The sequence below is a fragment of the Acinonyx jubatus genome, chromosome D1 (assembly GCF_027475565.1).
Source record: "Acinonyx jubatus isolate Ajub_Pintada_27869175 chromosome D1, VMU_Ajub_asm_v1.0, whole genome shotgun sequence".
Lineage (NCBI taxonomy): Eukaryota > Metazoa > Chordata > Mammalia > Carnivora > Felidae > Acinonyx > Acinonyx jubatus.
This window is the reverse complement of record NC_069390.1, coordinates 30,559,716-30,631,804: the sequence shown is the minus strand read 5'-3', so window position 1 is coordinate 30,631,804 and position 72,089 is coordinate 30,559,716. Positions and strand designations below refer to the sequence as shown.

The window sequence follows — 72,089 nt, the reverse complement described above, 5'->3', positions numbered from 1 at the left end:
CAGTTGGTTAAGTCTCCATCTCTTGATTTCAGCTCAGGTCTTGATCTCACAGTCATGAGATTGAGCACATCAGATTCCGCACTAGGCATGAAGCCTGCTTGGGATTCTCCCTCTTCCTCTCCCTCTGGGTCACAAGTTTGAGCCCCGCATCAGGCTCTATGCTGACAGCTCAGAGCCTAGAGCCTGCTTTGGATTCTGTGTCTCCCTCTTTCTCTCTCTCTCTCATCCCCTACTCCACTAGTACTCTGTGTCTCTCTCTCTCTCAAAAACAAATAAAACACCTTTTAAAAAGTTAAAGGATGGTATTAGTGTGTGTGTATCTACATATTCATGGTTATAAAGACAGAAAGAGGTTGACATACAAATTAAGTCCTACATGCCCATTTGATTTTATAGCCAAGGACATGGCAATAAAAGTGACTCTATCACCACTGGTTTGCCCTTTAGGCTTCTCTGCATCACCCTCTACCAAAGAGCACGAATTTTCACAATTTGATGCTCTCTTCCTAGTTTAATATCTGGAGAAAAGGATTTTCACATCACATATAGACTGGTAGACCTAGGAACAACAGCTAACATTTATTATTAATCATTTAGTGTGTATCCCTCAGTGGCTAGATGTTTGACATAATTACCTAACTTACTTTTACAATAACCTTATGGGTAGAAGTTATCATTATACCTATTTTACAGATGAAACTAAATTCAGGAAGGCTAAGTAACTTATTCAGGATTTGATCTAGAACTTCAGCCCAGGTCTGCCCTGCTCTAAACCCATACTTTTAATAGTCATTCTATTGGTAGACTTTCTGACTTTGATGCTTGTTTTTACCAATCTGTCAGGGCAGTGAGCATTTTTCTCTGAACATGCCAATAGAGAATATAAGGACTCTGAAACAGATATTCATTCCTTTTAACTATATGGCTTTGCACAGTCATTTAAAGGCAAGAATTGTCAATAAATAATTCAAGACTATAACATAAAATATTCCATTTATATCAGCAACCAAAGTATAAGATGGCTCATTATAAATTTAATTTTTTAAAAAAATAAGCAGCACCTATAAGAAAAAGGCTACAAAACATTCCCAGTAATAGATATAAAGAGAGACAATGTTCCTAGAAGAAAATGACTTCATTTTGAAAAGATGAAGCTCTTTCCAAATTAATGAAGAGGTTTAATGCAATTCTAATTACAACTTCAATAAGAAAACTGTAGGAGAGACTAAAAGAAAGGTCCAGGAATTCACCTGGTAGAATAAACTAACTATAACAAGTTAAAAAATTTCTCTAGAGGAACGGGTCAGAGAAATATGCAAAATATATTATAAAGCTACAACATACCCTCTTGCTAGCTGTTTGATCTTAAGCATGTACTTAAACTCTCAGTGCTTCTGCTTTGTTACCTATTAGAGGGAGATTTAATAGCACTATTATTAAGTGCTATTTGCAGTAATAAACTTCAGTATGTCCTCAATAATCAGATCCTATTTGGTGGATTATGTGAAATAATGCTTAGTAAAATACTTAGTTGACTATCACAGAATAAGCACTCAGTAAATTTAGCTATTACTGTTGTCATTATCTTTACATTATTATACTTCACAAATAACACACAACAATTCATTCATTTATTTTAGGAACATATTAATTGAAAGTGTACTATGTTCCACACTTCAAGCTGTATTACAAAGCTGTAATCATAAAGACAGTATGGCACTGGCACAAAAACAGACACTCAAATCAATGGAACAGAATAGAGAACCTAGAAATAGACCCACAAACATGTGGCCAACTAATCTTTGACAAAGCAGGGAAGAATATCCAATAGAATAAAGACAGTCTCCTCAGCAAGTGGTGCTGGGAAAACTGGATGGCAACATGCAGAAAACTGAACCTAGACCACTTTCTTACACCATAAACAAAAATAAACTCAAAATGGATGAAAGACCTAAATGTAAGACAGGAAGCCATCAAAGTCCTCAAGGAGAAAGCAGGCAAAAACTTCTTTCACCTTGGCCACAGCAACTTCTTATTCAACACGTCTCTGGAGGCAAGGGAAACAAAAGCAAAAATAAACTATTGGGACCTCATCCAAATAAAAATCTCTCCACAGTGAAGGAAACAATCAGCAAAACTAAAAGGCAACTGAAGGAATGCAAGAAGATACTTGCAAATGACATATCAGATAAAGGGTTAGTATCCAAAATCTATAAAGAACTTATCAAACTCAATATCCAAAAAATAAATAATTCAGTGAAGAAATTGGCAAAAGACATGAATAGACACTTCTCCAAAGAAGACATCCAGATGGCCAACCGACACATGAAAAAATGCTCAACATCACTCATCAGGGAAATGCAAATCAAAACCACAATGAGATACCACCTCACACCTGTCAGAAAGGCTAACATTAACAACTCAGACAACAACAGATGTTGGCGAGGATGCGGAGAAAGAGGATCTCTTTTGCACTGCTGGTGGGAATGCAAACTGGTGCAGCCACTCTGGAAAACAGTCTGGAGGTTCCTCAAAAAATTAAAAATGAAACTACCCTACAACCCAGCAATTGCACTACTAGGTATTTATCCCAAGGATACAGGTGTGCTATTTCGAAGGGACACATGCACCCCCATGTTTATAGCAGCACTATCAACAATAGCCAAAGTATGGAAAGAGCCCAAATGCACATCAATGGATGAATGGATAGAGAAGATGTGGTGTATATATACAATGGAGTATTACTCAGCAATCAAAAAGAATGAAATCTTGCCATTTGCAACTATGTGGATGGAACTGGAGGGTATTATGCTAAGCAAAATTAGTCAGAGAAAGACAAATATCATATCACTTCACTCATATGAGGATAAAGATACAAAACAGATGCACATAAGGGAAGGGAAGCAAAAATAATATAAAAACAGGGAAAGAGAAAAAACATAAGAGACTCTTAAACATGGAGAACAAACAGAGGGTTACTGGAGGGATTGTGGGAGGGGGGTTGGGCTAAATGGGTAAGGGGCATTAAGGAATCTACTCCTGAAATCACTGTTGCACTATATACTAACTAACTTGGATGTAAATTTAAAAAAATAAATTAAAAATGAATGAATGAATGAATGAATGAATGAAAACAAAGTGAACTGTGTTCCAGGCCAATCTAATTCTCAGTGTTGGGGAAATGGTAGTGATACACAGGCAAAGTCCATGTTCCCATGGAACTTACATTTTGGTGTTGGAGACAATAACTGTACGAGTAAATGGACAATTAATTTTGGATATTGCTAAGTCCCAGGGAGATAATATAATAAGATCAAGGGAACAGTAGGGATAGGGGACCAGTGTTTAGATAGAGTGGTTAAGAAGGCCTTTTTGAAAGAGATAGGCATGATGACAAGTAAGTCATATGGAGATCTGGGGAGGGGGTCCAAGCAAAAGAAACCAAAGGTCAAGTGTATTGAGGGAGGAACCAGCTTGAGTATAAAGAAAGAGAGGGAAAGAGAGTGTTGCTACAAAGCATTGAATCAGGGAGAGCGAGGGACATGAATGGGTTTACTGAAATAGGCAGGGTCTGGGTCACATAGGGCCCTATGAGCTAAGGCAAGGAGTTCAGGGGTGAACAAATCAAAGTAGGCCCAACATCATGCTATGCACCAAGGTAAGATCAAGAGAGATCAAAGTATTAAATATAAAATATGAAAAAAACTATAAGAAAGTGTATAGGATTATTTATCTGATTGTGAAATGGTGAAAACCTTTTTAAGCATAAAATTAGAGGCAGAAATCATATAGGAATAGGTCGGTTATGTGAACACATGGTATCTTAAAATTCCCATATGTTAAAAAACAAAAAAAATATGGATGACTGGGTGGGTGGCTCAGTCAGTTGAGCATCCAACTTTGTCTCTGGTCATAATCTCACAGTTCTTGAGTTCGAGCCCCGCATCAGGCTTACTGCTGTCAGCGCAGAGCCTGTTTCAGATCCTCTGTCCCCAACTCTCTCTGTCCCTCACCCACTCGTGCTCTCTCTCTCTCTCTCAAAAATAAATAAACATTAAACACACACACAATAAATGGTATGTTTAACAGTAAACATACAAACCATTTTATAAGCTCTGAAAAATACGTGTAATTCATTTAACAAAGCACTAAAATCCATAAGCATGGAAAATATTAAAATATGTGAAGTTACATAAAAAATAAACTGGAATAAAAATATATAAATGCATGAATAGAAAAAATATACAAATACATGAATAGATAACTCATAAAAAGCGAAACAATGATGGTCAATAAACACATGGAAAATGTTACTACTAATAATCAAAGACATGCAAAAGTAAAAAGCAGAAGATAACTTTCTGATTTTTTACTTATGTATTTTACCAAATTCATAAATTCAATAAAAATTATCAATTCAGCATTGATGAAAGTCAATTATGCTACCCAATGGGATAGGCATTCCCATGGAGGACTTTAGAAAATGTAAATCAGAGTATAAATTGGATTATAGAATGGAAATGTAAATTAGCAGAGCCTTCTGGAGGTTAAGAGCCTCAAGAGTATATATATGTTTAACTCTATTTCTGGAAATCCAAATTTTGAGATAATCTAAAAGATTAAGTATTTATTCACAAAGACAGGGGTTCTATGATATACTATTGAGTGAACCAAGGAAAGTATAAAATTGTATATATTGAATGAACACAACTATGTAAAATGAAAGAAAAAAAAAGATAAAATCCTGGAAGGATATATACAGAAATTCTATCAAGTTGCCTTGGAGTGGTAGGTTTCATGTTGGGATTTTCTCTGCTCTATACTGTTTAATACTGTCAGTGTTTTTGAAAATGAGCATGTATTTCAAATTTAACATAAACAAGAAAATTATTGAGTATAAATAGCATTCTATATCATACAATATCCATTCCAAAATTTGCCCCGGTCTTTTTTCCCATAAACATCCTCTGTTATATCATTTTGTCTCTTCTTTTCAACAGACAACCTCTATCAAGCAGGTATAAATCACAGCACACAAATATTTTAGGCCCATACCAGTGACACCTACATATACATATATATCTGGATATACAAATTTAATTCATATAAAAATGTTATAAACCAAACAGAATATATATATAAAATAATTAGAATGGAACATTTAGGAAATAGGTAAATAAAGAAAAACATTACTTCTACTCTTACCCTGAAGGCATAGCTACATAATTAAATATCCAACTGAACAAGTATTTTTATGCAGCATCTAAAAGCCAATGGTAGGCTGTTGTATGTCTAAGGTATCGTTTCAAGCTCTGACTTGACGTTACATGTAACTGTTTGTTTAGCTTATTTTGAGCATTCTAAGAATATTCACACAATTTGTTTTGCTTCGGGCAAAGCTAAGAATATGCACTTCCCAAAGTGGCGTATACTTCTCTAACCTCACATCGGTTCACCAGACCAGTTCTATTCACTCTGTGAACACATGAAAATGTTAATGGACACGCAGGATAAATGAATGAGCTAAAAGAACTCCCAGATTTCAAGGAGGATTGAGAATTCCAGGGCAGCTGAACTCCAACCTTTCAGGACACTGAAGAAGGAGGAGATATTTTTGAGCAAAGAAGCCCAATCTGTCTGAGCCTATTAATTCCCCTGTTGACCAAATATATCAAGTGTGATTCAGGATTATTTCAACAAATCATCTTGGCAGGTAAACATTTTCCGCAGACCAGGGCTCATTCTGCCTGTTGCAAAATGGATTGTACGAACAATGCTGAGGTAATATTGATACGAATCAAACAATAAGGCAATATTGTGCTTGTGTACCCAGCTGCCAAGGCTTGAAGAGTCTAAACATGCTATTCAAAACAATTCTTCATGTTTTCCTTTAGCCCATAATGGTTTTCTGGTGCTATTTTTATCAATAGTATCTTTTTTTTCCTACCCTAAAAAGATTCACACATAAAACCCCAATTCACAAAACATAGAATTAGGAGGATTTCTGGCTGACATGTGGCAGAAGCCCAGCCATTCCACACATCTCTTCCAAGTACTCTTGGGCACTTAACTGCAACACTAGGCTGTATGCAAGATAAACTCTCCTACTTTTGAAGAACTAGGAGAAGCTACTAGAAAAGAATTGGCTGAAAATGTCTATTTATCTTGAGAAGGTATATGAAATTCATTGGGCATAAAACGATTCTGTAAGGAAAATTACTGGTGTTTATCTTTTGAGTGCCCTCCTACCTCTACTTCCCTAACCTCCATTCCTCCTCCTTTGTACTCCCTCACCGTTTTCCCCAAAGTATGCAGCCCTTCCATTCAGAGCTCAGAGACTCCTGCCCCACCCATACCACAGACATCTCTGTACCCTCTTAACCGCTTGCCCTCCCACTGGAATAAGCGCACTATAATCTTTACAGTGAGCACTGTTTTTGCTAGCGAATTTCCATTCCTGGATTTCCCCTGACAGCATTTCCTTTCCCTCTGTGTTGGCAGTCTTGATGGTCTGTTAATAAGTCTAGCTGGTCCAGGTGGAGGGCTTCTGCCCCAACATAAGGACATTTAGTCTTGGTCTAGCTCTCTCCAGGGATTATGAATCTTGAGCAGAAGATCTCAAAGAGACAAAGGCAGAAGTGATTCATGCTGGTGATGGCATCCTGACAAGGCCACCTACTGGTTTGTTTCATTTGGATCCCTGGTCCAGCCCTGGTTACTGTGCTCCTGCTTTGTCCTCTATTTGGTGAGTTACCCAAGGGCCTTCCAATAAGTTCCCTTTTGGCTTATGTTAGATGGAATCTGTTGCTTATATCCAAAGACTCCTAAATGATGGAAGGTTTTATAAGCAGTTTCAGATTCCTTATTTAATTTGCCCCCAGCAAAATCCTTTGGAATTGAGTAGGGAAATACTATCAATCCCATTTTATAGGGAAGAAAATGCAGGCTTGAACTTTTGAGTTTTATTGTCCAAAGTGTTGTATTCAGGACGCAATGCAGCATCATGATTCAAATCCAGCATATTCTGGATCTAGCCCTCTCAGAGAAATGTGCTTTCTTATGTCTAATTCCCTCAGAGCCTCCTGGAATTACCATTAGTTAATTCAAAAAACCACATCCTATGGAATAAGAGACTAACAGAGGATTCATGTGTTTTCCTCCTCAGGGGGGCATTTATTTTCAACAGGAAGTCAAGCAAGCTTACACTCCCTTAGCCACAAAAACACTTATTAAAATAGATGCCTTAAGATGATAGGTTTATATATATATAAACCTATATATAGGTCATATATATGTCATATATATATGAAATATTTTCATATACATATGAAATATATGTTTTATATCAAATTCTATATTTCATATTTTCAAAAGATACTGATCCAAATATTGTTTGTCAGGGAGTACTCCTGTAGAAAGCATCCAAACTCAGCCATTATCTGATTTCAGTCTGATGGTTAAATTCATATGTAACACTAACCATTACAAAGAGAAAAAAAAAGATTTTAAATACATTGGAAAATTAATAATAAGCCACTCAGATTATAATGGAAAGGGAAAGAAATAATTAAATTTCCAACCTTTGGGAGAGAACTAAATGACCCAGACCATAAAACCATAAAATTCTCTTTTGCATCTGGAATCAACAAGGGATGAATTATTATTGTCTTACTATGCTTATCAGAGCTGCTTGTAAAGTAAAGGGAATTCAATCACAGGGAAAAAAATTCCAGGTTCCCTTGACCATGCAAACACACACACACACACACACACACACACACAGAGCCACACACACATACAGAGCCACACACACATACAGAGCCACACACGCACACACACACACACACACACACACACACACACACACACACTATGCACATTATTAGATTTTTCAGGGAGGTCTGGTCCAGGATGATGGACAGCTTATGAAAAAGATGATTTTTTAAAAGATGCTTAACTATAGTTTCAACAATCTGTCTAGAATTATTGCCCCTTTCCAATGAAAAAAAAGAAACTTCCCTCCCCCTCTTTCATCTATACCTCCAGGCTTCAGGTTGTCTCACTAGCCACAGAAGAAAAGAAATTAAACAACACAGTATTTAGAGTCAGAATACCAAACTTGGACTTAACCCCAATGTGACTTCAGGCAACCCATTAGCCCTTCTGAGCCTTTGCTCAATTCCATTTAAAATGGATAAAAATAATATTACCCATCCTTCTAACTCATGAGGATTTTCAGATGACTATTTTAAGGAAATTTTTTTTAACATTTATTTATTTTTGAGACAGAGAGAGACAGAGCATGAACGGGGGAGGGTCAGAGAGAGGGAGACACAGAATCTGAAACAGGCTCCAGGCTCTGAGATGTCAGCACAGAGCCCGACGCGGGGCTTGAACTCACGGACTGTGAGATCATGACCTGAGCCGAAGTCGGCCGCTTAACCGACTGAGCCACCCAGGCGCCCCGAGATGACTATTGATGCAGATAAAAGAAAAAGCAGTAAAGGGAATTTGGATATCATCTGAGAGAAACTGGCTAGCCACTCACACAGGTCTATTAGCCACTTTCCTCAGGCTTACAGAGCAGACTCAAAAAACTGCCCTGCTAATAGATTAAGAGGATCTGTATCCCAGGGGAGTAACTTCATGTTAACTATTATATAAATCCAGAATGTCCTGGTATTATTTTACATTAATAATTAGTATAACTGCCTCCCAAAACATTTTAACCTTCCTCTAAGCTTGGTCAGTGCATCTATATTAATTTAATATGGGCCTAAAATCAGAGTCATACTTACATTAGTACATAATTTCCAATGGCTCTGCATTCTCACCTACTCTTTGAGCAATAACCCCAATGTGTTGTACAAGTGTCTTTCCCCAAAGATCTCTAAGGATCTCCAGGAGTGTTCATGTGTCCAAGAGCCATTGCTTATCTGCTGCTCCCTGTCTAAAGAGAGGAATTTAGACCTTAAGACTGAACTTGACACCCACTGAAATTAGCATTATATTTGCTGACCCCCAACAGTTCTGCTTGTTAGTTTTAATTAACATCATTGTCACTGAGTATCTGGTGTAAAGGTGGGCTTTCATTCCCCACTTTTGTGTTGTTGCATACATTCTCACATTGCTTTTGGTAAAGAGAGCTTCATGGATTCCCAGGCAAAGATGCTGTTGGCTTTCAGCTATACTTTGTAATCCCAGAGAAAAACTGCCTGATGCCTAAGATCTTCCCTGTTTTAGTGAAGTTCTTTCAACTAAAATACATACAGTTTCCCAAGGCATATCCAAGATGTCAAGGTGGTTTCAAAATGGTTCCAGGGTCATTCATCCTGAGCATGGAATCAGGACTTCTTCTCCTCCAAAGCTTAACTACTGATGAGAGAAAGGCTTCCTGATCCAAACTTTTTATTTTTATTTTTATGCTCTCGTATTTTTTTATTTTTTGAGTATAGTTGGCATGTGTTTACATCAATGCAACATACTGATTCAACATGTTTATATATCACCATGATTATTACAGTTACTGTATGTCACAATACAATGCTATTACAATACCATTGACTATATTCCCTATGCTATATCTTTTATTTCCATGGCTCATTCATTCCATAACTGGAAGGCTGTATCTCCTACTCACTTCACCCACTTTGCTCATCCCCCACCTCCCTCCCTTCTGGCAACAACCAGTTGTTCTCTGTATTATGGATATATTTATGCTTTTTGTTTGTTTATTCATTTATTTTGCTTATCAGATTCCACATGTAAGTGAAATCATAGCATCTTTGTCTTTCTCTGACTGAGTTATTTCACTTAGCATAATACCCTCTAGCTCCATCCATGTTGTCACAAATGGCACAATCTCATCCTTTTTTTTTTGGCTGAGTAACATTCCATTTTGTATATATATATATATATATATATATATATATATATATATATAAATGGTATATATATATATATATAATTCCATTTATATATATATATATATAAATGGTATATATATATATATATCATTCCATTTATATATATATATATAAATGGCATATATATATTTATATATATATACATATATATATAAATATAATTTGAAAACTTTATATATATATAAAAATAATTTGAAAAGAAACATGCACCCCTGTTTATTGCAGCGTTATTTACAAATAGCCAAGATATGGAAGCAACCCAAGTGTCCATCAATAGGTGAATGGTTAAAGAAATGGTATATGTATATAAAATGGAATGTTACTCAGCCAAAATATAATGGTATGTGTGTATATATATATACACACATACATATATATACATATATATATTTATATGTATATTTTACATATATATGTATATATTTATGTAATATATATACATATATATAATACATGTATTATACATATATATGTATAATATATATACATATACAATGTATATATATACATATATACATATACATATATATACATATATACAATGTATATATAATACATATATAATACATGTAATATGTATATACATATATATTTATATATACATATAAATATATATATTTATATGTATATTTATATGTATATATATATAAATATATATATGTATTTATATATATATATATATATATACACACATACCATTATATTTTGGCTGAGTAACATTCCATTTTATATACATATACCATTTCTTTAACCATTCACCTATTGATGGACACTTGGGTTGCTTCCATATCTTGGCTATTTGTAAATAACGCTGCAATAAACAGGGGTGCATGTTTCTTTTCAAATTATTTTCATTTTCTTTGAGTAAATATCCAGTAGTAGAATTACTGGATGATATGATAGTTCTATTTTTCTTCTTCTGAGGAATGTCCATACTGTTTACCACAGTGCTGCACTAGTTTGCATTCCCACCAACAATGCACAAGTGTTCCTTTTTTTCCACATCCTCACCAACACTTGTTATTTCTTGTCTTTTTGATTCTAGCCACTCTGACAGGTGTAAGGTCAGGTGTAAGGTGTAAGGTGTCATTGTGGTTTTGACTTGTATTTGCCCAATGACTAGTGGTATTGAGCATCTTTTCCTATGTCCGTTGGCTATCTGTGTTTCTTATTTGGAAAAATATCTATTCAGGTCCTTTGCTCATTTTTTAATTAGATAATGGGGGGGGTTGGTGTTGACTTGTATAAGTCCTTTATATATTTTGGATATTAACCCCTTATTGAACGTATCATTTGTAAATATCTTCTCCCATTTAGTAGGTTGCTTTTCTGCTTTGCTGATGGTTTCCCTCGCTGTGCAAAACCTTTTTATTTTGGTGTAGACCCAATAGTTTAATTTTGCTTTAATTTCCCTTACCTGAGAAGATGTATCTAGAAAAACATTTCTATGGCCAATGTCAAAGAAATTACTGCCTGTGTTCCCTTCTAGGAGTTTTACAGTTTCAGGCCTCACATTTAAGTCTTTAATGCACCTTGAGATTTGTGTGTGTGTGTGTGTGTGTGTGTGTGTGTGTGTGTGTGTGTGGCATTATAAAGTGGTGGTCTAGTTTCATTCTTTTGCATGCTGTCCAGTTTTCCCAGCACCATGTATTAAAGAAACAGTCTATTCCTCATTGTATATTCTTCCTTTGTTGCAGATTAATTGACCATATATGTGTGGGTTTATTTCTGGGCTCTTTGTTCTGTTCCACTGATCTGTGTATCTGGTTTTGTGCCACTACCATAGTGTTTTGATTATAATAGCTTTGTAGTATATCTTGAAACCTGGGACTGTGCTACCTCCCGTTTTGTTCTTCTTTCTCAAGATTGCTTTGGCTATTCAGAGTCTTTTGTTGTTCCATACACATTTTAGGATTATTTATTCTAGTTCTGTGAAAACTGGGTCAGGATTCTTTATGCCTCCAAGATGAGTTGCTTTTCAAGCACCTCATTCCTCTTTCCTACAATGTGGCCTTTATCAAGTTCATCCTAATCCATCAGACATATTTTAATAACTTTGAACCTTAAAGAAAGACTTAGGTCCAATTTTTTCTCTCTAGAAGTTCTTTCTCATGTAAATTAGTGGATGCAAAGAAAATTCAAGCAAGACCAATGTTGCCTAATTTTATCCTGCAGCATCCAAGCTGCAAGAGTTAATAGATATTTGAGAAAAAATGTTACGGCAATCATTCGCACCAACAAAGTTTGGGTTCATAAACCTAGCCAAAAAGTCTTTCTCCCTCATTCTCTCTTCCTCTCCCCGTACCCCTTTCACACAGACACAGACAGACACACACGCTCACACAGTTATCATCTACAGAAAGCAATGTTCAAAAAGCTGTAGTGCTAATGGAAGTGTACCAAATGAAAATCTAGACTGAAAAATGGGATGAAAAATAGAGAGAGACATTAAATGAGCAAATAGGCTACATGATGAGCTGGTTGATGGAGCCTGGAAATGTAATGAGCAACTTGAAAAATCATTTAATATCTGGCTAGGAAGGAACTTAAAGATCATTTAGTCCAACCCCTTCATTTTACAGCTGAGCAAATGGAAACCTATGCTGAGGAAGTGACTTGCCCAAGGTCACAATATTCCTGTGAGATAAATTAACTAAAGTTTTTCCGTGATACCCTCTCACAGAAGGTGATTCCTTCATAGGTAATATTTGCTAGAAATTTTGTTCTGCTAATAGACAAAGGGTAAGGAATCATTTTCATTAAATCAATCAAATGTTATGAATCATGATGCCTTTCTCTGACTTAGAATACACAGGGGAAAAAAAAGTTTCATAGATGACTCATTCCATCCAATGGCACTACACTGTTACTCGTAGACTTCACAAGTAATAAAAGCAATAGTACTAATAGTTATTACCAATAATTGACTATTTTCCATTCATCAGGCACCATGCTAAATATAGTGGGGTTTTTTTTTCCATCAATCCTCTTATCAAATACACAGAAATGAGTTTAAAGAACTCAGTATTCACTCGACATTGGACAAGTTATCTAAGTGGCAGACTAGGATTCAGGGCTGGGAAGATTGATAGTATTCTGAAGGGAAAAGCAGATTGAAGCCAGTTATTTGGGATACTAAACTACTGAATAACATTTGTATCCTTTAGACCACTAACATCTATTCTCCTGTATCTGCTCCATCACTGGTATCTATATATTCTGTCTACCCCTTCCTTCCACCAATCTATACTGGACACTTCTACCACAGACTAATTTCTTGGTGACACATACTCACTCTAAAACTTTAGTGGTTTCCCACAGTCTATTTAATGCCTTCATAATTGCCCTAAATCTATCTTTCTAACATTAGATCCCACTTCTTCTGTATCAAATACTTGCTCTTGTCAAACTAGATAACCCTATCCTCAATATACACTTTGAAATTCATCCTTCATTCTTTAACACTTACTGTGTACCTACTATGTGCCTGACATTGTGTTAAACATTGGAAATACAAATAGGAAAGAGATCCCCCCTCCTGTCTTCTTAAAGATGTTTAGAGGGGCGCCTGGGTGGCGCAGTCGGTTAAGCGTCCGACTTCAGCCAGGTCACGATCTCGCGGTCCGTGAGTTCGAGCCCCGCGTCAGGCTTTGGGCTGATGGCTCAGAGCCTGGAGCCTGTTTCCGATTCTGTGTCTCCCTCTCTCTCTGCCCCTCCCCCGTTCATGCTCTGTCTCTATCTGTCCCAAAAATAAATAAACGTTGAAAAAAAAAGATGTTTAGAGTGTTATAGACAAACAGAGAAACAACTGATTATAGTCAAGAAAGGCGATTGCTACAACTCAATCTTGTCAAAGTGCAGTGGGAACCAAGACAAACTCTGAGTTTCTAGTATGTAACTATGGGTTTCTTGGTTTTGTTTTTTTTTTCCCTGATATGCCTTCCATGATCCACACTTCCATCTTCATATAACTATATCCCAAAGAATTAAGTTCAAATGCCTCATGACCATGTGGATATGTTTCTTCCCATTTTTTTTGTGAATTCCTTCTCCCAAAAATGTAGTGCAAGTTCCTAATAAATAAACAAAAAAAAGTTTTACTTTTTTAAACACCTTGAATATTCATGCTTAGAAAAGCAAGAGAAGCAGAAAATAAATTTGCCAAATCCTGAAGGTGATTACAAGGGGTCCAGTGGCTACAGGCTATAACAGCATCTAATTTTACTTCAAAACTTCTGCCTTTCCTTCCTCTATATATATTTGAGTATGATTAGGGTCTTTTATTGGGTCACAGATGGAATGAGAAGAAGGAAAGATTTTTTTTCCTGGTGTGAATAGCTAAAAAAGAGAAAAGCACCAAAAAGGATATGGGTATATTGTGACAGCAAAGCTGTCTGAAGTGAAATAAACTGGATTTTAGCAATGAAAGGTACAGGAAAATAATGGTACAAGTAAAAAAGACTCTTCCCCAGAGATACAGCCAGGGATGGACTGAAGAAATGCAAAACCAAGTAGTTCCCCAGATCATCCACTAGGCGTCCCATCCTGCTTAGTCCCTCAGGGCTCCCTCTAGGCAACAAGAAAATTAGGAAGCTCTCTCTAGGCAGTCAACCATATTGCAGTGCTCTAAATATGTCCTACCTTGAGGCTTCTTGAGCTCAGGGGCCTCATCAAAATCATGTTCATATTCCGCAATGTCTAACACACTCTTGGGCACACAATAGGTATTTGGAAATATGTGCCGAATGCATGTTAAATAAAGGAACAAACAGGCGCTTACATGATTGTAAAGAGCACTTCTAAACCACTGTACTGAGAGTTTTCCAGACCTTTTCCTTGACATACTATATGGGTAGTGCTTCTGAGGGCTTCATCATCCCAGCCTATGCTGCAATAAATCTCTGAGCATGTCTAGCCTACAGCACACCCAAGAAATTTGCTCATACCTTTCCTCTATTTCTTCATATAGAAAAGAAAGTAAAAGATGCTAACTATTGGGCTGAAGCAAAAAGTCAAGAGGTAGAATGTTCCAAAAGCGTTCCTGGACTTGGACAACTTGCAAAATTTAACAAGCACTCTAGATGGGGTTCAGTGTTCACCACAGTGACAGACAATTACTGCCCAATGGTTCTGAGTGCCCAGGAGGCCACAGTGAAACCAATGCAGGAAGCCTTTTGATATCCTATTCACTCTATATTTATTGGCCCCCATGGCTTTCTACCCTAAGCCATGAGAACATTTTGTAAAAGAGAATATGATCCTGGAGAATTAACTGGACTCTTCCCTGTGCCCATGGTAAATCATGAGACTGGATGGCCTACAGCTAACTAAGCCTACAAATTACCAGCCCGCTTCAGAGGCCATGATGCAAAGAACAGTCGTTTCTGCACATAAAATAACAGCCAGATGGTGTAATAGATTTTTAGGACTAGGAACATCCCTAAAATCATTCAAGAAGAGCAGTTTCCAAACTATTTTAGTCATGGAGTCCTTGTTTCAAGTTACAAAATTTCAGATCTGTAGTATAACCTAATAAGTAAAAGTTACTCCTGGGGTATAGAAGACAATGAAGGCAGAATCTCTAGAGCTTCAGAAAATTGTATTTGAACAAAATCATTCTAATCCACCCCCTGATTTTAGATATGCAAAAGGTCTATGAGAAATTATTTTCTTCCACTTTACACATGAGGATTTTGGGAGCACCTGAGTGGCTCAGTCGGTTAAGCGTCTGACTTCGGCTCAGGTCATGATCTCATGGTTTGTGAGTTCGAGCCCTGCATCGGGCTCTGGGCTGACAGCTCAGAGCCTGAAGCCCACTTCAGAATCTGTGTCTCCCTCTGTCTGCCTCTCTGCTGCTTGCACTGTGTCTCTAGCATTGTCTCAAAAATAAATAAACATTAAAAAAAATATAGATGAGGATTCTTACTGAAGAACAACTTAAAATTTTTTTGTCAACATTATACAGCTAGTGCATCAGTCAGAGTCCCTTTAGAAACCAGATGGCACACCTAATTTCAAATACTTTGAAGAGGTAACAAAGGGACTATTTACAAAGCTGTGGGCAGGGTTTCCAGAACAAATGAGGGATGGTGCAGTACCCTGGAGTTGGGGATTTGGGCCTGAAAAGAGGAGAGGGAACAGTTACATGTAAGAGAGAATCATGAGCCACCTTAAGGAGACATGCAATCTATAGTAGAAAGATATAGGCAGCTCTCAGCAAGCCTACAAGAAGGAAACTAGAGGAATGTGTATACCATCCTCATTCTCCTCCTTCTCCTTGATCTCCTGCCAGGGCTTCCACTGGCTGAACTAACTAGAAATAAGACAACAGAGTATCTATCAATGTATTCCATACAGATCAGCCTCCTGAAGCAAAAGAGTAGGGTAGAAAAGAGCAGAGAGTAGACATGAAGGGGTAAACTGAGGTTATCTGCCACAGTCAACCAATGCCTGAAACAGAATTATTCAGATATCTAATGGCAAGATCTATATTCTTTTAATTTTTAAAGTTTATTTATTTTTGAGAGAGAGAGAGAGAGAAAGAGAGAGAGAAAGAGAAGGGCAGAGAGAGTTGGGGACAGAGGATCCCTACTGACAGCAAAGAGCCCAATGCAGGGCTCAAACTCACGAACCATGGGATTATGGCCTGAGCTAAAGTCGGACATTTAACTGACTGAGCCACCACCCAGGCACCTGGCAAAATCTATATTCTTGATCACAATGGTGTTTTATGCTACATGAATTTTTTTAACCCATATACTGTTTGGTAACAAAGCTAGTATTGAATAGGATTTCCTGTCCATTGGCCCACAAATATGTCTCCCATTACTCTATAAATCTATTGAGAATGGTCCTTCCAAATATTCAGCAATACTTTCAACCTCTTAGGTAACTCAAATCATGTTCTCTTAATATAAATATAGAGATTATTATACTAGTCCTAATGTTCTTCATAACATTAAAATGGGAATCTGTGTTTTAGTAAATACTGAACCACATTCCAGTTCAGTGTGTGGCAGTTCATCTTCACCAGATGAAATGTTTAACATCTGAAAGAATGTTTGGCAAACACATGAGACCCTACCTGTTCCATCTATGCCCATAGCAGACATCATTTGATAATGGTTTTCTGTCTTGATGAGAATACGTACGAACTCTGGATCCTTCTCAGCATAGTCAACAACTTCCAAATGATCAGTTAGCACATGAGAAGAAGCCCATATTTATCTCAATAGTGAAGAAGAAAAACATAGGAGAACAGAAAAAGTCTGTGTGAATCTAAGAACACAAGACTGAAAGCCCCAACACGTTGAATGCCATTTTTAAAGAGCTCTCATCCTGAGTCACTTTTAGACCAGGCAAGAGAAAATAAATACATGTTGAAACAAAATACCTCTTTGCTCTAGAGAACAAATCTACCCTTAGTTAAATCTGAGAATATATAACAAAGTGGGTAGTTTTAAATTGTTACAATATGAATATAATTTCACAATGAAAATCATTTATAAACAACTATTGGATGGACAGTTCAACACTCTCTTAAGGTTATAAAGGGATTTATTCTGAAGGAAACCTGTGGGAAGGATTTTGATCCTAGAAGCTATTCTCCCTTCCAGCAAAGAAAAAAAAAAGAAAAGAAAAAGATGTAAACAGAGATTAAAGGAAGAGGAGGGCAGAGGGAAAAGAACAGAGAATGAACTTTGCTCAGGAAACAAACAAAAAAAATGATATGAAGTTTCTATAAAATACAGAAGAGAAATCCTCTCTTGCTTATACCTCATTTTATTAGATCAGGGTGTTTAGAAATAATCCAATGTCTTTCTTTAAAACTTGCAGAGTAAAAAGCAAACTCCATACCATTAGCAACAGATCCTACATGCCTAGTTCTCCCATTTAATTCCTTTCTACTTCTTGGTCATCACACTCTATCCACACACACACACACACACACACACACACACACACACCCCACCTTCCTGTGGTCTACTCGCAGCTACTTGAATATTCCAAGCTCTTTTCTACCTCAGAATCCCTGCATGTTGGTTGCTCTCTGCCTGGAATGCTTCCACCCTTCCTACTTCGTGACTAGCTCCTACCCATTCTTTAGAAATCAGCTTAAATAAAGACCTTCTCTGAAAACTTTATTTAAAGTAGGTCCCTTCTGTTATTCTCTAACTCTGTTTCTTATGTTTTTTTTCCTTTGAACTTTATAGTTGGATATATTTTATTTATACTCCTATTTGTTCATTGCTTGGCTCCTACGCTGGGATATGAGTCCTATAAGAGCAAAAACGATCTCAATCTTACTCACTGTTACATCCACGGAACCTACTACAGTGGCAACCACACACTGAAACATTCTATAAATGTTTGTGAAATAAATGAATGGAAAGCTATTTTGTTTGTAACCTATAAATCTTTCCAATCTTACCTCCAGGACCCACAAGACAAAAGCATATGAAATTTTGTGATTTGATTTGCAGGTAATAATCATTGAAGTTTATTGAGCACCATTTGCTATGTCTAGACACAACTCTAAACATACATACATACATACATACATACATACATAAATAAATAAATAAATAAATTTACATGGGTGCATGTATATGTGTAATTTTAAATCTCACAAAATCCCAATGGATTAGTATTGGCCCCATTTTACCGATGAAGAAAATGAGGTATCTATAGATTTAGTTAGCGAGACAGAGAAAGGTCTATTAAAATGACAGGTCTTAGAAATATCATGATAGGTGATCTTCAAATATATTTTCAACATATCCAAGCAACCAATGTGACCCATTCACACCCTCTGGGGGTTGTTCCTGAGAGACAGTCACAACAGAATGAAAAGGAAATAAGCAGAGTCAGGGACACTAGAATCAGACTGCTTCTCTTCCACTTACTGCTTGTATGACTGTATTAAAATCCTTTCTCTCTCTTACCTGACCTCAGATTCTACATCCGGCCAAGGAGAAGTTGGGTCTAGATGAATTACCTGGTGATTTATGTAACTTAAAGACCCACCACAAAGTCTAAGAAATGGCTCATATGTTCTGGCATGATATTGATTGCCAGGATCTGTGCTTTGTGATAACTGTTCCTCAATGAGTAGTAAGAGATCACAATACTGGGTTTGACTGTAGGGAATTTAAAATTAATGCTAGCAAGCAAGAGGAGTTGCATGCTGGGATTAAAGTGGTAGCAGTAGAGTTGAGAATGGAAAGATACAGGGACATGTTTGAGTTAACAGAGAACTGAATGAAAAGAATTAAATTTAAATTCACTTTAATTACACCAGAGAGGTGTTTTCATTTCAAACCACTTGAACTAGGGAAAACAATGTAATATTACATCATCAAAAATAAAGTTAACATACCAAAAAATAACCTCTGGTATGTTTCAATACTCAACAGCAAGCTATGGATATTTGGGAGAGAATACGGGAATCAGAGATTTCTCTTCTGTAAAATAAAGGAGCTAGACAGTATTATGCTAAATGAAATAAGTCAGTCAGAGAAAGACAAATACCGTGTGATTTCACTCATATGAGGAATTTAAGAAATAAAACAAATGAACATGCGAGGGGAGGAAGAGAGGCAAACCATGAAACTCTTAACTATAGACAACAAATGATGGTTACCAGGAGAGATGGGCAGGGGGAAGGGGAAAACAGGGGATGGGGATTAAGGAGTTCACCTGTTACGATGAGCACTGGGTATTATATGGAAACACTGAATCACTAAATTCTACACCTGAAACTAAGATTAAACTGTATGTTAACTAACTGGAATTTAAATTAAAACGTGAAAGCAGGTCACAATCTCACAGTTTGGGGGTTTGAGCCCCATGTCGGGCTCTGTGCTGATAGCTCAGAGCCTGGAGCCTGCTTCAGATTCTGTGTCTTTCTTTCTCTCTGCCCCTCCTCTGCTCGTGCTCTGTTTCTGTCTCAAAAATAAATAAATAAACATTATTAAAAAAAAACTTGTAAGAAAAAAATAAATTCAAAACAAAATAAAGTAAAATAAAATAAAGGAGTTGAAACAGATAATTCTATAGGCCTCCTCAATACCTCTACAATTCTTTATTCAGTATTTCATAAGTACTTATTGAGCATTTCACATGGACTTCACCCCATCATAGGCAGAGCAAGTCATAGAGAATAAAATAACATCATCCATGCCTTCAGAGATGCTAATCTAATTATGAGATCATTGTAGATGAAACTGATGGAAACAAAATACAGAATTGTAATATAATACATAATTTCAATTTATCCCTGTTTTGTTATATAAATCATAACATATTAACTAAAACCCTGACTTTTTGAAATAATGGAAAGTATTAAAATTAAGACATTAAAAATAGTAACATATTGGGGCCAAAAAAGGTAACCGATTAATTATTTTTATTTGTTGACCAGACAATATAAACGTAGTGTATTTTCATAGGGATGGGTTTAGAATGTAATTGGAAAGTTACATTTGCAGGAAGCAGAGTTCTCTCATGATAAACATAATGGATAGCAATGAAAAGAAAATAGAACAATTGCCTCTGGTTTAGAAAAAGCGAAAGGGATGCAAGTGTTAGTAGCATTAAAACTTCATGGGGTGGCTCAGTGGGTTAAGCATCTGACTCTTGATTTCAGTTCAGGTAATAATCTTAAAGTTTGTGAGCTCAGGCCCCGCATTGGGCTCTGTGCTCTCAGCTTGGGATTCTATCTCTCTCTCCCCCCATCCTCTCTCTTTCAAAATAAATAAATAAACTTAAAAAAAAAAAAAACCTTCGACTGTTGCCTACACCAAAATGATTGTCACTGTAGTGATACTGACCAGGACAAGCATCAAATAGGAGGGTCAAAATGAAAGATAAATTGCCCCCAAATATAAAGTGTACACACTCAGATGGGCAGCAGCAACATGGAAGGCAGATTATTCTCATAAATTTCCCTTTTCATGAACTTGTGTTCATAAAATATGAAAATTCTTGTGGAATTTTCTCTCAGAATTCTATTTCTTTTTGTTAATGGACTGTCCACAAAAATCAGATTTTGAAAAATAGTTGAATTAATGAAAAGAAAGGTAAATATTAAAATTTTAAATATTTCTAGTATCTTAATGGAAATATAATGCATATTTTAAAATTAAATCAAGCTCTTAAAAGATCAAGAAGATGAATTATATTAATTATTATCTCACTTTAAAAATGAGGGAGGAGAAACCAAATCCATTATCATCATAAGACAGAAATTTTCATACTGTGAATAAAAATATTGCTTTAAGAAAAATTTCCCAGATGATTTTTTAAATGCTTATTTATTTATTTTGAGAGAGAGAGAGAGAGAGAGAGAATGTGAGCTGAGGAGGGGCAGAAAGAGAAGAGGAGAGAGAATCCCAAGCAACCTCCATGCTGTCAGTGCAGAGCCTGATGCAGGGCTTGATCTCAGAAACTGTGAGGTCATGACCTGAGTCAAAATCAAAAGTTGAACAATTAACTGACTGAGCCACCTAGGCACCCCTTCCAGATAATTTTTATAAGACATTTTACCCACGTTGGAAAAAAATGTAAGATTTCAACAAAGTAGAGATAACTTAAAATTATATATATAATGGAAAGAAACAAAAGCATGAAAAATTATTCATGCACTCATTCATTCAACAAATACTTTTAGAGCATTTCTATGTGTTAGGTGCTGTGTCCAGTGATCATATAAGATATAATATGCATATGGAATGAATTTCAAAATCCTAAGGGACTCACAGTGAGGAATGGGGGTAGGGCAAATAAATATACAACAAACTATACCTCATGATAATCATAAAGGTAGTAAAGGTTATAGGAGATATGTTAATGATCAGTTCAGATAATTGAAAATGGCTAACAAAGTAAGCAGCAAAATGAGATAAATATTGAAGGATGTAGGACTTTTTAAATGAATTGGGAGGGATAGAAATAATAAAGATGTTAACATAAGAAACTGACACAAAATACTGAACAGGTATAAAAGGGTCAGGAATTAGAAAGCCTTGACGGCTGCAGTAAATATTCTGTGCCTTAAATGTATAGGTAATCATAAGCCACTGTCGTTTATGCCAGGTATAAAATCATGGAATCATAAAACAGTTGGAGGCTTGTGGGGAGCAAGGGCTGGGGTGGGAAGTGTTGAGAAGAGTAATGATGTCATTTCCTCCTTCCCTGTCCCTGGAAGAATTCTTAAATTAGCCACTACACTTTTCCACTGATTCTGTACATGACTCTAGAATGCCATCTCAACATTCCAAGAAATCACTGCCAATCTCACTAAGTGTGAATTTGAATATTCATCTAGTATTTTGTTGTTTTTATTTTATTTACTCTTTCGCATTTCATATGCAATCACTTGACCAGAACAAATTATCAACCCAGATACTATACTAGGCACTACTGAAGAAGAAAATAGACCCAAACTTAATGAATACTGTTTTTAGGAATGTAGGAAAAAAAGAGCAGTTTTATATTCACTGAGATGGTGTCAGCACTTGGGGTAAAGAATCTTTACATTCTTTTAATAATCTCAGCTTTCTGGGTAGTGTCTGAACTGGGATGATGGAAATGGGCCTGGAAAGGGAAGCAGAAGTGAAATTGAATACAGAGCTATATCCAAAGTACTTACTGAATTTCTATCACTCACCTTCACCTGCCCTATAATCCAGGCATCTCACGATTTTCCCTGACTATGCCTTCTTCTTCATGTCTTTTTATGGGTTATTCCCTTCGCTGGAACCCGCCTTGCCTTCTTCACTGTTTGGTGAACTTCCTGCTTATCAAACTTAAATCACATGGGCCGTCTTCCATTCTGCTTCCTTGCCGCTTCTGTAATATTGTATACCTTTATTTTAGTACTTGTCAGCTATGTTTATTCTCTTGCCTTTCTGTTCCTTGGGTCTAACATGACTCTTCATCTTCATACTACCAATATTCAGCACTGTTCCCACCACCCAACAGGGTCTTCAATAGTGATTTGACTGAATAAATAAACGCTTAAGTTGAACATCAGAGTATAGGATATGGGGTTTTCACCAGGTTTGTTTTATCATGCTTCCTAATGCTCACATTATAAACTTAAACATAAAGAGTTTAAAGACATCTACTTGGTGGTGTTTCTGAAATACTGGATTGCATATGAGAAACCCAGCTCAAAATGGCAGATTTCCTGTGACTAATAACCAAAATGAATAATCCTAAAAGGTGATGTATGAGTTTCTGTATTCAAAATAGGTATGTTTAGGTTGGAAGTTTGGTGTCTCTCTTGAAGGACAAGTCTCAAACCCATCTTTTAAAAGAACTCTGACCACCTGGAAAACTTGCCTGAATCTTTTCCAAAAAAATATTGTTTATATCTTATTGTAAATATTTAAGTATCTTATCTCTTGTACCAGAGTTCAGGATCTTCAAAGGTAGGTCCATGGACATTTTTTATCACCATACTATCTAAAACAGTGCTTTGAAAATAATAGGTACTTAATAAACAGAGGACTTAAGCTTTTGCATGCTTTAAATTAGAAATACCAGCTCTAGTATGACCTATCCCAATATTACTTTCTTTTCTTTATAGAGTCAGGGACATCAACATCATCTTGGATGAGTCATTTCCATGTTACTCAATAACTCTTAACCTAAGCCCTCTTTTGATGGATATCTTTATTTATAAATACGATACCCTTTTACTTAACAATATGATGTCCTTTTACTTAACACTCACGCTAGCACACTAGCACCTATGAACAACAGAACATGTGGTCAAATTTACCTGTATAAGCTTTACCTCTATGGCTTGTAGTCTGAGACAATAGCTGAATTTTTTTTCCAATTATAGAATGTCCCTTACATTGAAAAATCATTGTAGTATTGACATACAAACATTGAACATTAATGATAATCTTTGCCTTGACCTCAGATGGTACATGGCCTTATATGATTTCATTTAGAGCACTTGCAGAAATGTGCTCTCAGCCTATTCATTTAGCCTGGTATATGTGTCTGATATTTTTTTTCCCCTTTCATAACAGTGTAACAACAGCAGAATTTAACTAATCACCCTGATGACTAGAGACTCTTTGTGGATTTTATGAATTAGTGATAAAGTGGAACAAATCTGCAAAATAAAGGAAAATGCCTCATCAAATTTATTCATTTATTTTGACAAGAGCAATTTTGTTTTAATTAGTTATGATAGCATCTCAGTAAATGTGCTGTAGCATGTTTTCTCAAATTAATTAAAGCCCCTTTTCCCACCAAGGCACTGTGCTTATACAGAAAGGAAAAAAAGGAGGAAAAAGCACAGATTTCATTGAGACAATCATTGGTTCTCTGGATTATCTTAGGAGAATACATGAACATTTTTCAAAAGACAGTGTCTGCTCCTTTTGAATATACATTCCGTAAGCTCATTGGAAGATAAAATTAGGAATTGCTTTTAAAAGATAAATTTGGGGGGCGCCTGGGTGGCGCAGTCGGTTAAGCGTCCGACTTCAGCCAGGTCACGATCTCGCGGTCCGTGAGTTCGAGCCCCGCGTCAGGCTCTGGGCTGATGGCTCGGAACCTGGAGCCTGTTTCCGATTCTGTGTCTCCCTCTCTCTCTCTGCCCCTCCCCCATTCATGCTCTGTCTCTCTCTGTCCCAAAAATAAAATAAAAAACGTTGAAAAAAAATTAAAAAAATAAAAGATAAATTTGGATAGGAATTTAATTTTGAGCTGAATTTGCTTTTCAATTTTAAAAGTGTTTTGAAATAGGTCCTAAGGAAAAAAAAGTAGTTTCAACTAAGCCATTTTTACTAATGTATAGACTTTCAGGATAAAAAACAATTTAAGAATTGTCTAATCTATTAATAGACACAGTATTTTATATTTTATACCCCATTTATCACCTCATGAAAGAACTGAATTCTACCATAGTTTAAATGAAGATTTTTGGTTCTGTTAAAAACATCTACATTTTGGCTGGCTCTAAATTACCCTCTTGGACCAAGTCTACATATTGGTGAGAAGTAAAGATGCTGCAGACAAATTGGGGTCATACTCCCTTTCTACTATTTCCCACCCACATGGCCTTGGACAAGATATGAACCTCAGTTTGTAATCTTTTTTAAACTGTAGATAATAATTGGGGCCCTTGGGTGGCTCAGTTGCTTGAGCGTCCAACTTCGGCTCAGGTCATGATCTCCCGGTTTGTGAGTTTGAGCCCAGCGTCGGGCTTTGTGCTGACAGCTCAGAGCCTGAAGCCTGCTTCGGATTCTGTCTCCTTCTCTCTCTGCCCCTCCCCACTTGTGCTCTGTCTCTCTGTCTCTCAAAAAATGAATAAATGTAAAAAAAAATTTTAATGTAGGTAATAATATATTCGTTATATCATTCAGAGAACAAAATGAAATAATGCATATAAAATGCCTCACATACTCTCTGGCATATTATAAGCACTAATACATGTTAGCTATTTTTAGTAAGTTGCTAACCTCACACTGTTGCCTTGAGAAGCTGCTTGGTGCAAACACAGGATTCAGAATTGAATGTTTACTAACACAAATCCACTCACTGACTTGGAGCAAATTAAGAAAATCTCCCAGGACACTGATTTTTCACCCTACAAAATGGGGTTTGGTGGATAACCAAAAAATTCATACACTAGAGGAGTTTAGGTCAACCATAAATTTCCAGGACTTATAGCACATAATCACAGTATCCATTACATTTATTTTGTACAGAGAGTAAAATACATAATCTTCCCTGGTGAATAATAGCATATTTTAATTCAGTGAAGACTTTCTCTGACCTTGGAGAAAGATATTTAAATGACTGAGTTTTATGTTTCAATTAATGCTGTGGCCCTGGTTCAAATCTACTGCAAACATTTTTAAGTAGCACTTAAGCAAACTCAATTAAGATTTATTGCTAAAGTTCCATATTCTAATGTTATTTTCCCATCATTCTCTTGGAGCAAACAGAAGACAACCATATTATGGGTCGAACGTAGGCACCAATTATATATGCATAATCAATTGCCTGGCATCAAGTTGCAGTGTGAAATACCTTCCTGTTTATATAAAGTATTACATAATGATACTTAAAACTCAAACTCCCTTTTATTTCTCTTTAAAGCTAAAAACTCCCATTTTGTTTGCATGTGGTAACGACTTCTGATAACTGACTGTTGACTCTATGAGTGGATAAAACATTTGTCTTAACCCTAATTCTCAGTTCTGCCTAGAAAGAGCAAGGCTGAGCCCAGAGGAGCGATTCACAAACAGGAAAAACATACTCAAGGAAATTATGTATCTGTATCTGACACACTAAAACCAAGGTAATTGTATTTACTTTTTAAAGGTAAGATTGAAATTTTTGAACAAACTCAAATAACCTACATTTTATTACAATAATTGATTTTGCACTTGTGATGACTAAATCGATACTTTTGATTCCTTCTTTGCCCCTCCCCCACCATAACTCACTTGTGATTAGCACTTTCCCTTGAATTGGTTCATGTTATAGACCCTGTTTATTGCCTTTATCTGATTTTATGCCTGCTTACAGCCCAAAGGCAAATTGACATGATTTGGGGATTCCACAATCAATACATTGCTTTGCAGAGAGCCCAGTGGAGGGTGTGCAGGGATGGAAATATAAGACATGGTCCCTGCTCTCAAAGAGGATTATCCCTCATGCTCTGATCTCTTTTCCCCCATGCATTAGACGGTGTGATTTATATAAAGCTACATGAACGCAAATACACAAACATAAGAATGGAAGTGTGAGATTACAAGGAGCTCTGACACAAATTTCTCCATTCTTTCTCTGGCTAATAATCTACATTTTCATCTTTCCTAATACACAAATGAGAAAACAATATGCTGTACACAAATTTGAATTTGCTTTTTTATTTTCTTCAAATGCAGTATCGTAATTGTACAGCATCAGGCGCTGAATTTACAGTAATATAAGTGTGATAAGTTTAGCATTCTTATATTACATAGCTATGACACAGACCTTGTTATGGCGGTCAGCACCAGCCATCTAAACATATGAAGAGGGGGACACAAGAGTAGCCCAACAGATTATATACAACTTAGAAATGGAGGACAGATCAGCCAGTTCTCTATCCTGACTTTCTACCACCAAGTCAGAAAAGCTCTTATTTGGTTTAATATAGGGAACAAGAAAACAAAACAAAGCCAAAACAATATACACCACCAACAACAACACAAGAACATATACACAAGAATATGCACAAGTGCCCAGGATATTTTATGTCTCCCTTTTAAAAATGTAGTTTATAGTTGAGTACATCACTGGATAATTTGAATCTGTTTTTCTTTTCCACTGGCATCTATAGTTTGTCGTATCTTTTTCTGCTCCAACAAATTGAGTATAACACATTTAAAAAGTATCATAATTGTTAATATTGTTAATGCTTTATTACACAAATCTAGGAATATTATAAAATCATGATTCAGACTCGATTAATTTAAAATTTTGATATGACTAAGGATTAAACTAAAGTTTCACTTTGTAACAATGACAAAGTGTCTGTAAAGCAACTGCAGGAAACGTTTAACCTACTGAAGAAAGACTTTTCATAACTCCATCAATTGTTTGCAAATAGGAGTTTTGAGTTACATACAAATAAATCTCTATTAGGAAGAATTTCTTAGCAAAGAATTTGAGAAGTAATCAATCCAAGCACTGAGAGGGGGATTGAAGGAATAACACTGCACTTATTTTTAGCACAATCCAGATACTTCACTGGAATCTTGGCCCAGTTACTCTGAGTACACAGCCTAAAAAGCAATTTTAGTATTAAAAAAAAAAGAATGGAATTTGAAACAAATTATTTTTATAATAGCTTTAGCCAATATTTAAGTATTTGACAATGCATGCTAACCAAAGCACAGGGTGCAAAGACCATCTGCTGTCAATGTGGTGTCAGCATTTTATCAGAGATGTCAAATAAGCAGCTCAGCTTCTGTGAGGGTATTTCCTCCCCCCCCACCCCCCGCTAATCATTTCTGTTGCTCTTTCTCATCAAGCTCAAAGAGTAGCCTTAGAACCTCTCTACAGAGATCGCTTCAGATATCAAAGAACAAATAAATGGAGTCAACCTAAGAGATAAACCTTATTTGTTATTTTAGCCTTAAATAATTAAAACTTCGTCTGATAAGCTTTCACAAAGAGTCAGTTAAGGCTTTGGCCTAGGCTGGGTGCATGAATGTTGATATGGGTAAACAATTAAACAGGAGGGTCAAACTAAGAATTACTTTAGATGTGGAATTTAACAGTCAAAGTTATTGTTTACAGAACAGAGACTCAAACTCTCCCACTAGGGACTTCTCAAAAAAAAATTGGAATACTTCAAACACACACAGTGCAGTGTTAATGCACATAGCTATTTGCTATTTTACTCTAAATTTATGAGTGAGTGAATGAGTGAGTACCCGTCCTAACCTGGTAAAATCATAAAGAAAAATAAACGGAACAATAACCATTTACTCAGCTCCAACTCCCTGTTTTGTAAGGAAATGCCCCTCTAACCAGCTCACTGCCAAGCTCCAGGCAACAGAAACCATTTAAACATTTTTCAACCAGGAACACAAAGTGTTTTGCAGGGGCCAGTATCATCAGTCACCTGGGACCTTAGAAATGCAAAATCACTGGCCCCACTGAGACCGACCAAATCCAATTCTGCATATTAACAGACTATCCAGCAAATCTGCATGCAATTAAAGTTTTAGGAGCACTTTATCTAGACTCCTAGAAATCCAGATTCAAGAGATAGGTTATAGAATTTTAATAAAAATTGTCAAAAATTCTCTTTTCCAGATTCTATAAACAGTATTGGCCAAATTCTGTTCTGTGAAACAAAACATCAATGAGATGCTTTGCAAAGAGATAAAAAGAGTAGAGGAGGAAGGTTTGCTTTAAAAATGTGAGAAAGTCCACACATCATCCTCTTAGAAATTCACTATACACATCAGCATATTGTAGGCTCTGAGAAGTACCATCACAAAGAAACCAGTTCTACTTTAACTCAATCTTTCAAAAATGACCTCTTCTTTTCAACTAATAACTATTAACTACTGTTGAGATGCTTTGGGAAAACTGCTATAGATTGTAATTTATTTCAACCCACAAAAATATGTAGCACATGTAGGCCTCCCACTATCTCACCTTTCATTATGCAGACATGAGGTACAGTGAGGACCTTTTGGCATGTCTGGCTAAAACTGAGAAATAAATGAAAAATGAACATCTTGGCTAGAGCCCCAGAATAACTTGCATCAAAGTGAATTTTGGCTTCGTGAGGCTCCCTTATGTTTGCCTGGAGCCAAAGTATAAAGATCTAGAGTTTGAAACTGACTCATGTCAATAAACCAGCACATCTAAAAGCTTGACAACAAAAGGTTTTGATGCTCTAAGCCCCATGCTTTATTTAGTTTAAGTTTATTTATTTTTTTCAGTAATCTCCACACCCAGTGTGGGTCTCAAACTCACAACCCCGAGATCAAGAGTCACATGCTCTTCCAACTGAGCAGCCAGGAATCATCCTCATGCCCTAGAGTTACAAGTTCTTAGAGTGAGTGACATTGCCCAAGATGATTCACAAATACTACAAAGAGTTGTGTCTTCATTTATGAGTAGATTCACAATATGAACATCATCGCTCCCTGAAAACTGTGATTAATAAATTAGTCAAATATAAGGTACTACCCAGTACTGAATCAGGCTAACCATTTAGTACCACCTGAATCCATATATTTAAAGAAAGCAGATAGAGCTTAAGACACAGAGAAACAACAGCTGAATGAGAAAATACAGTGACAACAGAATTAAGAAAACTATTCTGGGTTTTTACACTCCCCATCAGCCCCTCCACCCATACACATGTCAAAACCTGGTTATATGGACTTACATACCTATATTCATGTTAAGTTCTCAATTTCTGTTCTCTTCCAAAAGATATATCAAGTAGGTCTAAAATTTCACAATCCCCACCCTTTTTTTAACTTTTATATTATGGACAGTTAGTGTAAGGCAAAACTTAAACCTGTTGTTAAGAGTAGCTGAGGGACCCCAGGGAAATCGTATACTCTGTAACCCATGCATCACTCAGACGAGCAACACCTGATCATAGGATCAAGGATAGAGTCCCTTCTCTCCCCACAAATCCTTGCTTGTTAGATCCTAAATACAAAGACAGGAACAAAATAATGCCACAGGCTACTGTCTGGGGATGCAGATATTCCCCTCTGAATCCTCACCACCAAGACCTCAGAGACTGATTCTTTTTAAGGGTGAAGGGTGCCCAGCCAAGAATGGAGGACGAAGCCACATCAGGAGACAAGTGTTTTGATCCCAAACCAAAATTAATAGAGCCCTCAGGGTATGTTTCATTATGAACCAGGAACAAACAACCATACAACCACTTATCTGAACATTCCCCCAAAATGTAAACACAAGCTCCTATCTTATTAACAGCTATTAATAAGTAAGAGCTCTTAAAATCTATACTCAGATTTGCCCACCTTAGGACCAAAACTTCAGTGCTGCAATTTAAAGATATTAAACTTTTTTTTGAGACAGAAAGAGGAGAGAAGGGTCCATTTGATAGTAATAGAGGTAGAGCAACCAACCAGGTTTGAGCTACACACACACACACACACACACACACACACACGCACACACACACACATACATTAGGTACATCAGGCCCCCAAATTGGATCCTATGTCATACAATATATTCCAACTTTCAATTCAGAAAATATGGTCACTGTAACATTAACAAGAGTAGAAGTATGGGAAATATCTTGAACCAAATTTGGTAAAGATTGCATGACTTCAGAGGTAAATAAGGAGGAAATGCCACATTTTGGACTCTCAAACTAGTTCAAGCTGTAAGTCGCTAGAAGGTAGAACCTCCAAACAGCTGCTCAGTAGCCTGTGCAAAATGAGTCAGTTTTCTAAATCAGGTCTTCAGTGAGTTGTAGAGGCCAATGGAGGTTATAGTGCTTTTAAGAGGGGCTATGATGCCGTCACACAGATGGAAACAGCTGTGTGGGCAACTATGGGAAACAGAGGATTTCCAGAATCACACACCTAAAAGAAAAAATGAATCTGACCATTTCTTTCTTCTCTGAAAGAAAATCTTGGTTCCATGGGCCATGAATAATTTCTATCAAGGACTTTCCCCCAAAACTAGCCTAAATCTCTGCAAACCAACCACATGAGATTACTCTAATTGGACCCATCTCACTATCAGAAGTTATTTCAGGGGAAAACATGACTTGCCTTTTAAAAAATTAATAAATGTATCCTATTTAAATTACATATAACTTTGACAAGTATAGAAGCATCAACCCAGAGTGCCTTTGCAGGAAAGGACATTAATCCTTGATGATATATGAACATAGCCAGAAGTTGGACTACAAGAGACAAAACTGGAAAACTCGAGCACTGGATAATGCACAAAATAGGGCACAGAAAGCAAGCTCATGGGAAGATCATTCAGAAGACAAGTGAATAAATCACAGAACCTGTATCTCTAAATATCTAAATCCCCTTTCTCTTTTAAGGGCCAGCTAAATGCCATGAAAATGCTCCAAGAAGGCTTTTCTGGTCCCCACAACATAGTTTACCTCTGAACTCCAACGGCTTCCTATTTGGACCTTTCTTGTGCCACATAGCACTTTGCCTTGTATACAGTTATTCGGAGATATCAGTTATTCATAGATATCTTTCTTACCAGACTGTGAGCTTTTTGAAAATAGAAATGAACATTTATGAAGCACCTCTGCATGAGCCACTGCACTTGGTGTTTTCACATGCACTATCTCAATTTAATCCTTTTAACACCCCTGTAGTATGGGTCTCGTTTTCCTACTTTTGGAGGTCAAGCAACAGGTTCAAAGCGGTTATGCATTTGCTCACAGTCTTTCTTTTACTAAGGGCTAGAGAGGAAATGAAAACTAAAGTTGCATCTGAAGTTGATGGCTTTTCCATTATAAAGAGTTGTAGCTAATTCATCTTGATAACCCAGTACAGTTTTTTCAACATAGGAGATACTCAATATCCTTGCTTATTTGGTTAGATAATTTAGACATGTCTAGTGAATATAAATGACAAGATCAATTGTCTATAATTCACGTCATCTTCTGAAATGCAGCACAGAATGTAAAATAGCATCAAAATGACCATGTATATCCTCTACAGACTGTAAAAATTCAAACCGCAAGAAGAATAAAAAAGAAAATGAAATAGAGGCATCAAGCCAGTTTCTAATTTATTCTTGGGAGAGCTCCATAAAAACTACATATATTGTACATAAGAGCACACTGTTCTAATTCACTATAGCATCCGGGTACATTACACAGATGAGACGTGGGAAAGTAGATGGTACCGAGTTTTCTCAACAGATCATTAAGTAGTCTATAAAAACAATCAATGACTAAGCTCTAATCGTACCCTCTGTTCATAAAAATCAAATGTTTGCCATTTTTAGTATGTAAATTTCTTAGTTGTGGCCTAAATGAGAAGTATTCACAAAGATCATATTTTCCCCTCTAAGAAGTCTAGGCAGCACAATTTCAACTGGAACCACACTTATAAATTTTATAAGCTTCTTGGGAAAGCCTTAAGGTATTTTTCCCTTAAAAAATATCAGGGTACTTGGGTGGCTCAGTTGGTTAAGTGTCGGACTTTGGCTCAGGTCATGATCTTGTGATTCGTGAGTTCAAGCCTGGCATCAGGCTCTGTGCTGACAGCTCGGGGGCCTGGAGCCTGTTTTGGATTCTGTCTCTCTGTCTCTCTCTCTCTGTGCCCCTCCCCCACGAGCACGCACACCTGTGCACGCTCGCTCTCGCTCTCTCTCAAAAATAAACCTTAAAAGAAATTTTTTTAATGCGACTGAGCTAATTTTGAAATATTCTGTTAAGTGTGTCTACAAATGAAGTCCAAGTGGCTAGACTATCTTCAGATTTCAAAGTGGCCTCAAATTCAGTTTAAAACTACTACTGGGAATTTTATAATGTAGCCTCTTAATCACAAACCAATTAATTGGCTAATGGATACACTTTTAAGAAATGCTGTGTGAAGGGGCACTTGGGTGGCTCAGTTGGCTAAGTGTCCGACTTCAGGTCAGGTCATGGTTTCACATTCATGAGTTCTAGCCCCATATTGGGCTCTGTGCTAACAGCTTGGAGCCTAGAACCTGCTTCAAATTCTGTGTCTCCCTCTCTCTCTGCCCCTCCCCTGCTCATTCTCTCTCTCTCTTTCTCAGAAATAAATAAACATTAAAAAAATTAATTAAAAAAAAGAAACAAAAGAAATGTTACATGAAAACAGTTGAAAAAGTCACCTGATTAGCGGTCCAGGACCTGGGTTTTAGTTCCAAATGGTATAATCCTCTCTGCTATGTTTTATTTTCCTCATCTCTAAAATTAGTGATCTAATGTACTTTTCAGATCCAAAATCTGTGATTCTACCCACCAAGTAATGGCCATGGCTTCCAATGAACCTTCTTTCAGGCACAATTATGGACCCCAGATATATTCACATCCTGATTCCCAGAACTTGAGAGAGCTTTTGTTCATGTAATTCCATTACAGACCTTGAGATGGGGAGATTATCATGCTTTATTCAGATGGGCCCAGTGCAGTCACAAGGATCCTTACAGGAGAGAGACCAAGGGTCAGAGTCAGAGAAGGGAATGTGACGTGGAGGTTGGAATGATGTGATTGTTAGCTTTGGAGATGCAAGAGGATCAGGAGCCTAGGATTTGGGCAGGCCCTAAAGGCTGAAAAAGGCTCTGCTAGAGCCTCCAGAAGGAATGCAACTCTACTGATAGCTTGCTGTCTGATCAAGGACCTTTGATCTCCATAACTGTAGAATAATACCTGTGTGTTGTTTCAAGCCACTTGATTTGTGGTAATGTTTTAAAGCAGCAATTGGAAACTAACACAGACCTGAATATGTTTCAGTATGATTGTATCAGATATGCCACAAAAATATGAAAAGATATTGTTCTCTTGCTTACATGCGCCAATTGGATATATTCAAAGGTGAAAATTTTGTGATGCTAATGATTATGGGGAATGGTAGAGAAATGCTTTATGTAATCCTACATAATCATAAGACATTCATGTAAAAGCAAAGTGAAGTAATGAGAATAATAATTATGATAATAAATAAGCATTGAGCATTTATTATACACTAGGTACCGTTTTCATCACTTTGCATGTGTTAACTTTGTTGTGGCATGCTCCAATGTCACTGATTATACATCACCGCATTCTTGCCTGCTCCATAAAGCAACATTTGATACCTGCAGGTGGGGAACCATAGAGTAGGAAGGCAAGGTAAGATTAGTTAGTACTAGGTAATAGTCTTCAGAAAGAAGAACTAAGGGTCATTTTTTCTTATTTAATTCAGAGAATACTCATGTTATAATAATGAAATATGAGTCAGCCCTCTCAGACCAGTCAGACACTAGTTTACAATGTACCAGAAAACCTCTCTTCCATTTGAGACTAAATACTTTGTTCAAAATCCATCCCTGGAAGCCAAGAGCAGAAACTTAAAAATTAATGCTTAATTGAGCTGCTTACCTAGAAATTCCCATAAGAAGAGTCATATTATTATTACCTAACTGGGGCCCATTATATTATGTGTATGTGTATGTGTATGTGTATGTGTATGTGTGTGTGAGAGAGAGAGAGAGGGGGAGAGAGAGAGAGAGAGAGAGAGAGAGAGAGAGAGAGAGAGAGAGAATGAGAGAGAGAGAACACAGCAATGGGTTAGGTGCTTTCACATTTAATTCAATTACCTGGAAAGGCAAAAGGCCAGAAGTCAAATTTCACTGTTGTAAGGGATACATGTTAAGAAACAACCACAGCCATATCTCTATAAACAACATAATAATCAGCTGATGAAATAACAAGTTAGTGGTACATAAAGAAATCATGACAATTAACAAAGATAGACATCCGAATTATACACCCCAATATCCAATTTTACAATCATATGCAGAGAAAATATGTCATCATTTGTGAAAATATCACTGCTTTCACCTGATTGTAATCAATTTCTACCAGTATCTCTCTAAATATGGGATATAAAATGTTTCTTTCCAATAGGAAACACTATTTCAAAAGTAAGTTACAAAATAAAATTGACACTATTAAAAGAATATGAAAACTACAGTTCTAAATACATATTTGCAAGAGTTTAAAATAAAAATAACCATAAGGTTAAAATTGTGTGTTTTCTTCAAACTAAGTCTTACTAAAGCAACAGAATGGGTTTAGCAACAAAATTACATTTCTTCCCCCATAAGTTTTCCAGAAAGCTCTGGTATGAAAGAAATGCCAAGTCAACAAGGAATTTAAAATTCCCATGACACTGGGTAATGCCACTTGATACTCACTAAGAGTTTTTTGAATGATAAATTAACAAGTTAATACCAAAGACTTTGACCTGAATATACACTGAAGTCAAGAGTATGCCTCATCTATGCTATTGACACAGCACAGGTTTCTGCATATAAAATAGGTTCACTAAATATTGGTTGAAGACAGAATTAATGAACAATTACACCATATGCCATCCATGGCATTTTAAAATTTTAAAATCAGTGACATCAAATTATAACTATATTTCAAGACCCTTAACTATCCACTAGCCAAGTCTGATGTATTCTCTCCCCGCTGGAGTGGTTGTAAATAAAATAATAAATGGCAATTTTTATTAATGCTCAATGACAACCCATCCCAGGGTATCAATACCTCTTCTCTCTACTTCTCCCATTTCTCCATTCACCCATCCACTTAGCCAACTGGTTCACAAGGGTCCCAGTCTGCATTTGAAAGCACAATAGAACTGCCTAATTGTTATATCATGACAACTAAACTAAAGAATGCTGTGATTAGTTTAATGTGAGATGGAATGTGATAGAATCCCAGGAGCCTCACAGTCAGTTCAGCCAAAGCAACTATGGAGTAAGAGGAAGAAAATGTTTCTGGGGTAGAAGAGGAAGATACCTCCAGGAGCTTAATTAGTGTAGATATATACATATGTGTGTTTGTATATACCTGAATACACACAAACACACATATGTTTGTATTTTTATGTACATAATCTTTATACTGATGAAGTGGTCAAGTATTTTGGCAAAACATTTTTGAGGACAGCATTTGGCTAAAATTCTTTTAGGAAAGCAAATGGAACAATGCTACGAAGATCTCAAGGCAGCTTCTAAAACAGAAATCCCACTGGGACTGGTTCTAGGAGCTTTGCCAGGGTATAGGATAGAGAATTTGCTCCAGCAATATCATTGAGATTTCTGTGTTAGGAAAGCAAAATTTCATAGGCAAGATGGTCAAAGCAGAGCCAAAAGAATTTCTTTCGTGGTAGTCAGTCCTTCCCTGGAGAATCTTTGTGGCTAGAGGGAAAAAGGAGAAAAAGAGAGAAATGTAAATGCAGATGGAAAATAGACGAAGAAAACTTCAAAGGAGAGGACAAATGAAGAAGGCCCCAGAGAACTTAAAAATGTGAATGCACTTAGACATTAATATTAGATTTAAGAGGATAAGTCTGGAGATTTAAAAGAAGAGATGTTAAAAGAAAGATTTAAAAGAACAGGCCTCCTAAACTCACATTGCTCTTAACTTAAGTAACTATACTAAGTTTGACAGAGATAAAAATGGTCTTTTTGCCTCAGAATACATTTGCCTCAGAAGAGAGACTGCAGCTCCCCTGGTGAATGCAAATTCTGGTTGAAATGATTGTCACAAGAAGGAAGAAAAAGGAAGGAAAGAAAGAAAGAAAGAAAGAAAGAAAGAAAGAAAGAAAGAAAGAAACAGAGGCAGGGAGGGAGGGGAAGGAGGGAGGGAGGGAGGAAGGAAGGAAAAAAAAGAGGAAGGAAGGAAAAAAAGAAAGGAAGGAAGGAAGGATGGATGGATGGAAGGAAGGAAGGGAGGGAGGGATGAAGGAAGGAAGGAAAGGAAAGAAAAAGAAATCTAATGAAAGTCTCAAAGAGCTTAATTTTAAATGGGGAATATAGAAAACTCTTCATTTCACTTATCAACTCTTGTAACTAAAATCCATTTAAATGTCATGTACTGTTTCTTCAAACAAAGAAGTGCTCTGTCAGCATACTGCTGGTCTACTTATACGTCAACATGTATTTCTACAGAAATCCTCATCATTGCTGCCATCAAAGTGACAAATGGCCTAGAGATAAAAGTGACCTCTGGAAGAAAAGATTGTGCATTCTTGATTAGAACCAATTTCCTTTGGGAAATAAATCATTAAGAACTGAATTTTTAAATACTAAGTAATTCAATTTAAATATACATATCTTGTTAACTTTTAATCGTCTGTTATTTTCCTGTAGTGTACAGAGAAAATACATATCCAAGTATTATAGTAAATGACAAAAGATGAAATTGAGTTCTAAGGACATGAAACAATTAGCAGGTGGCACTGAAAACAATTTGGTGAAAAACATCAAAATAGGGCTTAGAAAACCTAAATGTCCACCAACAGGTGAATGGATAAACAGAATGTGGCATATCCATACAGTGAAATAGTACTCAGCGATAAAAAGAAACCAACTACTGATACATGCCACAACATGAATCAAAAGCATTATGCTGAGTGAAAGTAGGCAGAAACAAAAGAGTCCATAGTGTATGGTTCCATTTATATAAAATTCTAGAAATTCCAAAGTAGTCCATAGTGACAAAATGCAGATTTAATTTGTTGCTGGAGTCAGGGATAAGATGTCTGCACCTTGACTGTAATGGTGGATTCATGGGTATATACATTTGTCAAAATTCACTGACATGTACATTTTAAGTGAATACTGTTTATCATACAAAACTTATTCTTCTGTAGGGATGATTTTAAAGAAAACACAAGAAATAGAAAAGAATAGGGTCTGGGTCCAATCTTGCCACATTTTCCAAAATAAATTAGCAAAGGTTTAAATATACCGTAACAGGATTAGTGAGTTGGATTTGCATGTCAGGGCCTGTTTCTTCAGAGCTTCTAGTATCAGTTCAGATACTTCAGCCACCACTGGATAAACAGGATGATCAAAATTCAATGGTCTCAACCATCAGAGAGGAAAGATTGAGGCATGGAAGAGCTCATGAATAGGACAGCCATGCAGATGAAGGCACTATGACAATAAGTGGTCCAAAAGAACAGTTTCCTGCTCCCCTTTTGCTTTTAGAATGTGATTTTTCACATTTCATGGTGATATGAAAAGATGTCTAACAGTATTATCAACATGGCAAAGGATACAGAAGATAAGTGAAAGTCTGTCCAATTGTTTTTGACAAATAATTCACATTGCAAATTCTCTCCAGATCCTTCAGTAAGGGTCCCTGTAACCTCTCTTTCTTGGCATTTTTTTCTTTGACTTTTTAATATTAGCAACCATATCACTAGGTGAAGAACACACAATAAGTGAACTATAAATATACTATGTGTTCCTTTATGAGAAGCTAAATAAATGTTCTAAAAGAAAATAGAAGGTAAATTCAGGAAATAACTTTTGACTACTCTTATCTTCTCTCATTAAATACACACATATTTTTTTGTGGTCTTCCCATAGAAATCCCTAAAAATAGAGCAGTCAATGAAGCTACCCTCATCAAGCAGTGGATATGCCTATGTTCTGGCTAACAAGTGTTTAGGAAACCCTTGTTGTTTTTGTCATTGTTGTTGTTGTTCTATGTTCTGGCTAACAAATGTTTAGAAAACCCTTGTTATTGTCATTGTTGTCGTTCTTGTTGTTGCTCTCCTCCTCCTCCTCCTCCTCCTCCTCCTCCTCCTCCTTCTTCTTCTCCTTCTCCTGCTCCTTCTCCTTCTATTGTTCTTATTATTAATCAAAATTTAATCTATATGCACACAGAGAATACTACAAGAGCTCTGCTGCCTTATGTGTGTGGAGAAGTAACAGCTGCAAGAAATATAATTGATGGAGATATCCACAGAAAAGAATTGTCTTTAGTTATTAAAGAATCCTAATGTTATCCAAAGCACTGACTTTGCCATCTGATGGGTATGTGGAAATGAAAAGGCAATGTTCAGGTATGAAATTTAAACATGACAAAGGAATCATTCAAAATCTCTTATGGATAGAAACAAAGAATTCAGAGTTTTGAGCCAAAGGGGAAAAGATACAATCACATACATGTCTATACAACAATAGCAAGGGAGAGAATTATTATATTACTATGTATAGTGATGATAATTTTCCTGAATAACAGATTGATCTGCTCTACCAATTCCAAAGTCTCTGAAAATTAATGATTTGCTGATAGATAAAGCCATCACGTGCATTTGGAAGACATCTTTATACCATAAGGAAGAGAAAAAATATAGAAATTCTCAAAGCATTTCCTCACAGATACATTAGAAAAAAATCCTCTTTTTAGCCTATGATACAAGACGTCTACTAAAAGCAAGAGAAATACCAAGTTTAACATAACCGTTATTGATGTCAGTAATGAGCCAATATGAATACTCTGAAATCACTTGCAAATTTGTTATAAGATTGATAATACACTCGCCAGATATCAAATTGAGCACATTTCAATACCAGATATTTCATTGACAACTGACTAGAATTGATCTACTGCTTGATGAAATTCGCATGTGCTACATATAAAAAGATCCAAAGTTGGACATGCACTTTCTAATCAAATCTCACAGGAGATAAGTTTTAAATTCACAATGGAAAGCAATGTTCTTGGCTCTAAATTCAAAGAAAGAGTTCACGTTAACACAAAGATTTATTTTTTCAGATTGTTTGAAACAACTGCTAAAAGTACTGAGTCACAAGAAAACAAAATGATGTACTCATTGCTTAATGTGAAATTCTTGTCTCTGTCTAGCCAGTGGAGTCTATAGATTAGCCAATAACACTGTGTAGGCCACTAGCCTGGGAAAGAATACTAGAAGAAGCAAACAATCCTTTATATTTTGAAACTTACAATTTTCTCAGGAAAGAATTTCAAAAACCTAATAGAGACAAAATCATTTTACTTTCTACAAACTACTACCTTTACAGACACATATAATCCAGAGTCCATAATGTGAGTCCATTTCCCAAGATGCACTACACAGAAGAGAGTTTGAAAAGTAGGCTAAATTAAAATATTCTTTTTTCTATGCATTCTATCCATGGACAGGGTCAGCTATCTCTAAAAGATTAGTTCTGGAATAGATCCTTTATCAGACCAAATCTGCTCACATGCTGTTGTTAAGTCTATTGTTTTAAGCCACAAAGCTTTGGAGTAGTTTGATATATGGAAAATGCGAATTATATACATGCTACCATATAAACCAATTTATAATTATAACTTTTAAGCACTTTACAAATTCAAACTGGGATTTATCTACCATTTCTATGAATCTGTTTTCATCAGACCCAGGGTGCAGATACACCTTAGTAGACTAAGACACAGAAAAAATAAATAGATTTATAAGATCTGAAACAAAAGTCAAAAATAGAAACCAAATCCAGAAATGCTAGAACTACTGGATTGCCTGAAGTCTGTTTACATATCAAGAATGATATCTGAAATATACATGAAACTGGTAAAGCATGAACAATTAAGATGAATCATAGCCTTAGCACTTGTACTAAGTTTTGGAGGTCCCTTGAGGTACCTTAATCCATAGCTCTTAAACAGATCTAAGGGGTGGGGGGCAGACCCTGGGGCATTTACTGGGCACCAACCAGAGCATCAGCTGGTAACTAATCAATACAGATACATTCCAACAATGCCATGCTAAGCTCCAAATATAACCAATGAGTTTTCAAAAATAGAAGCATTATTCATAACTTCACTGTCTCACTTAGAGAGTTAAAATGTTCTAATATCTTTGTTTGCTTATTTGTTGTAGAAACTAGTATTTCGCTCCTGGCTTTATCGTCTCTTCATTGACATGACTGAACCTCAAAAGCCCATTGTTACAGTTTAAGATACCAAGACCTCCCCCTCTCTCTCTGAAAAGCAAGATGCAATTTGGCAAACTATCTACAAGATATTACAAATTGTTTCAAATCTTTAAAAGGAAAAGAAACAACAAACAATCTTCTTTATTTCTATCATTTCTTCCTAACATGAGAGGTGGTCTCTAAGAATAACTGGAAACACCTCTAATTTAATTGGATTAATTCCCCCAAACTAGCATTTCCAAAAAATAAGTAGATAATAAGAAACAGGAAAGAATTATGGGCTCAAAGTTCAAAATAAGCAGAGATTTTCAAAGATTCCAAAAATCCTTTTGGGAAGTTGTTTAAAAAAAAAAGAAAGAAAGCTAAAAATATGCTTTTAGCTACAAATAAATAAATAAATAAATAAATAAATAAATAAATAGGTTAGACACTCTGCCTTCCCACCCCCAGCCTCTTTTCATTGAAGTGTTGAATTCAGGAAGTTAGGTAAAGAGAGATTATTTTTGGAGAGCAGGAATTAGAATTCCTAGGAATAGCCTGTATTATTGCCAGAGACAACTTCCACAAGAATATAGGATTCATTCCCATAAGGTTTATGTACAACCCAATAGTCCATGCAGCTCAATTCTCTAACCAGAAGATGGGCTGGTAGGCTTTGACCTGAATAGTTTTAAGCTCTTCTAAGGACCTTCCAATTCCATATAAGTGAGAAGAGAGAAGTGGGCAGAGAGTTTCTCATTTGTAATCTGTCCCATAACATGGAAACATCACATCAGTGAAAAGCTAGATATTCAATCAAGAGAGAGAGGAGAAATCGAAGGAGAAGAAGGAAGAAGAGAACAAAGAGAAAGCAGAGAAACTAGAAGTAAAACCTGTGTCCTGTTATTAAATATCCTGTGATGAAATTAGCAGGAGACCATTCACAAGCCACACAGAGATTAGGTGGTTCAGGACAATACGTTGTCTTAAGGGCAAATGAAGGACTTGTGATGGTAGAGTTAAGAGAGATGAGAGCTGAAGGCAGGCCCTTCAGGTAAGATGCAGACAGAGAATTAACCTGACCACCTTGAACCCAAAGAAAAGTTATAGGAGTCTGCTTACGATAAGACAGCAGAGAACTAATGTGAACTACTTTGTTAGGAGTTGTTCAAGCAACATTTATCATCTCAAACAATTTGCTATATGATTAGGCAAACCTGAGGTCAACAAATAGCCATTACATTATTGATATATAAATGATTAATGCTTGCTAAATGGCAGAGAACATAAAATGAATTATTTTCAAAATTTATTTCTTGCCCCACTAGATTCATTATTAATATATTGCATTATACTGGAAAACAATGCAATATCATTTCAAATTAAAATCCCTTTATTTAAAAACAACTTCCTCTAGGAAAATAGCTTTAAAAATAGTAAAAAGATATTTTAAAATATTATATTCATGAAAATATTCATCATAGTTTTATTTATAATGAAAAAAATAAGCAATTTAGAAAATATCCATCATACTGGAATGAACAAGAAAATGACATGCATTGATTCCATGGAATATGGTGCAGACACAAAATCATGGCAAAAAAATGAAAATAAAAAATTATGTAGCAACACTAAGAAAAAGGTAGAGATATTACATTCAAGGGAAAACACAATTCAAATTATAAATATGTTATAATTACATTGAGGTAGGATAAAAATGCTTAGGGAAAAAGGTGTTACAATTACAATAACAAAATTCCTCCCCCCTCCCTTCTCTATTTACATATTGAGAACATAATAGAGTAGTATTTAGGTAAAAAATATTTAAAATAACTCCTCTGGCCTTAATTGGAACTCTCTTCATTATGATCACATGCCATCATTGTTATATGCAATCATTACGTTACACTCCGAAATACTAGAATGAGATAAACAAGCTTTAATGGTGCTTTAAAAAAATATGAAAACACATGCACAGAACCCACAAAAGCAATGAGTAGATAATTTGGTCATCCTCACCACTATAAAGGCACAATTCAAATGCTTCAGAGCCTCTTACAAACTGCTGGAATTCATGGAGCATACCACACAACCTTGAATTTCGAATGTCATTACATAGCACAAACCAAGCTAAGTAGGAAGCTTTCTTCACTAGCATGAATACAAATGAAGACCCTTTTGTCAGCTGTGTAGGAGTCTCTTTGAAAACACTTCACATATATACAAAGCATATATCAGCCACTTAATCAAGGAAAAGCACGGATGTCTTCATTTGGTTATGGACAAACAACCCAACTGGCCAAAACCACAAACACATACTACTGCTTCTCCCAAATACTGTTGCCATGTGATCTGTATTTCAAAGATGGATTGGATACACTCTCCTAAAAAATAAAACTTTCCTTAAACAAAATAAAATTAAATACTATTCTCCTAAGAGAATCTGAGAAAGAAATAAAAAAATAAGAAAAAACTTTCAGCACAGATATGTTGATAGTACTAGTTAGTAGTAATAGTGGCAAATTCTATGACCATGTCTCCCCATCCGCTAACTACTAACAGACTGCAAAGCACACAATCTGGATTACCACCTAGGCTTCACTGGAAATTAACAAATTACCAAAATATGATTATATTAACATGGTAATGATAGAAATTATAAGATAATAGATTTGTGTTATAGCCACCAGCAGAAACATACAAAGGCAAATTTTGCTTCTTCATGGTTAATCTAACCTTCTTGTTCTTATCTATAGAAAAAATAGCAACCAATAATTATGACTTGCTTATAGGGGTAACAATGATGTCAAAAAAAAACAAAAAACAAAAACTGAGAACAATCTGAAGGTTGATGGGGGTGGGAGGGGGGGAGGGGGGGTGATGGGTATTGAGGAGGCCACCTGTTGGGAGGAGCACTGGGTGTTGTATGGAAACCAATTTGACAATAAATTTCATATTAAAAAATAATAAAAATAAAAACAAAAATATTATTTTATTTAATAGCAAAACCCTCCATATCTCTACACCTCATCCCTCAGGTTTTCATTTGACCATTCGATAATAATTAACATTTGGCAACTAATATCATTTAAACAATTGGAGCTATGAGACCTGAACTTTTTTTTTTTTTAATGAAATTGAATCACTTAAGTTGTCCATACTTTCTATTAAATGCCCTGGAGTTACCTATAATACTCTCCTTGAATATCTGCCATAGAACCATCTTTCTGGTGAGAGATTATAACAAGATGCTTTTAATACTATTCTATGGGGATCAAGAGGTTTACTTCTCTATGCCAAGCAGTTAGGTTTAGATAAATAGCATGACAAGGCTGCAATAAATACTTAGTGAAATAATGTGAGTTTGAAATTTTAAAAAAGGCAGAAAAACAAGATTATTACGAAATTGCTTTACATGACTAATAAAGAAAGAAAAATATGTTTTATGTGCTAATTCTCTAGGAGTCAATCTGCACAAATTATTAGTCTCTCCTATTTTTAAGGCAAAGTTTTATTTTAATGGAAATAAATAATTAATGATTATTTAATGCCATAGAAGCCACCCATTTGGTGCCAGAAAAAGTAAAACCTAGAACCAAACTGTAAGATCAAGATCCAAAATAAAAGTTAAAGATAGTTAGGCTAACATATTTATATTCAAATGTGTACATAAAGAGAACTTTTCTTCTGAAAACATATTGCTTTTCTAGGGAGACAGGCTTTCAAATTGCCAAACCCTATTCTAAAAACATTCACACATAGCCTGTGAGGCTATTTAGTATGTTTTAAAAAAATAGGCCCTAAATAGAGTTAACATTATATGATATGAATTTATTTAAAATCTCAGAAATGTAATCTACTTAATGTAATACCACATTTCTAAATTATACACTCTGAATAGATACAGAAAAATTCTGATATATTTTAAATGCACTTGGCTTCCATTAAAATACTTATAAATGAACCACACAGAATGTTTTGACAATAAATATATATTAAATACATATATAAACACATATATATTAAATATACATAAACATATATGTTTATATATTATATATTAACATATATATGTTAAACATATATGTTATATATATTAAATATATATAGTTAGTTCCTCCTTTATACTATAACAATGAGCAATTCAGCTATTTGCCCAAAGATCTTCAAATATTAACTATGTGTCTGTTAATTTAGGCTAAAATATATATTTCTAGTTTGCAAATACTTTCATGAAAAATTGCAAAGGAAAAAAATCTTAGTTTTAAGAAATCACATAAATAATGGGTTCATTACAGAATGTCATATTTCTAAGGCACAAGAATAGTTGCAGTTTGCTAAAGTTAGAATAAAAATCCTACAACATAATGATTTTACAATTAAAGGTATTTCCCTGACAGAATAGATAGCAATTGGAAACTCAAATTTAAAGAGAATCCAGGATGTGTTTGATACTAATGGCTTTAATGAAGCAGAATTGAATGTCTGACTTCACAGTGCCTTGGCTTTTTTTTTTTTTTTCCCCTTCACTGACTCCACCAAGTGTTTTGGCTTCAAGTAGAAGTGGCTTCAATTAAAGATAATGGTTGTTTGGTGTGAATGAAGACTAAAAGCCAGTGTCTCTAATGTTATGCTCTGAAACAGTCGGAAAATAAACAAGGTAGTCTTTAAGATATATTTCACAGGAAAAGTCTGAGTTGTTAAGAAGTTAAAGCTAGTTAGAGAGAGCTGAAAATGTTATTGCGACTGTATTTCAAATGTGAAAGTCTGAAATCCAAGAGAAAGAAATCAGACATCATCTTGAAAGCAAATGGAAACCTGAGCAAACACCTATGGGATCTGATCAATGTAGATAGAGGCACCTCAGAAAAATCCCAAAAGTCTGCCTCAACTGCCCTGACTTAACCATGTAATTGATGCTATTTCATTTGGCTTGTCTCAGTAGAAATGTCCACAAAAAGAACTATCTTTTTCACATCTCTCCAAAAAAGAAACCCAGGTCTTTATTCAAGTCAAAAATTGTAAATGCACTATCAATGGCAAGCAAGCCTTTCCCAAGGACAAAGATATAGGTGTTTTTGTTTGTTTTGTTTTTAAATGGGGAGGAGTGGCAGAACCATGGTCCTGGAAAAAACCTACTTTAGAATAAAAAATATTATTATCATTTACTGTTTCATAGATGTTTATTATTTCAGTCAAATCCACTTTCTCTCACTTATAATTTAATCACATGCTATTAAATAGAAGAAATAGAAGTTCTGGGGATTAAAAGAAGTAAATATTCTGTACAATCACCTCTACTATTTGAAAGCACTGACTTGTTATTATTCATGCAAGAATCATAAAAAAACTGGCAAGTTGGAATTCAGTCCCATTTACTATGCAGTTTATATAGAAGCTATTACAGAAAATGAAGCACATTACAGAACACAAGATATAATTTATAAAAATTATTATCAAAGCATGATAGCATGGAAATTCACTCTCCAAGGAGAAACAAGACCTAGTCACATATATAGATTCAGGGTTGGGGGAGGGGGGGACTAATAGTAATAATAAATGAGAATCCTGTTATTTAGAAAAAGGAATCTTTCCGTAACTCAAAAATCCTTCTACATGGACTGTGATTCTTTGAAGTGTTAGTACATTTGGAGACTCGGAACATGGGCACAGCCCAGTCATCTAGCATGAGTCTAACAAACATCTGTTGAAAAAATAATTGGTGAAAGAAAAGAAGTCTGTACACCCTTTTTATTCTAATTTTAGCCCTGGGTGAGGAACCGACAAACAGCACCTGAATTAAATATGTCCCGTTCACAATACCAAAGTTTTATAAACCTACAGATCATCATAATAAAGCATTGCCTTGTCTTTAAATTTCAACCCCATCTAGTCAGGGTTGAAGCTAGTCACAAAGGGACAAACCTAAAAATAGATTCTGGTGCATGAGAGGACTGAAGCCTGCCTGCTCTGTCAGCTCCTCTTGCCAGCAGTGAATGCAAAACTCAGGTAATGTCTCATCGTGTGTAGACATTTCCCCTGAAGCAAATAAATGTAACAGCCAAAGCATAGCTTCAGTAGCCTAAGGAATATCGCAAGAGGCATTTTAAAATTTGGTAAATCAACTGTTTCACTAAAAGTTGAAATGAGTACGCTGTATCTAACAATATGTTTGCAAAGCAAACAATAGCCAAACTGTTTGCCCTGAATTTTCTTGATTAAATTCCTAATAACAACAGTTGCACAGAACAAGATTTCTGCTATTATAGTCCCAGCTCATTCTACACTGAGGGTGTTTCTACACAGTAATAAAGCATCTGAGTGAAAAATGCAAAATACACAACTAATCATCCAGCTGTTTCTACAATCCCAGCTGTTCAGTAATAGGCAGACAATACCCAACATAATAACAGAACATAATAGACTCACATTGCAGGTGACTGTAGAAGCTTCCGGGTTTGCACTGGAATGACCTGATTTATAAAATGGGAAAATGTCTACCTGGATCATACAAAAAACCTCCCCCTGAGAAATTTGTGAACTTGGGATAGCAGAAGACTTCCTGATCTGGGCTTTCACGGAAATAAGTGTGAATGGGGTGCAGCGGGGTATGGGGAAGATGGGGGTGCCAAGCATTTTAATGTCTATTTCTGCAGTTAAAAAAAAAACAGGTTTAGTAACTGGGGGAAAAGATTGAAACAGGAAACTAAAAAGGAGACCTTTGAACAAGTTTATATTTGGTCAGAACTTAGAATCTTCTACTTTAATTTCCCGTCCAAATCTTTTCAGGGGTGCAGTAAAATTTTTAAAAGTTGAGTGACTTTCTAATCCCTCTTGCAGAGCTTATAACACAACTACAGCTTTTCACAACTGAAATAAAAACATGTTTCTGGTATGTAATCTTCAGCTTATTTTAACAATGATGGCAGTATTTATCCCATGCTAGACTGATTTCCAACAGTGATACCACAAACAAAAAGGGAACAGTAATTCCTAAACAGAGCCTCTCCTATCCAAAAATTCAACTCAGTCCCTTGAGTGAGTAAAAATAGTCTGGTGTCACAAGATGATTCACACCTTAAAATACTGTATGTTGCTTCACCCTTATCTGTCTAATCTAACCCTTTCTTTCCCCCACTGTTTCTCACACTGCCTTGAAGCCTGTGAAGTATGTGGATTCTAGTAGTGAAATGACATGTCTTCTCTTTGGTTGAGCAGCAGCAGCAACTAAATCAGCAAGGAGCATACGATGACAGTAAGAAGTTCTAATTATGTTGCACAGATTTTATGATTTTTCCATTCCTCTAAGAATTGCACACCAGCAATAACCAGCATAAACACATCATTCAGCTCTGTGTTAGTGACAAGCACTCTTAGGGCTTCAATTGATGCTTAATTCTTAGTTTTAATACACCTACCACATTAACATTCTGCATTGGATTAAGGGTGGGGGAGATTATCCTCTGTGAAATATAAGTGCCCGCATGGCAATCTTTTAAGAATGTGACTCTTGCTCTGAAGGGAAAAGTGAGTTTTACCCTTAGTAAGACGCAGCTTTGGTTTAATGGTATGTGAGTGCTCTGAGAATACCAGCAAAGGGAGTTAGAATATTGGTACATATACATACACATGCTTACTACATCTGGTACCAATACTAAGTGATCAATCTGCTTTTCTGGATTTCCTAGATTAAAAAAAAATTAATAGCATTACCAAATGAAGAAGTTTCAGTCTGATCTACCTATTTTCACCATCAAATGAATGACCTCACTTAGGCAAAACTCCTTACCCCTTGCCTACCTCCCTTCCATTCCCCAATGCCCCAATTAGCCCTTGATCCTTCTTACACCCTGTTGCTATACCAGGAAAAAAGCAGTTTACTAGCTTCACACCGGTTGGCTCACTCAGATCTGGAGGAAACAGGTCAAGAACTCTGAGAACACATCTAGGATCCCAGAAGGAAAATCTATTCCGAGTATACCTTCTCGGTTATCTAGATTCTAATATGGTATATGCATTATGTTATGTTGTTTTCCATATATACTGAAATCAGACTGATTAATAGCAAATGTTGCAAAAAAAAAAAAACCCATCAAATGATCTTGTCATCCTCTGATCAATTTGTAATCAAGTTTATCACTTGGTTTGGTAAAAGAAAATTCATAACCACTAATTTAAGTATAATCCATAAATTTAAATATAGTTTTCAAAAGTCAGGAGACAGGGAAGAAAAATAAAGAGATTCCATTAACCTCTCAAGAAACCTGAATAAATGAATCATTATTTATGGGCTAAATCTCTCTCCAAATAAATGGCTCTAAATATGAACTGCAATCTCCAAATCTCAAATTAATATCTTAAAATATTTAACTAGAGTTATTCCTCAAGCTAATGAGATAGTGTGGAACTTATGATCTCTATTTTGTTATCGAAATTCATTTTAATATTAGGTAAATCACCCTGAAATTAAAATCCATCCCCCCAACAGTAATGTCAACAACACCAATTAGGAATGACAAATAAACAAATAAATATAAATCCTACTATATTCCCTAGAGATTCCATACCCCTTGCTATATTTCAGTCCAGTGGGAGCTTCATTAATTATTTCCTACCTTATCTGCTAGCGAATGAAAGCCTCGTTTGGATCATGATCCCTACCAATTGAAGAAGAAAAAAAAGACTTGTTCAAATGCTATGAACACATTAGTGTTCTCTAGGGGAACCATCAATCTACTCAGGTATGAGTGAATTAAGTTTATAAATAGAATAACATGCATCCTCTATGTTAACTAATGTGTCCCTATCATTGAAGGAGCTCAGATAATACAGCCCTAGTCTCTAAGAGATATGAGATTTTCTAATTATCTTACAGTTTTGTGTGTGAGTGCCTGCAGAGGCTGAGATATTGAAATATTTGCCCAAAACAAAAACAACCTGAGACTTTTTAATACTGTAATTGAACCTAAGAGAATTAAGGAAGTCACATCAAACAACAGCTACGATAAAAATGCAGAACAATAATGGCTTTAAGTTAATTGATTTCTAGAGAGCACAAAGTAGCTCTATGGGGCTAGATAGTCTAGTTTCCATGCTCTATGTATCCTTTATGTAATGGGAATAATGACCATGAAAAATAAGACAAACATTTTGCAATGTTTCATAAAACATAAAAATCAACCCTTCCTGGGAATGAAACCCCATATATCCTTACCGCATGGAATATCTCAGAGCTTAGCCCTAATACCACTGTGGTTGTATGGCACAAAATCCAACCTAGAGTGTAAAGAAAGGTTCCTCAATCCTTAGGTCTCACCATTTTCCCCAAACACAAAAGAATTATACACTTTTACTTCATTTCAGAAAGTCTCTTGCAATGCCTTAGACAATTAATTTTGCTTATATATCTTTGGCCAGAATAAAGGCAGAATATTAAATATATGATATGTATATAAACATATGAATAAATATTAATCTAATTATTTTAAAACAAATATAAATATTTGGCTCAGCATTGGTACAACTGTAGTCAATATCCACAGGGGCTATTTATTTCACTGATTTAAGAGGTGACTGATTCTTCAACAGTCAGTAGCTTAAGAAGCTGTGTATAAAAATGCCTTCATGTTCTGTGGCTTTAAAAATATGCCTTTGGTCTACAAAGTCATGAAAAATTAATCCAAGTACATTTGCACATAACACCAATAACTGGGAAAAAACAGCATATTTTCCATATTCACTAGTTATTCCTAATAATTACTATCATGACCACTTCTAAGGTAAGTTAGCATTTCTGCCATTTTCACAGAAAATGTTAACTTGCATAATATCTCAGTAGCTCATTTCTGCTTTACAACACACAATAGTCACTCCTGGTTAACTCTGCTAATGGCAAGGAGATAGTTCCCGGGAAAGGTTATTCCTAAATCCTTCACATTTCATTCTGAGGTACATAAACATTAATTTGAACAACAGATTTGGTTTTCCAAATAGTTTACTTGGCTACCTAGTTTCAGGGTATTTGTTGTTTCTTTGTAGTATATTGTTTTCTGTTTACAATTTTGCATGTTTCTAGCCTGGCTATTGAAAGGGAGACCATGGTTTTGAGCCTGAGTAAAGCCAACTCAGATGAGAAACTAGTTTTGGACAATCTGTACAACAGGTAATTTGCAAATCAGGAAGCAGAAGTTAACTATTTGTGGATCAGCGATCAAAATCATTTAGCTCCTGGTACTCTGGATACAAATTCTCCTTCCAAGATACCAATGATGTTAAATAAATCAAAAACTTGACTGCAAATCAGCAACACCATGATCAGTGGATGTGGGAAAATCCCTCCCTAGACAACATTAAGATGCCTTCTTTAGCATTTTATTTCCTTGATATATCTATTCTGGTACCATTTCGTATTACCTACAGGCCTGAAAGGGAATATGTTGTAGCCTCACTTAGAGCCATAGCTCATTACTATATGCTATGTTTTTCAAAGCACCCAACTCATACCCTGGGATTAATTTATTTATCCGTAAATAAAGTAACCATATTTTCTGTACCTCAAATTGGGCCATATGGTCTGATATGTATTAGCATACTTTTTTATGAAGATACTGTAAGAAATTGGGACTGCTATGGAAACAGAGAACCAAGTCAGAAATAAAACTCATATCACAGTCCTAATCTTAATTTACATTTCAGAAGTACACATTCCCATTTACCGCAAAAATAGCTCTGCTTCCTTCAATCTTGAACACAAACCACTCCATCAACATTCTTTCAAATAGGAATACTGATCTTCGTACTAGAAAGTAGGATTGTTTTCTAACCTGTAACAGTTACATTGGTTTGGATGACCCTGTGTTTTGAGTCAAGCTTCTTTGCAGGCAGGAAAACCAAGAAGTACCTTTTGTCCACACCAAATGTCCCTTGCCGAATTCAGAATGACTTTTGGGTCAGGAAGATTTCCTGGAACAGGCCCCTTTGCCACTGAATGACAACCCGTAATCATTCTATACTGTATCAATAAAAAAACACACACACACACACACATAAAGAGGGATGTTACACTCTGCATCATGCACATGAGCACATCACATGCTCACCAAAAACTGTAAAACCAACCTAGGTGTATTTGCCACTTTACCTAGGAACAGCTGCGATGTGGTGGCTAAAGGTGCATCACAATCCTCAAAATCAACAACAGAGAACACCATTTCTGATTCTGTTGGGATGTGGAGATACTACTGTTTATGATTCCAGTGCAATTAAAAATAACTTTCTACTGGCTAATGTTGACTTTCTAAAAACTGGATATATATCTGAACTCAAAAGTATTTTCCATAGTTATTTCTTATGCATAGATTGGATTCTATTTCAACAGATGTTTTATGAAAACATTTTCACAAACCTTCAGTGATCCTGTTTAAAACTAATTTGACAAGCTGGGGCACCTGGGTGGCTCCGACAGTTAAGTGTCCGACTTCAGCTCAGGTCATGATCTCGGGGTTTGTGAGTTCGAGCCCCACATCAGGCTCTGTGCTGACAGCTCAGAGCCTGGAGCCTGCTTTGGATTCTGTGTCTCCCACTCCCTGTAACCCCTCACCTGTTCATGCTCTGTCTCTCTTTCTCAAAAATAAATAAACATTAAAAACAAAACTAATTTGACAAGGAAAGCAGTGACACTTGTGAAATACTACATGTGCTTAGGCATAAAATGAGTTCCCCAGCATAGGTCGGAACACTCGTTTACTGACAAGACTGTACTATAACAAAGCAAGAAATCAAAATGTTTACTTACCAACTTTCACATGTATTCAACTGGAGTCTGAGTTATTTTTTATTAAGGGAATCCCTTCCCTTTCGTTGTTAGAATAAAGAGCTTCAAAATACACCCTATTCATTCAGTTTCATTTACATTCTAAAAACTCAATCTCAAAATCTCTGGTTCTCTATTTAACCCAACAGTGAGATTTTAAACTGTTTTTGCTCTTATTACCTATGATATCAAGACCGATATGATTTGAATACTTAGAAAATATCCAGCTAGTCTAATAACTTCCTTCCACTCCAGAGAATTTTGGTGCTAAAAGGAATCAAGCGATAATGTAGCACAACAGCCTGGTTGTACACTTAAAAACAAAACAAAACAAAACAAAACAAAACACCTGAGAGTCAAGATGAAATGATGTGTCAATGTCAACGAGCCATCTCTCCACTCCCAGACCATCCATCATTCCTTTGGCACCCAAAAGCTCTATTTTGCAGAAATTGAAAGGAGTATTTAGTCCTCTTTTCTCCATAACTGGTCTGCATAACTGTTTCCCTTTCAAACATTTAAAAGAGAGAACAATGTATCCACCCTTGAAAAAACTCTGGTTAGGATGACCTTCAAATATTGTACTTCTGGTAACATTATCATCTGAAAAGCAACTAGAGGATCCGAGGTTCCCAAAATTCAAATCTCTAAATGGGGCCACTTTTCTTTTATCTTACAGCCAAATGTGTGTGGTGGCCTCTGAGAGGAGAGTTTCCTAAATGTCAGTTACAAATAGCTTCTGAAAGCATATTACTCAGTAGATAAAATTTTTACAAATGGTACTAAAGCACCTTGCTTAGCTAGCTTTAACTTGGAAAAATGTTATACATTCACAGCTGCAATTGACACTTTCTCTACCTTCACACATTCTCTACAAGAGAAGTGTTCCATACAAAAGTGCCCTAGACAAATCTTGAGGGCTTGCATGCTTTCTTCTTAGTGTGGAATCAAGATTCAGACATCCTAAAATAAATGCATCTTGAAAGAAAATGCAAACCAACACACATACATGTAGTGATAACCTAATATTTGCTTTGGAAGCCCATGGCTGTCACTTCTCGTCTGTATTACACTTAAAAAAAACTATGTAAGATACAGGAAAATCCCAGGATCCCAAAAGGACTATATTTCTTGAATTCACAGAATTATCAAATCTAATACGTATCGGCTAAATTTATTATAACTTTCAGCTTTAAAAAGGAGCTGTGGTAGAAATGTAATACCTTTTCCCTTCCAAGCATAGCCAAATCATTGCCATTGGGATTATTGAATGTTCAATAAACATCCAATGCTGGATAGCATTTAAATTATCTAAAATATAATCTGACCTAGTTGGGTACAGAAAAAGATACATGGTACCTCACTCACAGAGTCAACTTTTTTACACCAGGACATGCCCGGGATCTTTCTTTCCCCCAAGTGAAGAAACTGTAGCAATTATTCAATGAGAGGCTATCTTGTGTCTGCATATCCACTTCCTGTAAGGAGCTCAAAATTAAAGAAATTACCCATGATTTTCACCACATCCTAATAAAGCAGATGTAACTCCTGGGTTCTTCTTTTTTTTTTTTTAACTTTTGTTTAATGTTTGTTTATTTTTGAGAGAGCACAAGTGGGGGAGGAGCAGAGAGAGGAGGACAGAGGATCCAAAGCAGGTTCCTCACTGACATCAGTGAGTCCATGAGGGGCCTGAACTCAGGCACCAGGAAATCATGGCCTGTGCCAAGGTCCCAAGCTCAGCGGACTGAGCCACCCCGGTGCCCCATAACACAGGGGTTCTAATTCTTCTCTTTCCAGAGGAAGATTAAGCAATGTGGACATAACATCAGGCATTTATATGGAACTAGGCATTTCTGAGTTATCACATGCTATTTGCTTTCCATAACAATTCTATGAAGTAACGAAAGCCTTTATGTGCCCTTTTTTTTTTTTTACTAATGAGGAAATTGGGGTGTGGAGATTAATGGTGACTTTTTCAAATGAATAGTGACCAACCCAGATAGCCTTACTCCTAGTCTGTTTGTTATATTTTTGCTTCAAATCCAAAATATATTAAAATGACGTCTTTGAAATCTTATTACAAGATTGCATATCCTTGTTTTATCATTCACTATTGTCTACTGGAGATCTTTGGTCAGAACATTCAATCAACTCCCCCGCTTACTGCCTTTCATTCTCCAACAGGTATTCTTGAAAGGTATTTTTCTTTAACTGGTGGGGATGGGGTGGGGAGAAGGGTGTAGCTTTGCTTTTAAATCTAACATGGATTTATTTTGAATTTCAAATATCATTAAAGATTTATGTTATTATCAAATGATGGCCTGGGATTTAAAAGCTTGAGAAAAGCTATTCTTGATCATTCTTTTCTTCCTTTCTTTTTTCTTTTTTTTTAATTCACAGTTGTCAGAGTTCATTACGTGCTACATAGTATATTTTTCCCAAACCTCAGGACAACCATTTTATAAAGAATAGATGTTGAAGAAACATTAGAGAATAAGGCCTCTTATGCATTCTAAATTTGCTACTCTATATCTCATTATGACTTACTAGTGTAAGTCCGATTACTAGCTGTTACCTCACATTCTAGAACATCTTGTCATGATTTAAGTGCAGTTACATGTGTCACAAGTTCCCTTTACAAAACTGATAGCGATGGTGATATTGAAACCAAATGTTTTGACACAATCCTTCTTTGTATCATTTTTAGCAAGTGGAATGCTAAATTCTGAGGTGAATACCCACCCTGTGCCTTTATGCAGCTGCACAAAGAAATAAACTTAATAAATCTAGCATTTACGTTGCACATTTAATAGAAAGCTCTTAAGCCATAATCACTGTAGCTGCTGGGCATCTTATTTTCTTCAAGAATTCTTTCAGTGCATGCATTAACTTTGGTTAAATTATTCCGCATTTAAAAGGCAGAAGAATAATTAAAATAGTATGGTTTCAGAAGCATCATTGTCACAGTCCAATTTCTAAAAGATTCTGTTGCTAAATTTTACTTCAGAGTCCCTTTGCAGATCAGTTATTTAGATTTTAAAAGAAGGGAACCATGTGCTGTTATCTGCGTGGCCATTAGTCTCACACAAAGAAAAGAAGAGAACATAAAATAAGACTAAGAAATCATTCTTCCAATGATTGTCACTGAACTGTTACATTAGTAAACACTCACAGTAGGAAGTCTCTCTCAATCTCCATCATATAAAGTAGTGCAAAGGAAAAAAAAAATTCCAGTCCTGTTATCTGTGAACAAAACTTGTTACATTTTCTCTGATTTCACTTCTTCCATTATTGTTAGGCATTTGCTGTCATATCTTCCCCCAAATTAATAATAAAATATAATCAATTTCTAAATGCCCCTGAAGCCTTTTTAAAAGTTAATTTCCAGTTAAAAATAAACTTTAATTAAATCCAAGATAAAACTGTGACCTATATTCTATTAAATAATTCACTTTGCTTTTTTTTTCCCCCTACACAGTAATTCTTACAATTTTTAAAAAACAACTATGGAATCCAAAGACATGAGATGCTATCAGAGCACTGATAAATGACTGCTCAAATTCATTAGTTCTTACATAGTAAATACTTCAAAATGCCAACTCTTCCCATCACTGCACAATTACTAACAATGTTGACAATTTACTTGCACATACACGCACGCAGCACGTGTGCATGTGCGCACACGCACACACACACACACACACACACACACACACACAAACACACATATACCTTCTCTCCACAGAACCACCTTTACTTTTAACATCTTTTCCAGTTAGTGTGCAAAATTCTTGCATTCTAATAAAAAATATAAAGATAAGATTTGCTCCTATTTTAGCCTCCCTCTTCTCCAAGATGTATCATTTATTTGATATGTAATACAAGTTGAGTAACAATTATGTCACGTATAACCATTAAATGGTGTACTACTATATGCATTAGATTCGTTTGCATATTTCATTTTCATAACTCCACTCTCTATGCATAAATATATTTGGAGATACTGGGGCTGGGGGTGGGGGGAGGCAGTGGCAGGTGGAGAACAAGATTCACACATCAGTCTCCACAGCCTTCGCATTAGAACAGTTGTTTTTATCTGTCTCACTGTCGTCCCCCTTTCCCTGACACTTCTCCTTTGCACAGAGAGATTCCTTAACTCCTTCTTCCATCTCTAGATACTCTGACTTGTCCCCCAGGGAAGAAGAAGTAGAGCTCCGGAATTTCTTCAGCAAATTAGAAGGGAGGTATGGGCAACTGACTGCGTTCTGTGTCAGCTGTGTCTGTTCCTCATTCTCAGTCTCTCTGTGGTAGAAATAGTTAAAGTTAGAGACAATCACTGGCACTGGCAAAGCAATGGTTAAGACACCTGCAATGGCACACAGGGACCCCACGATCTTGCCCCCCACAGTGATGGGCTTCATGTCCCCATAGCCCACAGTTGTCATGGTAACCACGGCCCACCAAAACGCATCTGGGATGCTTTGGAAATGGGTGGTAGGTTCATCTGCCTCTGCGAAATACACAGCACTGGAAAACAGGATGACCCCAATGAAGAGGAAGAAGATCAGAAGTCCCAGCTCCCGCATGCTGGCTCTGAGGGTGTGGCCCAGGATCTGCAGGCCTTTGGAATGCCTGGAGAGTTTGAAGATCCGGAATACTCGGACCAGACGGATGATCCTGAGGATAGCGAAGGACATGGCCTGCTGCTGCTGACCGTTGCCACCCCCCTGCTGCTGGGCCAGATCAGTGCCCAGGGTGATGAAGTAAGGCAAAATGGATACAATGTCAATGATGTTCATGATGTTTTTGAAGAAGAGTGCTTGGCTGGGACAAGCAAAGCAGCGAACCACAAACTCGAAGGAAAACCAAACAATACAGACTGTCTCCACGATGAAGAAGGGGTCGTTGAAGATGGTGTGCCCTGAGTTCTCTAGGTGGGGTGCCGAGGTGTCATTCAACAACCCACTGTGCCCGCCTGCACTCAGTGCCATGATGAGATCCCTGTCGTCCCTAAACTCAGGTAAAGTTTCCAGGCAGAAAATGACAATGGAGATTAAGATGACCAGGACCGAGACGATGGCTATGCCCCTTGCTGGACTGGAACTCTCCGGATACTCAAACAGAAGCCAAATCTGCTTTTTAAATTCATTCTCTGGCAAGGCCCTGTCCTCCTCTTCTCTCACAAAGCCCTCGTCCTCCCGAAACTTGAGCAGGGCCTCCTCTCCCAACTGATAGAACTTCACCTCCTCAGTGAAGATATCAAAGGGGACATTGACTGGCCTCTTGAGGCGGCCTCCTGATTGGTAATAATATAAGATGGCATCAAAGCTAGGCCTGTTTCTGTCGAAAAAATACTCATTACGCAAAGGGTCAAAGTACTGAGTCCTCTTCTCAGGGTCTCCCAACAAAGTCTCTGGAAACTGGGCCAGAGTCTTCATCTGGGTCTCAAAGCGCAGGCCCGATACATTTATCACCACACGTTCACAACAGTCACTGTAGCGGACTGAACTATAGCCACCGCCGCCCCCGTCATCCTGGGGCAGCAGGTCCGTGTAGGAACATTCATCACCATGGTCATCCTCACTATAGTAAAACCTTCCTTCCTCTTCCTCCTCCTCCTCCTCCTCCTCCTCCTCTTCCTCTTCCTCACTCAGTTCCCTCAGAATCTTCTCCTCAGAGCCACTGGGCATCAGGTCGGAGCAATGAGGAAAGCTGCTCTGGCGGTGGTGGACTCTCCTCTTCTCAGGCCGCTGGCGCCTCCTCCTCCGACTACCCCGGCTGCCCTGAGGGTCATGGGAGGTGCAGGCCCCACGCGACTGGTGGTGGTGGTGGGAGCTCCCTCCAGAACCCCCACTGCCCTCCACAGCAGCTGTGGCAGCTGCCACGGCGGCTGCCGCAGCTGCCCTCGAGTGAGCAAGCCTCTCCCGCTCCCGTGCCCTAGCCTGGGCCGCGTAACCATAAGGCATGTGACTGTTGCACCCTGAGCTCTCCGCACTCACCATTGCAACCTCCATGGTGGTGGTTTTTGGAAATGGCTGGTTCCAGTTGTAGAAGAAGAAGAAGAAGAAAGAAAAATAGGGCAGCTTCTTTTGTCACCAAATGAAGGTAAGTTTGGAACCCTTAAGCAGATTGCTTGGAAGACTAAGGATATTTTCAGTCCAACTTTGCATTTTCTGTTTTTAAATCAGCACGCCCCATGCTCTCTGTTCCCAGGGATTCAACATTGCTCTCTGGAGCTTGGCTGGTCTAGATAAACAACCTAGCACTCTCAGGCCTAAGTCAGAAAATGTTGGGGTCTCCCAAACACCTGTTTCAGGGTGGCTGTTCAAATTTGGAAATACGTCTAGGGTGGTTGGTGATGATGCTGCAAGATTCAAAGGCAGCAAGTGTCTGACAGCCAGCAGTTGTGCCTAGAAAATGGAATATATTTTTCTGCCATGGAAATTGTCCAAAGCTCAGTCCATCAAATTTAAATAAAATGCAAATAAGCCTTTAGTCTTAGCACTTGCCTTCTAGTGATGGCTTGACCCATGTTAACATGTGGCTTGAAGTATGTCCAGCCATTGCTGCTCAAAGCCTATCAGGATGATTCTCCAGGTGCTCCCCTTAAGTTCATCATAGGCTTCCTGGACCCAGGGGCAATGCCAAGCTATTGAGAGAGGCAAAGACCTTGGGAGGTAGAGAAGGTACAAGATGAGGTGTCAGCAGGAGCAAACCCAGCTCTGAGGTCTCCATAGAAATCAAGGAAATGCAGAGCATCCTTCAGCTAAAATCATGCAGAAGAAGTACTTCACCTGAAAAAGGAAGGGAAATAAGCATAGAAGAAAAATAAAAAGAAGAATCAAATCATAAAGAGCAAACAGCGTTTCCTTCCCATACACTTCTTTTTCTTGTCCTCAAGCAAACCATATAAAGCACCAAGGGGCCACAAATTTCCAAGGAGTATGGGGCAGGTTGTTAAATCTCCTCCCTCACTAAACCTTCCTTCTTCCCTTCTTCTTTGGTTATTATTTCGGCTCAGTCTATTTTCACGGCAACTCAATTATTTTTCTTCTCTCCACTCTCGACCCACATGGCTCTTCCTTCAGCTCTCCCTTTCACTCATGCCAGGTCTTAATTCTCGCTGTCATTTTCTTCATGTCACAACAATAATGCTGTCACTTTATAGCTGCTTCCATCATTCAGTGATCTCAAGGCAGTTTTTAAAATTTCCACTCATCAAATATTTCTGAATTTAGTGCCTTTCCACCCCTTTCTGTCTTGATTCAGGATTAGAGCAGTTGGAAAAACCAGTTCTCTTTAATCCAGGCTCCATCACTTCCACAAGATTCAATCATCTCATCTATGAAGTGTGGGTCATAATACAACCTCCTCCATCCCACTTTGTAAGGTTTGAATGAGACAATGAATGTTGATAGAATAGCACTGACATAATGAATATCAATACACACTGGACGGTAACCTAAGCTTTTATCATCTATCTACACACCCCCAGATGTATATGTCCTTATACCATACTGTCTGAATTAGGGGAGGACAGAATGTGAGGACATCCAAAACATTTTGAGACTCATCAATGGCCTGTATTAAGTTGGCACTTCTTGATTCCCTGAAGCATGTCCCTGTTGTTGTTTTTCTGTTCCCCAGACTCCAGAACACTCTCTACCACCCACAGCCTAGGAGCTAATCCCAGTTTCCACTTCTCTGATAATCATCTTCTCTCCTTGCTGCTTCCTCCGTGTTCACCTCAATGCTTCCTCCTACACTCTTCTCAAGAGACTATTTCCTTATGTTTTAAATCCCAGTTTGTGTGGACTTCATTTTCAGCCTGTCATACTTCCCCCCATAATTTCATCCATGATCTCCCATCTCCCAACTCCCTCTGCCTCTCCCTGACTCTCTCTGCCCACCTTTGTCTCCAACGTGCCCACTTGCTGATCATGTCTTCCTTGCAGCCCCAATCTGGCTCCACCGTCACTTGGTAATCCTGGCCTTTCTTCTCAGTTGGCTCTCTCTAGGTCAGGCTAATTCATTTCCTCAGCCAAGACCTGTAAAAACTGCCCCAATCTCCTGTCTCCTATGCTTTTGCATTCACTGTGTCCAACAGGACTTCCAAGAATGCAGACAGTAGCCCAGAGACTTGGGGAGGATAATGCCAGTCAGAATCCAGGGCATCTACCAGGTTCTGTTACTGGAAGCACTTGGGAAGCAAGAGAAATGGCTTTCTGGAGCTATGAACAGGATTCAGCTCCTGACCACCTGCTGCTTCTTGCTGAATCCTGTCAGGCTAGAAGCCTAAACCTACCAGAGTTTTATGAAGTGACAAAGCAGAGAGGGGACAAACAGAGGGCTTCCCAATCATCTCACACTCTCCTAGGGCAAGAAGTGAGCTTTATTGGGACACATAAAACCCAGAATATACACTTCTGAAGGTATCTCAAATGACAAGCCCCTTCCTTTGCCTGACTCCTAACATCATCAAATACTCTGAAATGTTTACCCTCAGAAGATCTCCAAATCTCTACTTACAAAACTACCCTGGGGTTACATTTATTCTGGAAGGTCAGGCCACCACCTTTTAAAGACTTTCACAGGCCGAAGAGCCTGACAGTTTGCTCAGTTTCTTTCCCAACTCCCTCAAAGCCGTTACAATACACTATTTAAATAAAACCCCAATAGAACCAAAGTGCCTGTATATTTGTGTACTACGCACACCCCTCTCCCAACTAATTGACTCCCAGAAGGTCATGAATTAGTAGGTCTTCCGATATCCCATCAATTCTGCAGGAGATAGAGATCTGCCCTCATCTGGCTCTACACTATTTACTTTATTTATTTATTTATGTTTGTTTGTTTGTTTTTCTTCCTCCCCCACCTTACAAAAAGCAAATTACCTTCCTTTTAATTGGCTACCAGTTACCTCACTATCCCTAACCTAGAAGAAGATGATGATAATGATGAAAAAGAAGAAGAGGAGGGCGAGGAGGGAACAGGAGGGAGAAGGAAAAGAATAAGAAAAAAAGAAAAAGAATTAAAAAAAAGGAAAAAAAAACCTTCCACACAGCAAAACTCATTTAAAAATCTCTCTTCCTTTCCAAGGTATTCCTGTTTCGGAGAATCTATTCAATCCGACTCCCAGGAGCCTTGATGGGGGAGACCTTTGCAGGGAAATTTCCTTTCCTCTTTAACACCATTAAACTAATAGGATTTAGCAGACTACCTATTCCCGAATCCCTGTGCCCCCCCAAACAACAGCCAAGCATGCCTCCCCTCCTCCTCTCACCCCCCAACAAGGAGGCTGTTTTCCCCTCTCAGTGCTAATTCCTGCAACTGGCTTAGGGTGGTACCTGAACCTATCAGAGAGAGAGAGAGAGAGAGAGAGAGAGAGAGAGAGATTGAATCAAAAAACCAACACCGTGAGAAATATACACTTCAACGCACGCCATTTATACAGTCCCTATGTGCTGCTGAAATGCTCGGAAAAGGCACGCAAATCCAAATGCTGGGGGAGACAGCAATTCAAACCCGTTCGCCAGCTGTTCCCAAAGAAACAGAACCGGTGAGTCTGGGATGAGGCAAAAGGATGCTAAATCTAAACCCCACCTCGTTGGGAAACGACATGTTTAATCGTGCCCTCCCCTCCAGACCTAGGTTCCCGCTCGGGCACATTAAGCAGGGCGCAGGCACCCCATCCCCGGGGTTAGGAAAATAACAACTGTTGGCCCCCCGGAGCGCCGCGCTGCATCTGCACCTCCCTTCTTCCACCTCCTGGTTTATTTTTAACCGCCTTCCATTCATGTCCTTCTGCCACATCCCCCAATATTATTTATCCCTCAAATGTCCACTGTTTCTTAACAGCCAAAAGAGAAGAGTGGAGGAAAGAGAAGAGAGGTATCATACTCACCGTTCCCAGGCGGAGTGAAAAATAAATATAAAGAAAACCCCCGCTCGGTTTGTCTTTCCCCTCAAGCTGCAACAGCTGGAGGAGGGGAAGAATGTTCTTGGGGGTAGAAGGAATCACTCCGGTGTGGCAGGTGGAAGCTGCAAAATATCCACGGAACAAGTTCTGTTGCCTGCGGGCACAGAGTCCTCGCTGCTGGAGCCCAGGGTGGGGATCAGGGCTGCCCCGAGGAAGACCCCAACACTTCTGGTTCCTCTGGAGTTCAGCACAGGTGGGCACGATTGGGAAAGGAAGTCAAGGTTCCCCAGAAAAAGAAAATCCTAGACAGCAGCGATCACTTGTTAAGCCCAAATTCCTCCTCCAATATCCATCCCTCTCCCTCTCTCGCTGGCTGCAGAAGCAGCACACGCCTCCCCTGGCCGGGAACGCGCGCCGGCCGGGGGCGGGGCCAGGGCCGTGCCGAGGGTGTGGCGTGCAGGCGGTCGCCTGGGGCACCTCCCCGCGCCGCGGGGCGGGCGCAGTCACGATGCCTGCACCGCCCGCCCCCAAGCTCGGACCCCGACGCCGAGGCTTCGGGGAGCAACAGGGAGCGGTTCCGGGAGCCCCTGGCCGCCTCCCCCAAAGGCGAAGCCCTAGTTTCCGAGGGAGAGGTGTCCGCGCTGGAGCTGATAGCGGGGTCCCCACGGCAGAGCGGGAGCCCAAGACGGAGGTTGGGAGGGGAGACCTCGACGGGAGGTCCAGGCTCGCCGACCGGGTGCTTCTGCGCGGCTTCTCTCCCTGACCCGCTTTCTCTACAGCTCAGCGCACACACGCACCCGCATAACGGGTTTGTGGGTTTGTGGGGTTGGGAGCCCGGGTGCGTCTCTAGCTAGGCCGCTAATCGGGAGCCCCCCAGTCGCCTATGCACGCGCCGATTCCCCTTGGTCCCCCCCTCCATTGCACGCTGGTCTGCCTCGACTGGTGGCGGCGGTGGGGGTGGGGGGTCGGGCCTCAGGGCGCAGAGGAGGCTGACTTTAAAAGTGTGCTTGACCCAGGTGAGGGGTGGATTGCAGAAATTGGAATCAGGCCCAGGTTAAGAGTTGCGCACCAGAGGCACGAGTCCAAGTGGAAGAGACTCAGAGGGCTCCCGGCCTGGGGGCGGAGGCCCCTGGAAAGAGTGCAGGAGCCCTCGGCGAACCTGTTGCAAAAAGAACACAACTCGGCCAGAGGTTTGGCTCCAGGGAGATCTTTATGGTAGAGGTCGGAGTTCTACTGAACAGCAAAAACAAACGTAGTACCCCGCGGGACAAGCCAGAGCGCCCACAGCGGCGTCCTCGCCCTCGCGGGGGCATGGACTCCTAGGTTGCTTATTAGGCATCAGGCATATGAAATGCCCCAAGACAAGGATGTAAAATTGCAATTCCCATACATCCACTCAAAGTAAGGTTAGCGGTGGAAGTGCGAATTTTTACACACACATAACCACCCAGTCTCCAGGCACCTTTCCAGCTCCCTCTGATGGACCAGACAAACACTAGGACGCACACCAGGACTGCTGGAGTAAATCCGACCTTGGGCGGGTCACTTGGCGCTGAGGCGGCCACTGTCGGCCTCAGCTGGCAGCTTTGTTCGATGGCCCTATTGGGCCTCCTCCTTTTGTGGTGCTCGATTAATTATTAAGAGAAATATTCCCGAGCTGAATTATAGATATGCTCTGCTCTCACCTAACTGCTGTTGGCTCAGCGAAGGACACCTGGAGGACTTCTTTTCGTTGTCTGATTTTTTTTAATCTTTTAAAATAATAAAATAATAAAAATAAAATAGCTAAAAAATTCACATTATAATCAGTGAAAAGAAAGAAAGAAAAGGAAAGTAAAGGACAGAAGAAAGAGGAAGGATGGAAGGAAGGAAGGAAGGAAGGAAGGAAGGAAGGAAGGAAGGAAAGAAGGGGGGGACGGAGAGAAAGAACTGATGTGCGTGGTGGTTTTCCTAACTTCTTCTAGCTAGTACACCTTGAATTTTTGTCCTGAATAAATTTACCTGTGATCTTCTGGCCTCAACCAGGGGAGGAGGAACTGAGAGAAAGGTACCTCCACACTGGCTCAAGTGAGGTTTCATTAAGGCAAGTAGGGAGGGTGGATTTCTTCAAAAGTAAAAGTGGTCACGTGCTCTGGTTGAACTCTCCCTCTGTACCTCTATAATGTGATGTAGACGCTGTACAGTTTCACACATACCAAAAGCAGATATTTGAGCTTATTGCTGTCTCATGAGAAACATGTTTCTTGGGATGGTAGAAAGCAGGACTGAGAACACAAGATCTTGGGACTGGTTTCCCAAAAGCGATTTGTGAGACCTATCCAGAGCAACTGTGGAATGCTTTCAGAGAGATGAAAACAGAGAGCGATATGAAGTACAAAAGATGACAGCTATATTGAAGTTTGGGTATTTTAATTGGATCATGTTAAAACTTTATGAATTATGTCTCCGTGTGCCCTTTCTTGTTTGTTCCTTTCATGGCCCAGAGAATTTTAAGATTTAAAAATGTCTGAGGACTTTATAAATACTTTGTACTTCTTAGGTATCGGGAATCTGAATTACTAAAGCACCACAGTGAGAACACAGCTGACAGAAAACCACTCTCAGCAAGACAGTCATTCAGGTCATACAAGGAGGACTTATTGAGGACTCGATCGAGGCAAGTAACACTCATCCAGTACCCACCTAATACCTGGCTCTGTGTAAGTTCTTTGCATGCATATTGTCTAATTTTATCTGCATAAGGAAACACGTTATATGGTAGGTACTATTTTATTTACATTTTACGGAGAAGGAATTGAGGTTTACAATGGTTAACAAACTTGCCTAAAAGTTATATAGCTAACTATGTAACAGAACTGGGCCTTTAACATCAGACTCAGCAAGCAGGATGGACCCCATGCTAATGATGTAACACCATGTGTTCTGTGCCCATTTGTCCTCACAAAGGAATGGCTGTTTCAGATACATAGATTATGAAACAAGGGGGTATGTGCTATGATGAAGGTATGAGAGTGGTGTTCCGGGGATACAAAGAATAGAGTAGCATCTAATTGGGGGAAGCAAGGAAAGATTGACCAGGAAAGGGGAAATGTGTCTGAACAATGGCGAGAATAAAGTTTATGCAGGCATGTGTCATCAGGGTGAACCAAGAGTAACTAGGATATGGGGCGCCTGGGTGTCTCAGCTGGTTAAGCTTCGGACTTTGGCCCAGGTCATGATCTTGCAGTTTGTAAGTTCAAGCCCCGTGTTGGGCTCTGTGCTGACAGCAGAGCCTGGAGCCTGCTTCAGATTCTGTATCTCCCTCTCTCTCTCTGTTCCTCCTCTGTTCATGCTCAGTCTCTCTCTCTCTCTCTCTCTCTCTCTCTCTCTCTCTCTCTCTCAAGAATAAATAAACATTAAAAAATTAAAAAAAAAAGAGTAACTAGAATCTGATTGATAGGTGGGGTCCCACTGGGAAGAACATTCTGCTCCCCAGCCTTCACCCATCTCTCTCTCTCTCTCTCTCTCTCTCTCTCTCTCTCTCTCTCTCTCTCTCACACACACACACACACCTCTTTGCCCTTTCTTTATAAAGCAAATGAGAAACCTTCCATTTGTCTCCCTGAAATTCTCTTAAAGAGTCCCAGAAATTCACATACACAGTAGCAGAAAGATTTTTTGCTTGTGACCAACAAAATCTACCTTGTCTCAGTCCCTGAAATCTATTTTCCTTGGAGAGGAAAAACTCATTTTCTAACCTTTCTTAGTCATTGACTAGTCAACATTCTTTAAGCTCCTCATCTCCAAATACACCTTTTACCACAAATAATTTCTCCCTGGCTTTGAATTCTCTCAGTGGTGGTACATATGTTCCAGACCACACTATGAAGTCTTTGTTTATATAGAAAGGGGCAAAGGGCATTAGATCTTCCTTTGTACAAAGCAGATAGGAGGCCCTGAGGGATACAAACTAAGTCCATTATAAATGTTTTTGTTCTCTTTGGGGGCTGTGATCCCCAGTGAATTGCAATGTTCTATTTACTTCTCTCTCTCCCTAAGAAGCCTTCAACCCTTCCCTGAAAATAGGCACTGTATCCCAAGCAACCAGTGCAAAATACCTGACCCAGAGTAGGCACTGGATAAGAATGTAATAAAATGAATGAATAATGGAAGAGGCTGGCTTTCGTTTGCCAAAAACGTTCAGCGCATGTGTTGGGAAAAAAAAAAAGAAGATGGTTTTTTGCCTGCTTACTCCCAGCCTCTCAACTATCTGACTTTTAAAATTCTGAAGGATGTGAAAATAAAGTCCTAGGAAAGTTGATCTCATGCTTCCCATTCCCAAATTTATGGATGTGGATGTTCTGTTCTGCCCATATAATTCCTTATAAAATGTAGATCACTCAGCCAGTTTTTCCTTATACATGGATTTTCTTTTTTTTTTTTTTATAAAATTTTTTTTTCAACGTTTTATTTTTATTTTTGGGACAGAGAGAGACAGAGCATTAATGGGGGAGGGGCAGAGAGAGAGGGAGACACAGAATCGGAAACAGGCTCCAGGCTCTGAGCCATCAGCCCAGAGCCTGACGCGGGGCTTGAACTCACAGACTGAGAGATCGTGACCTGGCTGAAGTCGGACGCTTAACCAACTGCGCCACCCAGGCGCCCCATATACATGGATTTTCAATGACTGTCCATTACCATTCCCCATTCCTGATTCTATCTTATCCATATCAGTACTGGTGAGGTCTTAAGATGTAAGAAAAGCATATTTACTTTTTTTGACAGTGAGGAAACTCATCCCTGCAGAGGAAGACTGACTACTTTCTTCCTGACTTTCTGATCACAACATTGCCCCAGGCACAATGGGCAGCAGGATATCCTGCACCTGCCTGGGGAGGACGCCTGTGGTCTAGAAGGTGCAAGATGAGTCAACATACTTAGGTGGTAGGGGTCTGTCTGGTAGAAGTCACACAAGGGGCAGAGAGAAGCAGTAACGTACGTGAAGCTAGAAAGAAAAGTCCTAAGGCAGAAGGAGCCCCAAGGCAAAGGCTAACTGGACAAGAATGGCACTTGTGAGGATAAGAAAAGATAAGCAGACCACACTATGGTTTAGGAAAGGAAAGTGAGGGTGGACATGGATATGCCATGCTCAAGAGTTGGAACTAGGGGCTATGACAAAACACTGCATAAAAGGATTCACAACCCTTCTTTTATCTCTACATGCAGCAGCATCTACTAAATAGACTGAGTTACAAGCATTTCTGGTCTTCCTGGCTGCAATGGTATCCCTTTCTCTCCATCTATGAATGCATCTCGGAGGCCAAGTGAGTGAAACTGAGTTGGCATAGTCTAAATTATCTCTGAATAGTTTTCTAAATGCAAATCCATCAAAAATGTCCTTTAATTGAAGCAAAGCACCCCACCTTGAACAGTGATACACTGATGTGGGGTGACATCCCCTCTGTCAGATCTACTCTTCCACAGTGAAGTACAGTCTTCCTTTTAGCTCTTTGTTCTGCTTTCCTTATACCTAAGTGGAAAATAGGGCAGTTGTGGAGACTCACTCAAATAAACTTAGGTGCAAAATAAAAATCACCCACAACCTTGTCTTGGCACCAATCAGGAGCAAACCTGGGGCAGAGGTGAATCAAGTGAGGTTTAGGTATAGAATGGTGTTATTTCCTATAGACTACCACCACCATGCCTTTTGTAGTAACTTCTATTAGTTTACATCAAGGAACTTTTCCATATACCTACATATAGGCCTTTTCATAAAAATAAGAGGTCATGGCATACTTCCTGCCAAAACTATGTTCCAAACCCCCCAGAATCCCTTTTAAATTCAGTCAATAACCATGGATGGCTTTTTATTCCTTGCTACCAGAGAATCTATAATGAAACAGAAGTTGTAACTGAGGACAGCACATCTTGCCTTTTAGAGAATAAGCAGCAGAGTGTCAGACCCTGGGGAGGAATCTGGGAACTACATTTACAAATCAGGACACCTGGGGATAGCAATCATCATCGCCTTTTATGTAAATGTGAGTGGAATTCAGATTGTAGAACTGTGAACATTTCTCTCTGCCCAGGGCTATCTTCTTAACCCCTAGAAGAGCCCCCTACTATCCATTCCCTAGCCCTTTGGGGGAGCATGTGCTAGACAAGAGCTTTCTGACAATTAACTAAATCAGAAGGAGAGGTATTCAGGGTGATGGCATCTTGGAAGAGGTGTGTAAACATTCTTATGATGCAGAACAGAGGCCTATTATGAGCTTTGGTGATGCCTGTTCTAGGGAGTGAATGGTGTTGATCAAAATCAAACTGGGGGAGTAGGGGAAGGAGTCAACTCTTACAGCAGAATCTAGCCTTTCCTATTTTAAGAGGCAGAGAGAGAGAGAGAGTGCACAAGAGGAGGGAGGGAAGAGAGAGAGGGGGGGAGAGAGAGAGAGAGAGAGAGAGAATCCTAAGCAGGCTCCGTACTGTCAGTGCAGAGCCCAACGCAGGGCTCAATCTCATGACTATGAGATCATGACCTGAGCCTAAACCAAGAGTAGGACACTTAACCCACTGAGCCACCCGGGCACCCCTCCAGCACACTAATTCTAACAGCATCTTGCCAGATTATTTTTAAAGTCTTGGGAAATCTTTGGTACTCTTACTTTTACAGGACCTTTCTGGCATTGTATCTAGCATATTTAAAATGCTTACACATTCCATATTAAAGGTTATGTCAACTATTTTACAATTGAGTTGCAACTGACTAGTAGACAGTATTATACTGACATTTCACAGTATTTTTCCCACTGTATTTCAGAGCTAATCATTTCATTTTCAGAGCATAAACACTTCATAACCTTGTGAAAAGCTTATAGGCACAAGTCATGGCCCAGAAACAAACTATAATACCTGAACAAAGAAGTAGCTCCTTGATTAGTATCAAGTATTTTAAGATTTTTGGCTTTTTAAGGAATTATTAACTAATCTCATTGGCTGATAAAGTCTGGATGAAAAGTATCCTCCTTCACCTGTTTATTTGCGTATGAATATATGCTGACATATGTGAATGTATCCTGTGTTTATGTTGTCTTCTATGTTGTGTGTAAGCTATAATGGGAAAGCTAATTATTAAAGTCTGCAAACGCACCCAGAGGCTACTGTGAGTGATGCATCCAAAAAAAAAAATCTAAAAATAACTAAGTAATAAATAACCATTTGCAGATGGGAATTGTTCATGCAGTTTTCTAAACAACAGCAGATTTCTTTAAGATATGTTTTTTTTTAAATTTTACTAAGTGTACTAAATTTTCTGTACTTAAAGGCAGATAATTTGAATAAGAGTGACATAAAATTGACTGCCTCCAAATTAGAGTTATTTTTAAGACAATATCAAACCATCGCTTTCATCTTAAAATAGCTTTACACATGCATATTCTATGTTAGTTAAAAGCACGAAGAGAGTCGTTTCTGAAAGGCAGGGCAATTTTTTTAGCAATTATATTAGCAACTATTTTAGAATACTACAATTGCTAAAAATGTAAGGGCTACTCTTCAAAATAATATCATGATTGCTTAGTGTTATATTTGTTCGGGTTCACTTGAAATAAAAAAAAATAATAAAAAGGATAAAAAAGGAGACTAAACTAGAGCTACAAAGTTCATTATAGTCTGGGAATACATTGCAGAAATAGTCAGAAAGCTGCAGTTTTCAGCAAGGAAAGATGAAAGGAAATTAGGGATTTTTAGGAGGGGTGGCATTCCAAACTTTGCAAACAGTTAAAATAGTACTACTAACCAAAATTTAAAATCACCATATAGAGTGGGCTTGATATGTGATAATATGAAACAGTTTATTCCATCCAGGATGGATTCAAAGTATTTGGCACAATCTTTCAAGAGAACTCCAGTTCACATGGCTTTTTACCATCACTAATGTATATATAGTTAGTGGTCTGGTCACATGCTCCAAACTTAGCTCAACACAGACCCTGCACTAATAACATACTTAATAACACAATTAATTTTCCTGTTTGTAAGGCAGTGTACATCCATCAAGTGAGAAACTTTGGGTCTGGTATTAAGCTTAAAGAAAAAATTAGTATAATCTCCTCTTCCACTTGGGGAAGTTACTAAATATTTCATTCCTAAATGAATGTGATATATGCAAAAAATAATTTCACTTGCTTACAGTGATATATAGGTTACAGATTAAAAGCACAGCCTCTAAAACCAGTAGATATCTATCTATTATTAGATGTATGAGCTTGATTAGGTTTAAACTTTCTAAATGTAACATTCTCATATACAATATGAGAATTGCACCTGCTGTTTATTATACTTAACACTTATAACTCAGAGAAAACATAGCTATTTTTATTAAACCAAAAATATTATGTAACTGTCATTTGCCAAAGATTTGCCTAAATTATGTAAGCTTGAAATCGTAAAACATATTTGATTATATTTCTGTAAAGGTACTTTTTAAATCTAGCACATTGAAAGTCTTAGTAATTCAATTTCCTTAATTTCTTGGAATTAGGGATATTCAATTATATATGCAATAATTTACCTCTAAGCCTATCAGAATAGAACTCCTTAAAGAGATCTTATAATCAAATTCAGTAATTTCCTCTGAAAATAGGAAATATTGTATAATGAAAGGCAAAAGCCTTTCTAAATGACAGACATAAATATCCAAAGAGAGAAAAGAAAACATAGCTTTAATTCCAAAATTTCAGTCATAAGGGCGCTTGAATGGCTTAGTCAGTTAAGCATCAGACTCTTGATTTTGGCTCAGGATGTGATCTCATTGTTGTGGGATTGAGCCCCATGTTGGGGCTCTGTACTGAGTGTGGAGCCTGCTTAAGATTCTCTCATTCCCTATTCCTCTGTCCCTCCCCTCTCAGACTCTCTGTCTCAAAATAAATAAATGTTTTAATAAAATAGAATAAAATTTCAGTCATAGGTCAAACAGAAACACAGAAACACAAAATTCACTGATCCACATTAATAAGCTATTCCTTTCCCAGTGGGCATAAGTTCTTAATTAATTTGAACTCAGACAAATAGACAAACAGAAAAGACTAACAAACCAGAGTCTCTTATTGTCTTTCACATGAAAGAGACAAGATTTCTATAAATCATTAATTCCTTTACAGAGACCACCAAAAGAAGACCACAAAACCATAAGAAGCTGGCCACAGAAATCAAGCTGGCACCTTACCCTGCTACCTATGGACATGAGTCCATAGCACAGGAATCAGACTCACCACTGGGTCTCCAATCATTCTTCAGGAGCAGAGCACAAAAGGGGTACCAGAGGCTTCTTTACCTGGGTATGTAAACAGGGACCCAAAAATCCGAGATCTGGTCCTCTCTGAGTTACAGCACCAAACTGTGAAAGACAAATACACCAGCCAAGGAGATTATTTTATGCAAAGTATTACAATAGCAAGAATATTCATTAATAAGGAATGTCTCA

General features: G+C 37.7%; 1 protein-coding gene across 1 annotated transcript; it reads right to left on the bottom strand.

Annotated features, from left to right (window-relative positions):
• Positions 1-36,833: 36,833 nt before the first annotated feature.
• On the bottom strand, positions 36,834-63,128 carry KCNA4 (potassium voltage-gated channel subfamily A member 4). Its single transcript, XM_015066895.3, has 2 exons — positions 62,618-63,128; positions 36,834-59,507 (listed from the first exon to the last, which is right to left on the bottom strand). The coding sequence occupies exon 2, from the start codon at positions 58,725-58,727 to the stop codon at positions 56,763-56,765; it is 1,965 nt and encodes a 654-aa protein (XP_014922381.2). The 5' UTR covers positions 58,728-59,507; positions 62,618-63,128; the 3' UTR covers positions 36,834-56,762.
• Positions 63,129-72,089: the final 8,961 nt, after the last annotated feature.

Excerpts from the sequence above, each read along its gene's own strand:
- KCNA4 (XM_015066895.3), bottom strand. The coding sequence starts at position 58,727 with ATGGAGGTTGCAATGGTGAGTGCGGAGAGCTCAGGGTGCAACAGTCAC.